This window comes from Lagopus leucura, unplaced genomic scaffold (assembly GCF_019238085.1).
Source record: "Lagopus leucura isolate 7727_CA_CO unplaced genomic scaffold, USGS_WTPT01 Super-Scaffold_73, whole genome shotgun sequence".
NCBI classification, from domain to species: Eukaryota; Metazoa; Chordata; class Aves; order Galliformes; family Phasianidae; genus Lagopus; species Lagopus leucura.
The window spans coordinates 2958215-3021700 of record NW_024962252.1 but is presented as its reverse complement, the minus strand read 5'-3'; the positions used below and the strand labels follow the sequence as shown (position 1 = coordinate 3021700).

The window sequence follows — 63486 nt, the reverse complement described above, 5'->3', positions numbered from 1 at the left end:
GTTGCCTTTGCTTCGGCAACCTCTGATTAATGTCCCGTCGTGAAGTGCTCAGACAGCCCCGGCCAAATCACACGCTTTTATGACACCAGTGTGGTGAGCGGCAAATGGCGTTTATTGCAAGCAACACACTCTTCTTATAGTTGTCCCTTATATCACAGTGCTACCAATCATCCTTGCTACGGTTATCTGTGCCCAATAGACATGTGGCATGTCTTGTCTTGCCATGTCTCATCATGGTTTTCTTATGAGTCAAGGAGCCCCTGCAGAGGCTGATGACTGTTACAGCCCCCCTTTCACGTATTAACTAACCACGCAAGGGGCCCACACAGATTACGCCTGGTTATGCCTGATGACCTTGACAGCCCCCACTTTACGTATTTTGTTGACTACATCTCTAACTTGCGTATTTTGTTAACTACAGTCCTCCATAAAGGAGGATTGTGATGAAGTACTCACACCTGCATCTTGTCAAGTTCAATGCCATATCCCTCTTCTGAGAGGCTATCTGAAAACGTAGAGATAGAACTAGCCATTGGTTATCATCACATCATTTAATTGAAGGTACACTTTGTATGTAACTTCAAGTGCTGGACATCCAACTTTTTAACTAATGCTGATTTAGGAGCACATACGTAAGAATTATAAAGCAAAGTTGGCTCAACTCCTATGTGTGATGAACTACAGCATCTTAGAGCTGAACAAGAGGGCCAGAGGAAGTTAGTTAAGTGGAATGATAATAATTTGAAAATATCACCCAAAAAATCCTGCTTAGTTATTTTTTGTAACAGTTCTCTGCACTGAAGTTATATTGTCTCAATAACTGAAATAATATGTTTACTTGTCCATACAAGAGCATCTGTATTTAAAATGAATAAGTTTTAGAAATTCACTCAATTTGACATGCTCTTATATCTTGTTGTTTTTTTTTTTTAATTGCTTATATCACCTTGGATTTTTATCCAGTGCTTACAAAGTGAGACAAGATAATTGCTCAGAGGAATTAAATGTTAGATACTGTCATTACTCAGTAAGTTTGCAGATGACATCAAGCTGGGAGGTGGCGTTGATCTGCCTGAGGGTAGGGCGGCCCTTCAGAGGGATTTAGACAGGCTGGACCGCTGGGCTGAGGTGAATGGGATGAGGTTCAACAAGGCCAAGTGCCGGGTTCTGCACTTTGGCCACAACAACCCCATGCAGCGTTATAGGCTTGGGGACGAGTGGCTGGATGAGTGTGAAGAGGAAAGGGACCTGGGGGTGTTGGTTGATGCTCGGCTGAACATGAGCCGACAGTGTGCCCAGGTGGCCAAGAGGGCCAATGGCATCCTGGCCTGCATTAGAAATCGTGTGGCCAGCAGGAGCAGGGAGGTGATCATCACCCTCTACTCAGCTCTGGTGAGGCCGCACCTCGAGTACTGTGTTCAGTTTTGGGCCCCTCACTACAGGAAAGACATTGAGGCCCTGGAACGTGTCCAGAGAAGGGCAACGAAACTGGTGAGGGGTCTGGAGCACAAGTCCTATGAGGAGCAGCTGAGGGAGCTGGGATTGTTCAGTCTGGAGGAGGCTCAGGGGAGACCTCACTGCACTCTACAACTTCCTGAAGGGAGGTTGTGGTGAAGAGGGATTTGGCCTCTTCTCCCAGGCAACAAACAGGACCCGAGGAAATGGCCGCAAGTTGCACCAGAGGAGGTTTAGGTTGGACATGAGGAAAAACTTTTTCTCGCAGAGAGTGGTCAGGCACTGCAATGGCTGCCCAGGGAGGTGGTGGAGTTGCTGTCCCTGGCAGTGTTCAAGAGGCGCCTGGATGAGGAGCTGTGAGATATGGTTTAGTAGCTTTGGTAGCAATGTTAATGAGGTAGAATAAAGGTAGAATGGCATTATGAATGCTAGCACATGAAACAAAGCTTGTCCAGCTGACAGCTTGCAAGGCAGATCTGGCCTCCAGGACAATTTTCCACTATCATATAAAATTATACATCTCATCTGACAACCAGCCCTAGTGTAAGTGGGATTACCATAATTTGCTCCCAGCTGCCAGGAACCTGAGAAGTCTTTCACTAGATTTACAACTTGTTTATTTTTTCTAATTACGGAGGCTGTAGCGTACCCTGCTCCCATAAATCCTTATGTAATACCCATGTTCAACTCAAGGACATAAAAGTAAAGAGCTGGATATAAAACTCCATGAGTTACAGAAAAAAAAATATGCATGCACAGTACTTTGAGGAAGCAACTGAAACAGTGAGGTTGTCCCATGCCAACTGTAGCTGAAAGGCAGCAAACGGGTGGAGGCACTTCGCAGCATAACGCTGACACACCAATCCAGCAGCCTGGGAGAGTTTGCAGACTCATTTTCAGTTCTTGCTGAAGCTGTGTCCCCTGTTCGTCATTTAGAATTTCATGCCAACTTAACATTACTGGACAGACATACCTGAAGGCTCACTCATATATACAGCTTTTTGTTCCATTTCACAACTTCAGAACACGAGTACGTGAGAGAATAGAATGAAGCATACAGTGTTTTCATCCTACTGAAAGATCTTCAGCTTTTCACTCTTCCATTTTACTGTTGCCATTAATGGGGTGAACCTCTGTTCAAAAGCATTCACTCAAAAATCATACATGCTGTCTAAGTGAACTCCTGTCCTCTGACTTTCCTTGAAATTGTCTCTATCTACTAAGCTCAGGGTGTGACATGAGCATCGGTGTTGTTACAGCATGCCCTTGGCATACCATCTACCAATTTAATACTTTGTGTAATTTTAATATAGTTTTAAAACCATTTGCATGATTGCACATGCAAGTATGCAGAATAAGTGCGTTTCCTTTGATACAGCAAGTTTTGTTGCCCAACTTTGTGTGCCCAACTGAGACCAGTAGTCCTGGGAGAGATTTTGGAGTGACAAAAGCAGAGATTGATTGCTTACATAACTCTTACAAGATAAAAACCTTAAAATGGAGCTAATATTTTGTCTTTCCAAGTGCAGAACCTTGAAATGACCGTTAGTCTTCCACAGACACCAGCAAGGAGTCATAGGTTTCAAAATCAAACTGTTCTTTTTCCATGTGTGCGACTCAGCAGCAGTGTCCTGTTTCATGATGCAGAGCTCTGTGATTCAGTGCCTCTTCGAGGTTTTGTTTCCTGGTCTTTGTTAAACTATTTTGTAACACACACACTTTAATACGCATTAAAAAAAAACACTTCCAACATCAGTGTGCTTGTTCATACTTTATTTTATCAAAATAAGTTACAAGACCCCAAATTACTTTCCCTTTTAATGGACGGATTCCATGGGCACACTTTTACTCTGCCTTGCCATTTCACAGCTTTATATGAGTGAATACTGTACCCGTACTTTTTTTTTTTTCCTGTATTGCTTTTAAATAAGACAATAAAAATGCAGTTACTGCAGCCCAGAAATACCTGCTGTACTCCTTGCAGTACAGACCAAAGCAGGTACAGTTGGCTTTATGGTTACAAAATGAAGATCCTCAGGGTCACTGTACTTTCAAGACTGCTGTCTTCCTGAAGTCTTCTTAACACTTGCCAATAACAACGACCAACTGCTTTTCTGTAAGCTGCGCAACAAAATAAAGCTTGCTGAACACAATAAAAAGAATTGCTTATGAAAGATCATTTTGAAGGCGAGTAGAACGCTGCCTCAGACAACCTGCTGTGTGCCTTGATAGGCTTGCAGCTTCTGAGACACTTCATCTAGTGGTCAGATGTTAAGGGTGATATAATAAATAGCTACTAGGTTTGGTCTATTTAAAATCTTTCTCACTACTGCATTTCACACAGATACACTGTTTTTTAAGTGAGCTTAATAAGTGCTTGAACTAGAGATTTCAAGATGTTTTAGAGACCCGTTAAGATCTAGTAACTTAGCAAATATCCTGTACTAAGGAGTTGGAGCAAGTGACATTCAGATCTGAGGAGCAGCAGATGATAATCTCCACTGCTTTTTCCAGTTTGTTCAGAGAGGGTGCAAAGGATACAGATTGCTCAGAGAAGAATTACTTTGAAAGAAAGCATTGGTTATTTGTAATGAAGTGTATTCCTAACTTGAAACCACCACCGTCTTGTTTCATATCAGTGCTTTTGAGATAAATACTCTATTACTATTGAGATTACAGTATAGGCTTAATTATTTCAGCACTCAGTTTTAACTGCTTACATTCCTGGAATGATATATCTAGGTTACTCCAAAAATAATGCCTCCTATTTATTTCCACGGAAACGACAACCGGTACAAACAGCACAGTAACACCATTTGATACAGCACACTCTCAGCTAAAAGCTCTGTTTTTCAGTGTAGTCACCTCCACTAGCTATGCATTTTTGCCAGTTATGAACAAAAGTCTGCATGCCAAGGTCATAAAAATCCACACCAGCACAAGTAACGCCCTGCTGCTTTCACCACTGCTGAAATGCACCATCCACTGCCTCACTGTGCTCACATCCACTGTTTGGTCCCCAGAAAGATTCAGCAAGCGCTGATGAATGTCACTGGGTGCCATTTCTTGAACATGGAGGAACTCAATGGCACACCTTTGCTACGTATGCACTTCCATGTCAGATGTCATTTTGTCAGATAGCCCCTCTGCAGCCATCTGTTACATGGCAACAAAACACAACATTGAGAAGGTTGAAACTCTACAGTCATCCCAACAGTATCTGCCTCAGATGTCATGGGCCGACATCGTAAAATAGGAGGCATTATTTTGGAGCAGCCCTCCTATTTTAATCTAAGGAAAATCAGATTCTTCCCTTCACCTTTCCAAAGCAGATGAACTCAGTTCTAGAGACCCTAAAAGATGGATTTACACTTAAACCTATAAAAATAACTTTGAATTTATTGAAGAGCTGGGAAAGTCTCACATCCTTGGTAGTAGACTTCATTTATCTGTACAAATGTCAATATAGAAAACTTGACAGCATCCTGCTTTGACTAATCCAACGTATCCCCCTCTTCGTTGATTCTGAATCCCTAGTTATCACAATGACAACCACAGGCCTGGCCCTGCCCTGCATTAATTCCTATTTGAACAAGAGCACCTTTCACAGAAAAACAAGCATGCAGTCTCAGAAGTTTCCAGTGCTGCAAACATACCACAACCTTTGGTAAACTGTCACTGCCATCAACCACTCTCACTTTTAAAAACTGTGCCTTCTGCTGAATTACAGCTTGTCCAACTTCCCGTCAGTAGTTCTTGTCATTCCATCTGAGGACATTTATTCCAGCATTCAGGTTTGCCACCACACCGCAGAATTCACCACTTTCATTTTTCCTCCCACGTGTCTGTGAAATGTCTGACCTGGGAGCCAGGCACCTTTCTCTTCTCTGCTGCTGCAGTGAATGGAGCCAGTAAACCTTGCAGCCTGGGTGCTCAGCCTGCCTCGCAGCCCTCCCACTCTGTCCAACAGATCCCTAATATCTCACAGCAGTTGAGTATTAACAAGTTAGTAGGTTTGTTTGTTTGTTTTTTATATAACAGAGCTCGTATGCCAGCTTGGAAGCCACAGCTGGTCAGACTGCAGCCATGCTGCCTCTGAAGGGCCCTTAGAAATGTTGGGACATACACAAGCTACTAAGAGAAAAGCTCTAATGTGAGCATTTGCTGTCAATGTCACCTTGAAGAATTACAAATAGAACAACATTTGATGTCCAACATAATGAATATAGTCCAGGTGATGGGGATTGTGCATTTTATCTGCACCCTGTTAGGAAAACCCTTCAAGGAAATGTGAAAACATAACAGTATTTGCAACACCCATGATTTCACTCCCTAACATTTGTACAGTCAAGAAAATGCTTTTGTTTGTGAGGTGTGTAACCCCAGCTTCCACCAAAACAGCTACCTTTGAAACAGCAGTAAAGAGCTGAACACATACGAAAAAGGATATGTTTTGTGGACAGAGCTTCCAGGCGTGAGGTGACTGAATCCTGCAGTGCAGCTATGGCTTCACACTTACAGGCCTCTTCATTTGTTACAAGACTGCTTGTTGTGGCTCCTAAGAGAGAAAACAGCATTTAAAATACTGATGAAAATATTTATAAGCCAGGAAAAGGCACAGAGAGTTGAAGCCAGACTGTCAGACTGCAGCCCATGGCAGGGGGGAGGAAGAGGTGACGTAGATGAAGGTCATCTTGTTGCACACATGTCCCATCTCCAGGAGCAGGGCAAGCAAGAGAGAGCTCAGCTCTGACTGAAAAGGAGACAGAGCTGGGAGCTGGCCTGCCTGAGCAGATCCTCTTGAGCTCTACAAATCAGACCGTTATTGAGTAAAGCACAGACGCCCTACCCTGGGGGCAAGGACCAACCAGCCTCCTCCTATCAACTATAGTCACTAGACCAATTTTCCCTCTCATCCAGAATATCCCCTGCCCCAAAAGTTAGGGCACACTGGGAAATGGGATGAGGATGCTCAAGTGCTACACACTAAGAACCTGCAGTTCAGATTCCATCTTGTAAGAAGCACTTCGACCATCCATGCAGGAAGGCTACTAGAATCACCTTCTATTAACTCAGCTATATTGTAGACTATGACTAACTTTTTGGGTTTTGCTTCAGAACCTGGGTTGCTACCTGTCAAACCTGGAACACAATGCCATTTGGGGTGTCTATGACACACAGGTATAGGAATTTCTTAGAATGCATAAACAGGCAAAGTTAATTCTTCAGTAGTTAATTCTACTTTCTGCAGCCAAGCAGAAAGGCAGGTAGTGATTTTGAGTACATAAAGAATTATCAGTGTCAGAAATCAATTGGCTTGGGTTGGTTTATGAGATATGGGTGGAATTTAGATAGTTAAGTATCTAGCATGATACAGAATTAAAATTATTCATTTTGCCACTTTGTAAATAATACAAAATATGAGGAACACATTCAATAATGTTAAATAGCAAGCAGCAGAGGTTCAGCTAAGCCATCATCATGTTTCACCCCACAGGTATGCTTTTAACACTGGCAGTACGCATGCATGGGGAGCATCACCCTTCATTTCTCAAGAGAAGTGAACATCAGTCCACTCAATGTCACATAAATATGTATGAAGGGTCCCAATCAGTCCAAATGAATTTAAAATCCAGTAGGAAAGCTGAGCAGTTAATATGGAGGAAAGGTAATCAGCCTCTTAAGAAAGGCAAAGCAAACACTGCCATATTTTGCAGTGATTCGACTTAATCTGTTCCAAGGTCTTGCCCTCAAGCGTACTGAGGACCAGGGCCTCAGCTGTCCTTAAGAATTCTTTTTTTAACATAATCTACCACAAAACATGGATGTTCACAAACAAAAGGCTCAGATATGTGATAATTTGTCCTGGAGGACAGATTCCCAGAGGATTTTGCTGACTATCTCCCAGAAGAGCTGGAAGTTGGCTTTCCTAAAATTAAGCTTCCTGATTTTACTTCTTTTTATGTCTAATATTCCTTAAGTGTGCATTCCATCACTGCATGGTCACTACAGCCCAGGCAGCCTCCAGTCCTGATGTCACCAATTACAATGAGAGCTTGCAATTGTGATTCCTCCTATATCTGTAGGAAGAAACCTTAACCAACAGGCTCTGCTTGATCAGACAGCCTGTAGTAGACCCCAGCCACAAGGCTCCCTTTGTTGCCTTGGTCTCTGACTCTCACCCCCAGGCTTTCAACTTGCTCATGGCCATTCTTCAGGAACAGCTCTTCACTCTCAATTCCTTCCTTGATGTAGAGGGCATTGCCTCCTCCCTTCCTTCCTTGCCTGTCCTTTCTGAACAGCTTGTAGCCATCGACAGCCACATTCCAGTCGTGGGAACACCCCACCAGGTTTCAGTAATGGCAACTACATTGTGTTTTTCCAGTGGTACGGGGACTTCAAACTCCTCTTGTTCATTTCCAAAGCTGCAGGCATTGCTGTAGAGGCAGTTCAGTTGAGCAGCTGGCCTTTTCAAGTATTTACTTTTAGTCTCCCTGTTGCCTTCATAGTCATAAGATGCAGCAGGTTGAAGGCTCCTGCTAGAACCCTGTCCCTTAACTTAGCTATGCCATCCTGCACCTTGTTGAGGGCAGTTCTGCTATCACCCCCTGCCTGCTTCCAACCAGCCTCTCAGCCATGTATTTATCAGATGGCTTTTCCTGGAGCTCTCAATATCCCTCCCTGTCACCAAAGGGATAGAAGAAAACACCCCCTGTACTCCTACAGCACTAACCACCCCAGTTCCCTGAAGTTTCTCAGGCTTCTCTCAGCGACTTCATCAATGCCAGCGTGAACTATCAGTAGGGGATGGACATTACTTTGTAACATTTATAACACGTTAACATGTAGAACAAAGTTCTACTTTGTTCTTTTCAATTCTCTCCCCCCATTCCAGCAGGTAGGGAGGGAAGCAAGTGAACAACAGTATGGGTGCTCAGCCACCTGCCACGTTGAACCACAACAGCTTGCAAAGGCACTGACAGTAGATTATTCAAATGATTTTTTTTTTTCTCCAGATTTATAAGTGCAAAGCTAATCAATGCTAAACAAATGATGAAAGCATTTTAGCAATAAAACAATAGAAATATTGTACCTGCATACAATTTCTCTTCTTTCTTAAATTATTTTGGTTTCTGTTTTTACCATGCCACTGATATTTCCATTTTGCAAGGAAACTGATGGCTGCTTGACTTACAGAAAATGACTGAAATACTGATTTTCAAAAGTTTGTTCTCTCAGTATTTCACTCAAAAAAGAAAAAAAATAATTCTGTAAACAGATTCATTTCCAGCAGTGCAGAAAATCATTTGTACCTTAGAGCCAGTGTTGAAACTGGTGTCTCCTTGATTCCACTGAACACGTATTTGTTCAGCTCCCGTTTTTTGGAGCCTCCTGCCAGCCTTATGGCCAGTGTTACAAAGAAGAGCTGTTCAGAATTTGGCTGGAGGAAGGCCAGTTCAAAATATCACACCAGCATGGTTGGTTTCCCATTGACTGCCAGTGAAGCTTGTGTGTTTGCATTTGAATTCTCCAGTGGCAAATACAGATCCTTTTTGGATTATGTCTGTTTTAACCAAATTACTTTTCCAAATGACAACTGTCCAAGAGTATCCTGAATTTCTCTGCAGATCTTCTGTGAAGGTCAGAGCCTTCCAGCATTTGCTATTCAAAATACTGTGCAATTCTGCTGCTCATGGGATGCGCAACAAATCATACAAAACATGCTAGGGTGGTGTTCTTACACTGTAATTATGTTTTAAGTCCAGACCTACAAAAAACTACTGTTTTTGCAGATAGTCTTTGGCTATATCCACCTCTTTTGGACTTTGTTCTTACACAGGTCTTTAGCCGCTTCATGCAATGTCTAACTATTCGTGCTCTGAGCAGCTGTACATCAGACAAGGTACCACTTGAGGTCCCTTCCAGTCCAACTTATGATTTCACATCAAATTCTGCAGAGGCTCTGCAAACAGGGTTTGCTGACTAGAGAGTGATAAAGAAGGGTGAAATGTCAGGCTATGAGAGCTGCTAGGCATGAAGCACTTCATATATCCAAGTGCTGAAAGAGGAGAGGGCAGAGTGACATAGAGCTGTATTATAGCACTTCAGTGATTAGGTGGGGAGAGGGACAGGAGACAGCAATCTGGCCTTACTTGAGCAAGTCTTCTTGTCTGGGTTCAGGACGTAGCCTTGATAGCAGTCACATGTGTAGAACAGATCATCTCTCACACAGACCTGCTCGCAGTCATGCCTTCCAGGTGCACACATGTCAACAGCTAAGAAAGACATCGGAGAAGAACATTAAAAGATATCCCAACTTCAGACTGTGTATTTGGCATTAGCAATTCCCTCTTGCCACCATATTCACATTTGGATTCAAACCAGCATGTTTTTATTGCACATCCACAGGCTATTAGCCACAGTAAGGCACATAGAGTGTGCTTTTATCTGTCAGCATCACAAAGTTAATACGACCTTGGGAACTCCAGCAACACTTTTCTTTCATTGTGACAGATTGTGAAAGGAACTGAACTAGCAGTGACCCAGTTACAAAATAATGATCCAAAGGAATTTCAGAGAACAAATATCTGGATTTTAAGAGAGCATTTGGCATTAAGTCAGCTCTAATTAGATAAGATGCTGTTTTATGGAGTGAAAAGACCATAATCAGGACAGTATTCAAGGCTGCTCAAAAAAAGAAAGACGTGGCAACCGCTGCCAGTCACGAAGTGGGTACTTTATGTGTGAGGAAAATGTCTTCTGCCAAATTTAACACGTCAACTCCAAAAGAGCAAGTTGAGGAGTTCCTATATTTGGATATCTCAGCAGTAAGGAGGCTCTGTAAGGCAAAAGTAACTGAAGACAGAAAGAAAGAAGCAGAGACAGCAAGAAAACAAGCAAAGAAGCAATGAAAGAGCCCCTCCTGGATCTATGCTATTTTTATTATATCACAAAGACTCGGAGAGTTGAGAAATCACAAGCAGCTTGCTGCAAAATGAGACTGAAGAGGGAAAAGAATGAAAAAAGCAAGTACATTGGACAAATACTCTGAAATTTGAGTCTGCACGGGGATAATCACTGCTATGAAAGGAGATTCAGGACTGGACTCACAAAATGGATGCCTCTCTACATTCATGTTTCCTCATGGATGTTTATTGCCTCTATACAATACCAGTTGAGAGTTAATCTTTAGAACTGTATTTACAAAATCTGTTCCTGAACTACGCAGGAAGAAGTATTAAGCAGTTTGCTTCTTTGAGATGTGAGAGCTTTGAATTAATCGGAGAGATTTCCCTAGGAATTTCCTGGGATTGTAAACATGGATTTGTCACAGCAACTATGGTAAGGAAAGAGACTATGACAGAAGTAGAAAAAAGGATTTTTACATCAATAAATCATCATTGAGACATGTAAGGAAATGGAAAGTGAAGTTTAAACCCTAATGGAGTGAAAATGACACAGAGTACACGTTCGTCTGTATGTACTATGTATTTCTACATGTCCTTATGTACCAACAAGATCTGTGCTCCTATTCTCTGCAAGAGACCAGCACTGAGAAAGACCATTTCTCTCCAGCCCCTGTAGCTTTAAGGCTGGAGTATTTTTTTAAGGTCCAAACACATCCATGAGGAAGAGGTACGGACTCTCGTCTGTCCTGAGCACAGTCCTTGCTCTTCTTCATCTCATTCCTACAGCTTCATTATACTGGTTTGCTGAAGAGTTACCTCACAGGTAGTGTGTATCACATATTCCTACCAAATATACCATCCTTCTCTGCTGTTCAGGTGGATATGGCAACTCATGACCCAGAAGTGTGAAAAGACTGAGAAGCCCCCAGGGAAATGCAGCAATAATTACAGCAATTGCAAGCCTCCCACAACTGCAGAAGATTCAAAAGTCTCAAATTGTTACTGTAAATATGAAGAAAAAAAACTGAACTTGTACTGTGCTCTTAGGAGTTGTACAGCAACTCCTGAATTACTATCAGAAAAATAATGTAAATTAACCTGACTTAGAAGAGTATGTGTTTTTAGCTGAACACAGTTTTTCCTTGGCCAAGTCTTACCTGAGCAAGTCTTCTTATCTGGATTCAGAGTGAATCCCTCAAAGCAGCCACAGCTGTAGGATCCACCATTTCTCCGACAGACTTGGGCACAATCATGCCTTCCAGGTGCACACATATCCATGGCTGCCGTGGACCATGTTTTAGAGGAGAAAGCAATCAATCCTTCCCAGACACTCAAGCATCGTAAATACTTGAACATTTATAAATATAACTTAATCGGGGTTCAACCAGCACCCTACCTACCACATTCTTTTATTATGCTGCAGATAACTGAATTCAGTTCCTAATTATTTAATGCAGGAGGCAGATATCTGAGCTCCAAGATTGCTGCACCACATTTCACACAGTCTGATTTTCACTTGCAGTTTTGACTGCCCTGAACGGCCCTATGATGGATGAAGCTAAAGCGCCGTACTGAGATGAGCCATGTTGCTGTTAAGTGAGAAAGTGATTTTTCACTCTCTGAGAGAGGGAGGCACTTACCAGGCTCAAAACTTCTGGATCCAAAGGAACAACTCTTCAACTCTTTGCAAGGGTAGATAATAGGAGGAGAAGGGGAAATGGTTTTCGGTTGAAGAACAGAAGATTTAGGTTGGATGTCAGGGGGAAGTTCTTTACACAGAGAGTGGTGAGGTGCTGGAACAGCTGCCCAGAGAGGTTGTGGATGCCCCATCCATCCCTGGAGGTGTTCAAGGCCAGACTGGATGGGGCCCTGGGCAGCCTGGTCTGGTATTAAATGGGGAGGTTGGTGGCCCTGCCTGCGGCAGGCGGGTTGGAGCTTCATGATCAGTGAGGTCCCTTCCAACCTGAGCCAATCTGTGATTCTATGATTCTGTGACAACTCCAGAAAAATATTTGGGGAAAAAAGTTTTCCTAATAGGCTAACTTTTCAGGGTGAAAATTCAAGGAGTAGGAAAGGAAGAAGCTGCTTTTAGTATAAGACTGGGGTTGCTATACTGTGGAGCACTGCATAGCCTATGAACAGCAAGCTTTAAAAAAAAAATTAAAAAAACACCTGAATTTTGACAGGGAGATGGAGGGGTTATGGAAAAATGGACAGGGTTTAAGTCCTATACAGAATCATAAAGGTTGGAAGAGACTGCTAAAATCACCATGTCCAACAGACCACCCACCCCCACCATGCTCACTAACCATGGTCCTCACTGCCACATCTCCACGCTTCCTGAACACCTCTAGAGACAGTGAGCTGCACACCCCCGGGCAGCCTGTGACGATGCATAACCTTCTTTTGGAGAAGAATTTTCTCCTAATATCCAAGCAGGGGCACTCACACTGGAGTGGAGACACAGTGCTGGTCAACATGTCTGATATAGGTTTCCCATCTCCCAAGGGCAATGTTTAGGAAGTACCATGAAGACAGTACAGTGGTAGGTAAGTGATGAAATATATATATATATATATTTTTTTTTTTTCAATTGAGAGTTCTAAAGAAAAGTGCAGTTCTATTGATATTGGAACCAAGAGGAAGGGCTTCAAGAGTTGACATCTCCAAGCAATTTTTCAGCCAGAAACAATGAAGAAGATATGCTCATATATTGCTGAGTTCCATATACAAACGTAGCCTTTAATTCCTACCTGAGCAAGTCTTCTTATCTGGATTCAGGGTGTAGCCTTCAAAGCATTCACAGACGTGGGACCCGTTGTTACTCACACAGATCTGATCGCACTCGTGCCTCCCAGGTGCACACACATCCACAGCTGCAAAAAGAACATTTTTTAATAGGTTTCTATTTGGAATCATCTCAGAAATGGCAAGAATAGTACTTTTACCAAAGGAGTAATACCTGAGCACGTTCTCTTATCCGGATTCAGAGTGTAGCCTTCATAGCAATCACAGAGGTAGGATCCGCCGTTACTCACGCAGAGCTGCTCACAGTCGTGGGTCCCAAGTGCACACGTATTTGCAGCTACAGAGGGCATTTTCAAAAAAAGCATTTCAGTCATCTCAGGGGAAAGAAACACTGACATTTTATGCCTATGAAAGTGTTTCAGGTTTTGTACTCTTTGCCGGATTAGTAGTGAGAAATCTCAGCGCTGTATCACCATCACAACAGTTACAGGCATCTTTCACATGTTATAGCCTTTCAGAAAGAGGTTGTGAATGACACCAAAGTAGCTCCCCACAAAATAGACAGGCTGATCTGCAAAAGGATGGGAGAGAGAGGTTTTGAGTATTTTGGAACCAAGGGGGAAGGCTACAGGTGAATTCTCACTTCGAGAGTTGACATCTAAAGCAATTTTTTTATTAGAAGCAATTACAGTAACTCACAGAAAATACACCCATGTCTCCATGAGCTTCATCTATTAAAGTAGCCTTTAATTACACCGGGCATAGGAACTCAGCAGTAAGAAAGACCTACTGGCTAGCTTGCGAAGCTGCACTTAGTGGCGCACAACCTGATGCTTCCAAAAAAAAAACCTCTCATGTAAAATGAAATGTGACAGCACAGTAAAACAAATTAAATTACAATAGAAAGAGCATCAAGAGTAGGAAGAACAGGAAAGTAATTCAGAGGTACTAGGAGAACAGGCCACTGGGGATAAAAAGTGTCCATGCAATGCTGCCCTGTATAGGAAGGCTAGATATTCACTTCAAATGACTTTAAATGATCTTTGAATGACTGTCTGTAGATTAGATGAAAAGGGGAAGAAGAGAGAGAGCAGGAGCAGAAAAAAAAACAGGTGATGGAAAAGAGAGGAAGAAAATAAGTGAGAATGCTTGAATTGTCTCATCTAATGTGAGTTAACATTAAATGTGGAAAATTTAGGTGTCCCCTAATAAGGCTGATTGAAAGTGTGCCTTGTCTTTCCCTTGGCAAACACTATCTCAAACTAAGCCAGTGTCTTTTCAGTTATGACCTTGGGAATAAGAGAATCCATCTCAGTGACTTAGGAACGAAATCTGTGGGTGATATTTTCAAACACAACTGAGAAGCTCAGATTCAAACGGCCAGATTTTTGTGGCAGGAAAGGCAAGTTTCCACTGACCTTAACACCAAATCAAGGAGAAGATTTTCCATCTTCGGGATGGTCTCATGCTGAATGATGCTCTCAGTGCATCAAGGACCTGAATCTAGCCAACTGTTTCACCCCTGAACATTACTTTTCTTGTTCCCAGTTCACCCCACAAACAATCTTGTTTGGCTTGGCCAATGCAAAGGATCTCCTAATTGTCACTGGTGAGTCCAAATTTCTGGCTGTCCAAAAAAACTGCGTGTAGTTGGAAAAGACCCAATTTACCCACACTGTCTTACAAGACTGTCTTCAATTCACTTGGCTTATAAGAACCGTTTGAAAAGTTATTCCCTTTACCCCAGTCTCATTCTTAAGTCCTAAAGAGCCCGGCTAACTTTATACAAGAAACTCAGAGTTACTCTGAGAGTACAAACGAGTCAGCTCTCTTTGGTAAGTCCTCCAGCTTAGCAGAAGCGTAACTGCTGTGCCTCAGCACAATAAAGGGTAATTTTCAGAATAAGAATTTTTTCTTTGGTGCTATGAAAAGCCTCACTTTGGCTAGGCCATAGGTGGAAAATTAATGCTATTTTCACAGCACTCGTACCTGCCCAGCCAGGGGGAAGCTTGTATCTTCTAGCTGTTAGGGAGAGGATGTGGTCACAGCAGCAACACAGCACAATGTCAAGCCAAACCTCAAGCATTTCCTATATTAATTACTGGGCAAAGTGTCCTGCCTACAGATGGTCCCACACATTCATTTCATATCTAGAGAAAGAAGTCTATTCACTTTAAATGTATTCAAAAGATACGATGGGCATTTTTAATTGGGCTGTGAAGTAATGAAGTAACACAATCTCATCAGCCGAGTTCCCAAAGCAATGGCTGCTATGTTAATTCTCTCACAATGTTGTTTACACCTGATCTAATCCATTTCTTGTTGGAAACTTATTTTACAAGGCATTTCCTCTGAATTTTACTTGAAAAATCTACTACGTGCATGCCTTTTTATTTAACAAAAAGTCTCTTTTTTTCCGTGGCAAGGTTGCTTTTAGGCAATCCTAAGCACTCCAGATACACCACAGACTTCTGTCAATGGCGATAGCAGCCCACCCTGCCCTGGCATTACTAGTATCTACCCCAAGCCATATATGCATCCAGCCCCAAGTGCTGCCAAAGCATTTCTGCATCAAAATCAAGAGGGGGAGGAACATGGAAACACGACATCAGTCCTGTTCCTCGCACGGTAAGGTTGCTATTCAAAATGAAAGGTCATTACTTGGCCTCAACTGAATAGAAGAGTTGGTTTGTTTGCCCAACCAATGGCAAAGGAAATACGATACATAACATATGTATCGTATATGATATGCGATACATAACGCTGCTCAAAAACTTCTTTCTTAGGGAGTGGAACCACAGCAGGAGCCAAAAGGAGCCAAATTACACTACTGTCCTGGCCTGACCACCTTACCACAGAAGGTCTCTCGGAACTTGGCTGTCAGCTTCTCGATCACACCGTAGGTCTCCACATAAAAGACGTGTTCATCCAGCGGCTCGCTGGCCATTATCCGCAGGGACTGCATGTCAGCACGGCCCACCCCCACCGCGTAGATCTCAATGCCAGCCGTGCGGGCGTTTGCTGCCACATTTTCAACCTGGTCTTGCGGCCGTCCGTCCGTCACAATGATGACCACCTTGGGGATATTGAAGTTGGCTGGCCGGGTACCCATCTCCTCAGTGAAGACTTCGTCCATGGCAGCTTGGATGGCGAGGCCGGTCATGGTGCCAGCAGACAGGGGCTGAATGCGAGACACGGCCTCCTTCATGGAGGCTCTATCAAAGTAGGTCCGGAGGGGAAACTCTACCTTGACGGTGCTGGCGTAATTCATGACTGCCACACGAGTTGTTCTTTCACCAACGTCCAGAGTATCGATCATTTCTGACAAAAAGACTTTCACTTTCTCAAACTCTTCAGGTCGGACGCTGCGGGAGCTGTCGATGATGAAGACGAGGTCGAGGGGACGGTTCTTGCAGGCAGCATCTGTCAGGAGGGAAGGACAGCACTTCAATCTACCAGAGCTGAGTAGACCAGAGCTCCCAGCGCAGTGACAGCTGCAGTGGCAATGTACTCACACCAAATGAATAAAGGCACCTTCATTACCAAGGCAGAGGCCGAAAGTTACAGCGAGCAACACATTTGAAATTCTAAGATACTCATTTAATACAATTGAAAGCTTCTACACATTAAAAAATACACTTGAGCCCACAAAATGTCAATCTATTATTGATACAAGCAGCTGCATAGATGAGTTGCAGCCTATACAGATTAGCAACGATATATAAATGCATTTATTTTTATAAAGCCTGAATTTTTACAGCAATAAAGTGTTTTTTTTTTTAAAAAAGGGACAGTCTACATAGCAGATTCTTACAGTATTTGTTAGCAGTTGTAAAAATACAGCAGAGTAACGATTAGAAATTATTTCTTGTTTGCAATTCCAAAGCCAAAGTACACAGCAAGAAGAAATTCAGAGGCAGATGATGCTGTTACAAATACTGTTGTTGCTGCTTTAAAGCATCCATAGCAAAGTATTTTCACATGTAAAAATATACACACTTATTTGTAGCTTCAGCAATTCCTCACTGACAGAAATCTGGACTGAGCAGAGACACCACAGCTCAGAGCAAAGACAAGCAGCTCTGCTAGGAAAACTCAGAAAGAACCATCGGTACCAGGAGGCAGCCTCAGCCGTATGCTCTGAAACCCCATCTTGAAACCCTGACCTTGATGTAAACAGGGTTTGCCATCAGGGAAGGGGTTTGTACAACTGGCACAAGAAAAAAAGACAACCCAGGAGCAAAGTATTCCTACAAAAGAGGCATAGAGGCATCTCTGCCCAACAGCCCGTTAGCCAGCACAACGTTAAGCGTTCAGGCAGCCTGAGGACACTTAGAGTGTAATCTCACACACTTGTCCAGCTACTACCAAGCTGACTTCTATTATTTCATTATGGTTTAAAAACAGATAAATAAATCCCTGTCTTCAGAAGGCTTTTCAAAGTAGAGGTGAAAATGTTTTCTTCCAATGCATGAAAGAACCTTTTCCTGCGCAAGTGAGAAGGAAGGAAAAAATCAAATTGCACAGCCAGGAAACAGCACTACAGTTGGATTTGCTTTGGGACAGAGAAGCGGTCAGCTGAACTGCAGATCCCATCCAGGCACCTTATATACACTTCCACATGCATCCCACAGCTTGCTTTCTGCATTAGCATGTAGAAGCACAGCTCTGTGACCCTCCTGAAGCTCAGAAAATGTAAGGTAATGTCAGTACATGCACGTGCCTCTGAAGATATGAAAGAAAGAGGCACACTTCTCATCCTACAAAGGAAAAGGCCAAATGTGAGATTTGCAGGTAAAATGATCATCTATCTCAGAAGAGGGAACAAAACTTTTCAGCAGCCAGCTCCTTCTGAGTCTGAAATAGAGACGTTCTGAAAATTCAGTGGGTACAAATCAGGTGTTAAGAGGGAGGCAAGGGGAAAAGAGAAGGAAAGAGGGAAGGGGAAAAGAACAGGAAAAAGGGAAGGGGAAAAGGAAAAAGGGAAGGGGAAAAGGAATCACATCATGTAAAACTCGAAGGGACCCTTGGAGGTCAGCTGGTCCAAGCAGTTGACGCTCTTGTCTGCACGCATGGGGCCCCGGACAGCTGCAGCTAAGATGTCCTCGGGACCCAACTTTCCGGCAGTCACTTACAGAAGCAAGCACGCAGCAAGCCCCACGGGAAGCCAGGGCAGCGGCGGCCCGCAGAGGCCGCGCAGCGCCGAGCAAAGCAAAGCATGCGGCAGGAGCGGCAGCCGGGCACAGCGCAGCGGGAAGCGGGCAGCTCCGGGCGGCGGCGCGGCACAGCAGCGCGGTACCTGCCGCTCCGCGCCTCCCCGGGCCGTTGCCCGGCGGCTGCCGGCGCAGGCGGTGCGGGACGCCGCGCGTCGCGGGCAGCAGCGGGAGGAGCAGCGCCAGGCAGCAGCCCAGCGTTCCGAGCGCCCGCCGCATGGTGCCGCCTGCCCGCCGCCGCCGCGCTGCCTTTAAAAGCCCGCGGCCCCCGCCCGCCCCGCGGCCGCGCAGCCTCGGAGGGAAGGGTTGAGGGGTGAGACGGCTCGGCGCTCGGAGCGGAGGGGATGGAGGGCTGAACTCATCGCTCTCGTTGAAATGATTTGTATGGCTCCGTTAACGCTGCGCTTCGAGCTTCAAGCGAGCGTCTCCAAGGCAACGTTTGCGAAGAATACGGGGAAAGGCTCACGGGCGACCTGCGAGGCGCACAAACCCGCCTTTGTTTTCAGTTCTAATCCCGGTTGCGCTGCCCGGTAGCCAATTTCGGGGCAGGCGGCGTAAGCCTCAGCCGAACACATGACTTGTGGCGCAGGACTGCCATCATTCAGTGCCTGCGGGCAGCTCGCTCCCGTGCAGAGCTGCCAGAGCTCGTCTCCTTTGACCTCTGGAAGGGAACTGTTACCTGTGATGAGGAACAGAACCACAGCCTCTCACCTCACCAGCAATAGCCTTTGGCATTAGTCGCTTCAGCCACTTGCCTTTCTGACTTTGGAAGAGGCCATGATGGCATCTGCAGAGCTGACAGACAGCAGCACAGGGGCCACATCACCACCATTCAGAGCTGCAGACCCCAAGCCCTACAATTCCATGCGATGTAGTTAAAGACCACTTCAGTTTCACACATTCTTTACAGTGACCTGAAAGGAGGCTGCAGCAAGGAGTGTGTAAGGCCTCTCCTGCCTGGTTACCAACAATAGGACACTATCTCAGGCAGCACCACAGGAGGTTCAGATTGGATATTAGGAAGAATTTCTCTGTGGATGGACATTGAAACAGGTTGCTGAATGGAGTCTGCACAGCTGGAGGTATTTAAGAGATGTGGACATGGCACTAAGGGAAATGGTTCAGTGGTGCACTCTGGAGCCAGGCTGATGCTGGGACTTGATGGCCTTGAAGATCTCTTCTAACTTAGGTGATCAATTCTTCCAGCTCTCCTCCAAAAACTTGTATTTTAGTGGTCTTTGCTCTTAAAGAATCTCTCAAGAACTCAAGCTCTCAAGAACTCAAAAACTGAGCGCACTTACAGGACACCAGTGTGCAAAGGTAACGGGAGAGGCAGGGTGCAGAAGGGCAGCACAGGACGTCCATACACTACTGCAGCACAAGGTGCTCTCATGGATGGCATTTTAGGTAGAAATTAAGCAGCCTCGTGCTGCTATGTGGGAATGACCAAAAGCATTTTCTTAAACAGCAAAGCAACAGGAAGGAGGTACCTATTGCAGCTGACTGGAATAACCAACAGCCTGCCTGCCCCTTTTCCCTAGTTTAATCACAGATCCCTTTCGTCTACCATGGTAGGAAGCCAATTCCTCTTCAGATGTATCAAATCACTAAAATGTATTTTCTGTTACTGCAAAGGAGGAAGAATAGAAAGATCTCAATTTCATCTGTTTAAAAAGAGAACAGTACTGAATGTATGGCATACACCCAACAGCTTTGGACATTCTCCAGTGCAAGTACTGCTCTAGTCCCACTGGGTGTCTGTCCTGCTCTTAACATCTGACCTTATCAGGCATCAAATTTGCCCACAGGTCTGGAATGTTTGAGTACAATTCCCTTTACTCAGCTTATATAAGTAGCAACCAGACAAACAGAAGGCCACTGAGTCGTTCAACTGCAACCAAGGCTGCAATATGAGCTTGTATACTGAAGGGAATCCATGCTTTCTATACAGAGGACTTCTGCTAGAGAACACGGATCAACCACTGAACAACACCATTCTCAGTCAGTGCCATACAGACACGGCTTAGTGAACCTGCCTGCAGGGCACTGAAGGACTTCAGCATTTAAAAAAGAGGCAGACCAATCCAGGCTACTGGTAAACATTTCATAAAAGATTTATTTAAGTATCATTTATCACAAAGATGAAAATACGTATAAGATTAGGAGCATGCAACCATCATCTACGTTTCTATTTATTCCCTTGCATTGACAGCACATTGTAATACAAGTCCTGTGCCAACCTCGCTTCTTCCTGAAAATACTATGTTTCAGGACATAGGATAAAACAAAAAACCCACAGTAAGGTAACATATGAGAAAAGTGCAAAGTAAAAAAAAATTCATGTATATACCACATTCAAACCCCTTCCCCTCCAAAAACCAAATAAAGGCAAACTGTCATCCTGCTGCACAGATTGTCTTTATGATCTACTTTACAAAAAATGAATATAAATTAAGGGCACAGTCCTGCAGACACTTATGTTTGTAGCTAACTTGAATCACAGATGGGCTCAGGTATGGTATTAGGAAAAGCCACTGGTTAGTCACACGCAGAAGTTCCTGCAGTAGAAGGCCCTAAGGCAATAAAATGTTTAAAAGCATTAAGGAGAACAAAAATTAAAGCAAACAAAATCACTCCCAGATGAGTTTTGCTTAGTAAGTTTCTATCAAACATTTTAAAACAGTTTGCTCCTAAAGTCCTGAATATTTCTATTACTTAAGCAGTTTTGCAAGATTGAAAGACAAAACCCCCAAGGAGCTGGTACAGGTGTGAACGACCATCCAGGGTGTTTCAGGCAGGTATGTAGGGAGGTGGAGGCTCCTTCTCAGGCATCTTCACTGCCATTTCGTAAGTTGGCAGAACGTACTGAAGAGAAAACATGTTGAAGAGATTAATGCAGAAGGCTGAGGGTACAAAAAGCCCAGAGTGAAAGTATCTACACACGCCCACTGCAATTTAATTCTCTGTTGCAGGCTGATGTAGGAACCTAGCGATGCTTCCAATGAGCTGACATGAGTGACAAAGTGAAAGATGGTGCACAAGCAGTTTACTGCTGGGCTCCCCTAGGCCATTAGTTCCACCCCACTGCCTCTTGGTTTTGCAAGCAGCAAGAAGGCTTTGATAGGTGCAGTCAAAAAGCTTCCCTCAACTACAAGAAAACCCACCAGATTCCTCCCTGTAAAGCCCTCCTGTTATGTGCTGTGAGAACGCAATGCCAATCTACCTTAAACAAGTTAAAGCAGCTGATGTTAATCCTCCCATTCTTTGTTCAGAAATCCAGACAAGACATGTAAACATGGATGCTGTGCTTTTCTATTCCAAAGTTAATTTCTGATTCCCTTCACAAAGAGGCTTTACCTGTGGAGGTGCTTCAAAAGCAGGGTACACTGCTATCTCTGGCAAATTTCTGTTGCTGATGTATTTATAGCAGTTCCATACACAGTTGATTAGATACGCCTGAAAGAGGAAAGATTTCTCTTTTTAAAGACCTCATATATATTAGCTGATTCAGAAACTAGATGCTAGATAACTGTTGTGTGACAAAAAGGAGCAATGTCCATCGACATACAGATAGACACATGAGGGATGCTGCTTATTAGCAGGTTTAGTCCTGTTTAGCCTTGCTACCACGGTGATTCAGGACAGGATGAGCCCCACAGATCTTAGCAAAGGAATTCACAGTCGAGCCACTTCATCTGCGTGCCTCAGAACTGCTAATCAAACTGATCCCTAACTGGCTTATGCTTCTGTGCATCTCAGTCCAAACTTGCTTGCAGGAGGAGGACAGGCCAACAGCACAATTCCACTTACCCAAATTCATGTTATTTGTCTAACCACATGCAGAAGAGAGAATGAAGCCTGAGGCACTAAGGACAGGACAGCACAGCAGAGCAGCCTGATGTTAAGCTAACATCAGCTGCTGCAGAAAGACACACTGTCATGCTCTGATGACTGTACTTCATTTTTATGATTAATCTTTATACTCCTCGCACCCTGGTTTATTACGATTAAGATCTTCAAAGTTTTATTTAGTAACTTGCATGCAACAATTCAATATTATTTCATAAGCTTATCTATAAACATTATTTCCACATATACAAAAAAAAAAAAAAAAAAGGGATCTGGGGTCTTTGTGCTTTCCTGCTCCCTACTAAGGTGCAAACATGCCCCACTGCAGGCAGCACAAATTCATGGGAGACAACAGTACACCACATGCATGACTGGAGTTGTGTCATAACTGAATATCCTAACAGGTCAGCAATTGCTCTCCAAGTTAATTCAGTATGTCTGTATCTACTGATAGCATGTGAACAGAGCAACTCATTAAATGGTCACAAGTTTAAAATTGTAACTTACCTTTAAAATGATAAATAAAGCAAAGAACACCAGAACAATAAACAGAAGACAGCTGGAATCCAGTGAAAGAAGATCATCTTTGTAAGGGAAATCCGGCTAGTTAAAAATAAATGGGGGGGGGTAGAGAGAAACGGAGGAGATGAGCACAAACAGTACATTTATAAATATCAGACACCCACACTCCACCAAGTCCTGCCTAAATTATCCTCTCAGAAACAATGAGAAATTTACTCTCTCCTTTGCTCCTTCTTTACCCTCTCGCAAAGCAGAGCTTTTATCCTGCTTCTGTCCTGCAAGAATGGGTCAGTGCAAAAGAGAGCTGTAAGGAAGCAGTGTACTTTCTGTCATTTTCTCTGTCTTATACTAGGACAGACATCCATGAAATTTCCTTCTGAGCAACTGCAGCACAGCATCCGTACAGGTCCTTTACTTGAGAGGCCTTCATTGCCTTAGTACTAATAACCTCTTATCAGTCCAACCGGTAATGTTATGTCTGCAAAGCAGAAAGCAAGAAGAATTGACTCCAAACTTAGAAGAGGAGCCAAAACACAGCAAGGAGCTGCTGCAAATTTCACTCTCTTCTCCCCTGACCACACTAACAGGGCTCCTCCTCAGTATTCATTTTTAAACATCTGCTTGCACAGATCTACACACCAGCCAGAAATAAGCTTGTGACCCAACTCAATTGCTGGTATATCCAACACACTGCATCTTTTCAAAGTTAAACATAGGCAGCATTAATGAACTGCTGCTGTTTCCTCAAAGTCTTGCTGAAAAGTGAGAACAATACAGGATGTTAAAAAAAAAAAAAAAAAAGAACCCTCAGAACCTCAGGCTCCATCCTATGATGTTGTAGACTCTGCATCCATCAGTCCTGCCCTATACTGACTCTTACCCTTCCTTCTCACCCCAACCAAATAAGAGTTGATGTTTTTATTCTGCAGTAACAAACGTACCACAGAACCACATTATTCAGCTTGCAAAATCTCTGCGTCAAGTGAATTAAGCACAAAGAGTTGAAACCAACATCTTCCCTCACAGATACTTCTCTCCTCCCCTTAGGTTTCCATTTAGGGAGAAGTTACACCATCAGTCCTTCCACTTCTGACAAGATCTCATGCTCACAACCACCTTGTCATCCCCTATGGCTGCTGCAGTCCAAGTTACTCTTTTTTAAGCAGCTACAAGGTCACAGAATTGCTTGAGTTGGAAAGGAGCTCTCAAGGCAATCTAGCCCAACTGCCCTGCAATGAACAGGGACACCTACGGCTCCATCAGTGCTCACAGCCCTGCCCAGCCTGAGTGCCTCCAGAGATGGGCCTCCACTACATCTTCAGGCAACCTGTGCCAGTGCTTCACCACCCTGACTTAAGAAAACTCCTACATCTCCCCTCCTTCAGTTTGAAATCACTTTCCTTTGCCCTACCACAACAGACCCTGTTAAAAAAGCCATCTCCTTCTTTCTTACAGCCCCCCTTTAGATAAGGAAGGTAACTATCAGGTCCCCCCAGAGCCTTTTTTCTCTGTGGAAAATAATTCAAGTTCTTGTAGCACTTATCAAACCAAAGTTCAACTTCGGATGGGAAATACTAACGCGAGCTGGACAAACACTTACCAACTGATCCAAGTAATCCTTGATTCTTGGCAAATAGGTTAAAGAACTGATTGCAACCAGACAACTGACCACAAAGTCAAAGAGTTGGTAACAGAAAAACGGGATCAGCCAGCCTACACGGTGCTGGAAAAGAAAAAAGCCATCTGTAAGATATTCAGTTAAATGTTCAAATAACAACTTTAAAGATACAGACTGAGTATACTTACAGCAATTGCACCATAGACCATCATTGCACTGATTGTGAACATGAGGAGGGAGATAGCAAAGAGAACGCAGGCATTTTCTGCATTAAAAGAAAAAACAATTTAGAGTCAATCATTACTTCACGTTAGCACACTGACTAGTACACAATCTCTATGCATAAAACAGTTGAGAGGGAAATCATGGTTATCTACACAAACTGGAAGCTGCAGGTTTGAGTAACTCAGTTCTTTACTAAGAGGAAAAGGTTTGGCTCAAGAAAACCAGCTGGGAAAAAAAAAAAAAAAAAAAAAAAAGGCTTTACCTTAATCAAAAGCCTTCATAAAGCTCAGACATACCAATTAGAAGCCTGACATCGTATAATTGTAACGCAGCATAACAATGCTTATTTGCAGTATGTCAGTGCCCAAAGGATGCGGGTGATTAATTTTACTACTGGAAAGACTTCAAGTGAAGTCAGCACAACGCCAACCTTTCTGCTTAAAGTGCTTGGGTTATATAATTTGGTCACTGGCAGCAGGAACAGCACTGCTGCTTAAGTACCAGTAAGGAAAACAGGAAATCGCCGTGTGGAAGGTATCCTATTATTTGGGAGAAAAAGCAGCTGAACAGAAGCCAAATGGGAGCAGAATCCAGGACGCCCATGGAAGCTGAATGATACAGATCCCCCCCTGAGCAACACAGTTAGTGATGACAGAAGCACAGCTGCTTTCCACCAGTTAGATTATATTCACTGTCCTACAGCAAGCACAGTTGTATTTTTAAACACAGAGAAAGAAACCAGCTCAAGCCTATAGATGTTGTAAGCTCCTGATTTTAGCAAAGCTGAAGCCAAACTCCCGTGGTTCAACATGCTTGAAAAGACATTATCTGCAACTGATCTGAAAATTATACCACATTTGCATACCTAACTCATTATGAGATAATAACTACACACACAGATGGCATCGAGAAGGCCCTCCTGAAATGCACTGTCTTCATCAGAAATTGTGAATGATAAACAAGTGTTAAACTCATACTGACAAATCCTTAGAATAGAATTCACACAACAGAATTTTGATCGTGCAAGAGGGTGAAGCCCCTTTGTAGCCACAAAACCTTGTTTGCTCCTTGTTCCTGCTCCCATTTAACTACTAACATACGTGAGTTACGGCTACAGATGAGAAGCCAGGTCACAAACAACTCGGCTTCAAGCTGCACGATAGGAAACACTGCTTCTCTGCAAGAGCAGTCAGGCAGTGCAACGGGCTGCCCAGGGAGGCGGTGGAGTCACTGACCCTGCAGGTGCCCAAGGAATGTTTGGGTGTTGTGCTGAGGGCCGTGGTTTAATGAGAGCTATTGGTGATGGCTGGACTGGGTGATCCTGGGGGTCTTTTCCAACCTTGGCGATTCTGTGACTGTATGATAACTAACAAAGACTGAACTGGAACTCTCCAAACCCAGACTTGAGCTGTACTATTCATCTTCACTCCATACCAGATCTTGCTAAATTTCAGTATAACAGAAGACCTGACACATTAGAAGTGCCACTCAGCACATTCCTGCACACTTAAAACAAACCCAGAACTTAGTAAGTATGTACACAAGATTACATGTCACACTGGAGTTAAGAAACTTGGTCACTGAAGATGAGAGTTTGACACCAATTCCCTTTGTGAGCATCATACAGTTCATCTGTAACAACAAGCCAAAAACTAGGTTTAATTTTGCTCTTTCTGTTCTATGCTTTCTGTTGTTTGGTTTCTCTCAAAATTTGATGTACAGAATAAATACTTCCCTGAAGTACTTCATAGTCTGATTTTCTCTCTTAGAAAGATACTGTGCTTTTCTTTCAGTAGACTTCCAAGCCTGTAGACTGTAGAGCTCTTTCCTTACATTCAGGAAGATCAACACAAATTCCAAGAGCTTCCTAAAAATAAGCTCTATTTCTGTTTGACTGACCCAGCAAGGACAACAAATGTTCACAGAGAAAGCAAAGTACTGATGTTCTACATGAACTGAGTGTTGAAGAAGGCCAGGAAACCTTTAGAAATCCTGCTGTTCAACAGGATTAGGAATAACATGAAGCAAAAATAATATTCCACTAACCTTTTTACACATACAGCAGACCTGAATTACTAATAATTCAAAAGACACTCAAAAACAAACAAACAAACAAGGAAATCATTTTTAAAAGCTGCATGCCTTCATGATACACCATTGCAAGGCAAGTACACTATGACACTGCATTTTTGTGTTTAATTGCATGGAAGAGCTATGCACCTACCAGCCATCCTCTCAGAAGCATAGTAGTTTCCAATGACTTCATACTGGATATTAACAGTTGGCACTACATTTGGATGAGTCACTTCTACAGTCAACAAGATGCCCATCAGCAAGTTCACCACCTGAAAAAGATCACAGTTTCCTGGGTAAGTTACTGTAACAGCTCTGATCATCTTCACAACACCAGTAAGCTTTTCACTTCAGTGAGAAGCAGGCTCTTTGCTTTGCCTATTGTGAAAATGCAGGAAGGGAATACAGGACAACTTAAGATCAAATTGCAAGCTAATTTAGTTAAAGCCATGCCCAAAAAAATGCACTGGATTAGCTTTAATGAATTCAAAACGAAGTAACTTTGCAGATGAAGAGGATGGAAGAGCTCGCAGTCATTCAAACGACACAGATACTAATTGATCAAGGCAGATCTGTGAACTGGAAATAGTTAAAAGAGGCAGGAATGAAAGATTACACTGAGGGACACAATGAAGCACATTTGGAAGAGATTTTGCTTCCTACAACAACTTGAAAGGCAGAGGTAATTTAATACACAAATAAGGTACTGCATGCTACTCTTCCAAATGGTGCTAGGGTAAGGCAGTACAAATGGATGTGCAAAGGGGAAAATCCATGCTACAGCTCACATCCTCAGCTGCAGCTTGCTTCCAGCCCTCCCCATCCCTCCATGTTACCAGTTTACAGAAGCTATGGAGAACTGGCTCTCTCCTACCTAGAACATTTATTAAAACCTCCTCAAGTCTTATCAGACAGGCTAAGCAAACAAATAGTGAAAGCTGAAGAAATCTTGCATAAAGGCTGAACTCCAAAATCCATAAGCATTCAGCACTTGGCTATATGCTTACCAGCACTCCTCCTTACTGTCAAAGACTGCTCCTGCTCCCCTGTTTGGTACAAACCAGAAATGCTTTCAGTAAGGCTCAAAGAGTCAGAAGTAGATTAAAGCTCTGGAAAACTACCTTCACAGCATTTATAGGCTGGTCAGGATTTACAGGGCATAGTTTTGTTTCTTACTACCTGGAGAGATAGGCCAAAGAAAAAGGTTTCCTACTAGAAACCTTCGCAGCAGTATTTCCAAGCCGCAGCCATTTCAGTATTCAGCATCAGTATTCAGCACCAGCAGCAGGATCTCTTACAATTAGCCTCCAAAAGAGGCAAAGAGCAAGAAAAAAATAGAAAAGAAAACCCCACACAGTGCCCCGCAGTTTCTCCTAAGATTATTTGCCAGAGATTTCTTCTGTTACTGGCAGTGTTCCAGGAGCCTGCGATGGCAGCAACGGCAAATCCATGCACAATACAGAAGTTTCCTTACATTAAGTAAGGCAAATAGTTTGACAACATTTAAAAGGAGGTTTAGCTATTAAGGTTTAGAGATTAACACTTACACGAAAAGAACCTTTCAGTGAAAGGTAGCAGTGGTGTAAAGCACTGCCATGGCATCGTGCATTAGAAGAACTTATCAGGCACACCAGGTTCTCCTTGGTATCCTTGCTTTTACACCTCAGAAACAGCAGCTGCTAGGAACTGGCACTGAGTTTGCCCACCACTATCTTCACAATACACTGATGTTTCCCCTCACAAGAGTTTGCCCTGTAGGAGACCTACTCATCTGCCACTGGTTTAATGCTCTTTGTTCCACCATCACTTGGAGGTACAGAACGTGATCTTTTCTCACCCTCATTTCCTCCTCTTCTATTCTGCCTTTCTGCTCTCAATGCTTTTTCAAGCTTTTTATTTCCTTCCTCTCTGTGAATGAATCAGAGGTATCAACCTACGTTTTGGAAAACAACTTCTTTGGCTGTTATTTATCCTTATAAGCTCACATCAAGTCTGGATATCTGGTTGCTGAAACATTATTTTCTACTTTATAAAACACAATGAGACTTGTTCAGTCATAGCCCATTCACTTACTGTTTATACACCATCACCATTTTAACTCGAATAGTGATTAAGTTCAGACTGAAATGACTTCATTGCTGAGTTTAACTGCTGCGACAGGCTATCTGCCTGCAGATAAGGGCCAAGCAGCACTTGCATTAACGCAGAAGTGCAGAAGAAATTTTAGCTGCCAGTCCGGTCCTTAAAATTGAAGGCTTTAATGCCTTTCCATTGCACTTGTGCAGCCCTACAACTGCCCCTGTTTCGGTTTTCTTTCTACCCACGGTCCTGATTTAGCATAACTAACTCTTAGCGACATCACCAGTTAAGATCAGAGTATCAGAGCTCAGCCAGAAAGTGCAAGGAAAATGGATTGGCTTTTGAATGCCCCTGGTTTGCTACGTGAACAGTGTGGTTTGATCCTCCTCCCCCTCCAGCCTGGATCAGAGAGCAAAAACCAAACACCTCTGCTAATTAATACGGCAGGGCTTCCACTGCTGCACTGTTGCTCTACTTGAATCATACACAGCACTGAGCAATTCATCATGTACAACATATGGATTTATATTAAGTTACAAACAACTCCAAATAAGGTATCCTTTCAAGCCCGAGCCTGCATTTTAGCTTCAGCCATTCCTATTCCACACAAGCCTGATAACAGCAAAACCACAAGGCTCGTTTCAGCTCCACAGTCAACGCAAACAACAGCCAGAGCTTGGATTGCAAGGCATCTTCCAAGTTTTAACAGAACCCACTCACCACAAATAACATTAGTAGCTGGCAATGTAATAAATGACTTTCTACTTCAACCAGGTAACAAACTGAGGTTGCACAAAGACATCTCCAGGGGTCCCTTTCAACCTCAACCATTCTGTGATTCCACACACAGAAACATCAGCTCCCTGTATGCTCAGAACTCCAGAGACTGAACTGTAATGAGCATTAGCTTTTTAATTACTGAGCTCTTATCTCCACTGTATATATTTAATGGCTAATCACGCACTGCTTTGCATCTCTGGAGGCCTAAACATGAAATGTAGGTTTCCCCCAGCACTCTGAGTGCTTACAAGACTTAGAAACAATTCCTACTTGCAATCTTCTTACACGAGCAGGGAAATAAAGTGAAGCTGCCTTGCACAACTACACTTCCCCAGCTTTCTCTTAGTTTCCCAGTACTTTAACACATCCTTGAAGAAACAAAATGAGGTAGTTTCTTGGCAGTGCTTTTCTGTGTGCCTGTGGGTTCTTCTGTGTGTTTTAGTCCTGCTTTTTTTTTTTTTTCCCCCCACCTGATCTACTGAGAAAAGCATATTTTCAACAGGGTATTCCACAGCTTCCAGCACTATTATAATCCTTTACATTTGGAAGCTGTGCTCAGAGAAGAACCATCTCCAGAGATGCTCCTGTTATCCAGTAGCACTCGCATCATTTTGATTCCATCGCTGAAGTTTCCTGCCAGAATGAAACAGCCGCTCCCTCCCAAACAATGCTGTTACTTTCAGGCTGTTTATTGAACTCTGATCCGATTTTGCCAATGCAGCGTTCATGTTTCCGGTCTCTGGAAAGCACTGTGCCTAATAAGAAAGTTTACAGGAAGAAAAAAAAAACTTCAAAGCCACATGTTTGCAATTACGAAGCTGGGAATAGGAGGTTTTCTTTCCTTCCTACGCAGGACAGCAGGGAGCGTTATAGAATAAATCAAGCTAAACTAGTCCTGAAAATTAAGTATGGTCCTCTAGAAACGGTCTGAACTCAGTTTTCCACATAAACAGCTCATCTGTTTATCAGAAGCAGCAAACAGACTGCATGTGCTTAGAGCAGGCGGGTGTGTGACACGGCACCAAGAGCAGGCATTGGAGATAACGCCGCTGCTCTCCACGGACTGACAGAAGTACACCTTCAGGACAGTAACATGTAGCTGCTTTAATAGGAGGTGAGTTCATTTGATACGAGATTTTAAAGTATTCGTATAAGCAAAAAATCAGAAAAAATGCCTGAAGTGTTACATAAGAACAACGCATTTGTATTAAAAGGCCCAACCTCTTATCTTACTAAAACATCTGGAGGAGATTGCTACAGGACTCCATTTTATGGTTGCTATCAAATTCCTCCAGGGGTGCACAGCACGAGAGCAGCATATCCACTGAATGCAGGCTGGTGCCAAGGCCCCAGCCACACCAACCTACGGCTGGACTGCATACCCTACCTGCCTCCTAAGAAACAAGACGTTAAAGTTCCCCCTATCTGTCCCACCATAACTTACAAGCAGATCATTAAATTGGTTTAGAAACATTTATCACCAGCTAGCGTCTGAAAGATTGAAATTAATGATTATTATAAATAAATGGCTTACTAATGAAGATGTCCAAACAACCTGACGTGCCTTAACCCATTTATGCATTTGTTTTTTAAGGAAAAGTTTCTCAACAGAAAGATTAGTTTTATTTTCACTGTCTGAATTGTTATTAGATGTCAACACAGCTAAATAATAAAATATATTTTGATTTAAAGCATCAGGCAAGGCAAACCACCTAAGAATTCACGTTAAGATCCTATTTCAGCTCAGACAGCTAACAGAACAGACAGTCAGCACCTTTTCTCAGCTGGCATCTCAGAGGAAACCAAAAGAAACATTTTCAAAGGATTTGGTAGGCTTATAACAAAACACAGCAATCAAGCCCCTCAGTGGCACCCAGCTATCCAGAATTCAACTCTGTTTTTTCTTCTAATAGCCTGCAGACACACGAGACCAGAGGACACTCTGTCACCACACCAAGGTCTTCCCAAGTCTATAAGCACTGTGGTATATCTTTAGATTTAGAGAGGAGGAAAAGGGGTTGCACCCATGAGCTAAGAATAAACAGCAGCTCAGAAACACAGGAAAAAACTGAGTGCTACCAGGCCTGGCGAAACAGAAAGCAGAACCACGTCCCTCTGAGATCCTGGGTTTCTCAATATCCTGCTACCAGGAAGCAAAAGCGTGGAATGCAGTCAGGTACATTTGATTCATAACAACATGAACAACTCCTTACGAGCAAAGGCTTACACTTCTACTTGACACAGCAGATTGATCAACTTCCAGAAGTTTCACAGCGTTCCACAACAGGTTACATGTTCACTACAACAAAGGTCTTTGTTATTTTATATGGACTTCGTATGAATTTTAGAGTGAAATCAGTGCCAGATCATCTTCCCTATTCTTTTTTGGAAAAATAATAATACCCCTTCTTCTAGAGTTTTGCTGCATTTCTTACACCCTGCCCCACTTTCTCCAGTCATTCTATCATTTACCAGAACATTATTGCTGACAGTGGGGGAAAAAAAAAAAAAAAAAAAAGCAAAAAAGCCAGGCATCTGTCAATACTCATGAGAGACCATGAACTCACTAAACTTCAATCCCCACTATTTCTGCTTCTCTGAATCAGTTTGTGTGCATGCCACGGCATAAGAACTCAGTTTTTCATTTTTACCATCAGGAAAAGTGTGAAGGTGCACATAGTTTGGTTACAGCTCTGGGAGAACAGAAAAGCTGTGATGCAACCTGTTTACATCATCCTCACATTTTCCCTGCCCACGGGGGTAAGAGGAAGGAAAGATGAGGAAAGAAACTGAATAGAAGGGAACTTTGCTCTGTGCCTTAACTCGTGGGTACTGTTCTCACATTTTTACTTTTTTTCTTCCCCACTTCAGTTCAAAGCAGTCTTTAATCCCTCAGCTTCACCACTGCAGCTGTGCTGAGAGCTGAGGGCAAAGGACAGCCGAAGCTGCTCAACGTTCACACAGCACCTGCCTCTCAAAGGCTACACTCCACTCGAAGGCACATCTCTTATCGCTTTATTCCCCACACGCCCCGAATTCCACCTTCCTCCAGCTCCTCCCGGCCAAGGACACGCTCAGCACCGACTGAAAGCCGCTTCTAAGCCCCCAAGGAGGGGAAGAGGAACGCTAACAGCTCAGCTGCCACGGCCTTCAGTCTCGCTGCACTTTGTTTTCCTCACTACGGTGAGGGACGTCGAATGCTAGGCAACACCGGGAGGGCTGAATCACCTCGGGAAGCCCACGTTGCTTCTCCCACGCGACACGCACACACGGGACAGCCGGCGCCCACACCGCGACCCACGCGACACCGCCCGCCCCAACCGCGCAGGGCGCCCCCCGCGCAGGGCGCATGCGCGCTGCCCACCCTTCGCCCACCGCCGGGCAACGGCCGGAGCCCCGCGCACGCGCGCTGCGCTCAACCGGAACCATCGCCGCCGCCGCCGCCGCCGCTACCGCCCCCCCGGCGCCCACCCGGCCGCCCCCCGCGCCAGCTGCTCACCATGTACCAGGTTCCTAAAATGATGGTGCCGGTCCGCACATGGCAGCAACCACAACAACGAGTACTGTAAAAACGGTCGCGGCTCCGCTTGAACGTCATGCTGGCAGCTCGCTCCGCCACACGCCCTCCTCCGGACTCGCCACTCGCTCTCTCCCAGCACTTCCCCTCAGCTGAGGGCCGTAAAACCCCCGCTCACGCGTCACCGCCTCTCCAGCCAATCGCGTGTCGACAGCGGGGGCGCTGAGGGGTGTGCCCGGGGGAGGGCCTACGCGTCGCCGCGGCAACAGCGGATTGGCGGCGCCGCGGACCAATCGCAGCGCCCCGAGTGCAACGCCCTGCCGTTCACCTGCGCGGCGGCGGGGTGGAGCTCACCTGAGGCGACGCGCGGTAGAGGCTGTCCGACGTCCGCCATACTGGGGAGGAGTCGCCCGCCCCCTCTCACCTCGGCCCGGAGGCAGCGTGGCATGGCGGCGGGCGTCGTGTTGTGCGGGGCTGGTGCCTGGGGTGCTTCCTCCTGAGGGCCAGTGGGGGCGGCCGTAAAACATTACGAAACCAATTTTGCAGACAGCCCTTTGTTACAGCCCTTTGAAAGGACAGCGAAGTCACTTTAGTGGACCTTGGAGCACCCAAATCCCACAGATTCCACTGAAATTCAGTTAGTACTTTGCGATTCGCTTAAACCTTTGGCTGTTCTTCCAGAGAAAATCCTCGTTATTAATGTCGTGCGTTACACGGTGAGAGGACGCGCGTGCAAAGCGCGAACAGAAGAGGTTCACACATGCTTAAATTCTGTATGAGTTCCACGTCCATGTACCTGTGTGGTGACAACACTGCTAGTCCCTGAAAGCTGCAGAAGAAGTCCACTGAAAGCTGCAGGTGCTATTAAGCATTGATTAGAAGTAATGTATATAGATCCTGAGTGCTGCTTTTGTATGTGTGAGAGATAAGGAGTGCTCCTGTTCCCGTAAGAGGAGCACCCGTAACCTTCCCCCGACCCGAGCACAGCCCTGCGTTTGCAGACCTGCTGTGTTGATACAGAAACGTGCATGGTTTATTTTAACCTTACTGCAGCTGCAAGTGTTTCCTTCTTGGCTGTATACAACTGTTTGGAGACACTCATAGAACTTAAATATTTGCTGTGTGTATATACACCAAGAGGTACCTTATCTGTCAGTATGGTGGTTCACTCTGAACAATGAGAAGGTAACAAGGGTGACTAGTTCTCCCGTTGATACATTCCAGATCCTACAATTAACACATTTTATTGTTTGAGCTACTTAGTCTATTTTTAAACATGAACTGTTGCTGAGTTGTTTGAAATGATTTACTTAAAGGCTTTAAAACTGACCTTTTTTATTTTAAATCCCCCATGTTCCATAATCGACGTTTTTCTTCCTTAGGGCATATTTCATTTTTGAATAAACATGTTGTAAGTGCTGCTAAGACTGCTGTAATGATCCTGTTATAAACTATTGTTTGTTTCTTCAGTGCTCCTAATGTTCCCTGTTCACAGATGCTTAATTATCAACAGACTAATTTAATGTAGCTAAACCGGACTGATTTTAATCAATATAAATGTAAGTGTAAATAAATATAAAAAGAATGTGCATTTTTTGGAATCAGTCACCTAAAATATCTGTCTTCTCACAGATGGCATGTTGGGAAGCCTGAGCCAACTGTTTCTGCAGCATTCACAACTGAACTGATTCCATCGTTCCTGCAGAGCAAAGAGGCTCTCCCTCCTGTAGGTCTCTCCATGTGCAAGAGAGGAATTCAGAGGAGTAGAGTGGGTCAGAAGAGTTTCTTGCTTGAGTTAGGTCGTCCACTTAGAAGCACCTAGATCCCACTCACAATTTAAAGAAATGTGGTTTGTGAGGGCAAGTTCTTGAATGAAGATCTTCCACAGCTAGAAACTTTGCTTTTGCTAGTCTTGCTGGCAGCTCTCATGTCAGGCTCAGATCTTCAGGGCTATTTTCATGAGATGAAAGAAATCTTAATTAAGTGTTCGTATCTTTGTTAGCCAGACTCGGAATGAGAACTGATGCATTTCCCATGAGCTTCACTGCTTGTTATACCCTGCAGACAACAAAGATACTGAGAAGAATAATGTGAATGTCATTTAACATCACAAAGCAGTTTTCTACAACTGGATAGGTTGATGTGGAACTATTGAGTAGGGAAAAAAAAAAATCTCTACTGTCTCTTTCCCTCATAAAAAAAAAAAAGAAAGAAAAAAAGAAAGAAAGAAAGAGAGAAAAGGAAAAAAAAGAAATAAAAGAGCATTTAGAGAATGATTGCAGTGTTTCCTGTAAAATGGAGAAGAGAGCATAGTTCAATAACTTCAGCCCTACTCCCTGCGAAAGATACCAGTTCCTCCATGCCACTGGCACACCTCAGGGAAGACACTTCCTTCTCTTTGAGCATTAGTTCTCCTCTTTTGCTAGTTCAGAGAAGATTTGTGAGGCTAAATATAGTAATAATTCTGAAGGACTCAACTCGGCTTGCAGTCATGACAGCCAGAGCAAACTACCAAGAGAGATAGAATGAACTGTTCTTCCCAAATAGCAAAAAGACCTTGGCAGCCTGGGAGCAGATCGTCCACTTCTTACAACAGTAAGAGTAGAAGGTCCTAGACATACCAACTAGTGATAAGCAGCTGCAAAAGGATTCCAGATCCCTTACAAGCACAGCGCTTAACTCTTCCATCCATACATGCTGAGAGGGAAGGAGTTTTGTGGTGTTCCTTATTACCCAGGCTGGTGAAGTGTTTCAAAATCTACGTCTAGACAGAAAATTTTAATTCTGTCTTGAGAGTGCATGTCAGTGTTTTACCAAACATAAAGTATTATTTTTGAATTATCATATTCATATAGTTCTGTTTGAATATAATCATACTCAAAAATAACATAATAGCAGAATAGCTAGGGTCATGTAAATAAGATAGATACCAGGTTGCATTCTCCTTCCTGCTCCTCCATGATTCATTTTCTTAAAAAAAAACAAGAGTCCAATGCCTGTAAGATGCCAAACAGTACAGCATGAAGGCTGTTCTATGCAGATTTTTGAGATTCCATTTTGTTCCATCTTTTGTTCCCTTCTCAATCTATCCGTGGCTAAAATATGTATAGAGTTATACTGTAGCCATTAATTCTTGACTGCATGCACTGAGTTATTATTAGGTTGCATATGAAAAATGAGGTGCTGTTCTCCTTCAGCATTTTCTGTGCATGTTTGAATAAGGGAAAAGCTGCACACCGTGGCCTGATAATCTTGTGTAGTCCATGAGCATGGTTCATACTGCTTTATAATGAAAGCGCTGTGCTGTTTGGGGCTGGGGAAACTGAGGAACAGTGAAATCAAGTGATGTCACCAATACCACAAAGGCTGGTGAAAGTGATAGGAGCAATTCTCCTGTCCTGTGGATGTGAAAATACCTGGGCCGAGAGCACGGATTGGATTGATGATAAGAGGGGATTGGAGTAAAAGCAAAGCGTTAACATGAGGAAGCAAACAAACATACAAAAAAAACCCACTAAAATATGCTAGGTGGGAGAAAAGCTTTCCTGTTCGTGACTCACAGTGAAGTCCTAGATATCCTGAACTACCAAATCTTACCACCCTTCTTCTCCAAAATGGATCCTGCTAGAAGAAAATAGACGAATCCAAGCATTCAGTGATTTCTTGTGTAAGAGAGAAGAATGTATCACAATGAGTTTTGTGGTTACTGGATTTTACTTTATTGAATTAAACACCATCAATTTGGATCTCTAAAGTAACGTTCCAATCATCTCTCCTTTTTGTTTCAGTTGATTGCTGTTAACAATATGAATTATCTGTTACTACAGATACATTCCAAACCTTTTAACTTGTAACAGATGGTTCAGAAAGTCAGGGCTAGAAAAGCAGCTAAAACATGACACCATGATGTAACACTTTTGTTAACACAAGACTGTTTCTGGGTTACTTGTACTCTTATGCTTTCTTAATATCAATAACTGAAAAAAAGTTCCCATATTCATTTGTGGAATCAAAGTTTGCTAACCCAGAAAAGCTATAGTTCATTTAAATCAGCCTTCATACAGCTGAGGAGAAATAAAAACGTCTGAAAATAACCTACAGCATTTTCCTCAATCTAGGCTGATACTTGCAAGTTCAGATATCTCAGTGGTTTCACATGTCAAGAAACGAGCACTGGCTCCCTCTGCAAACGGGGCACATCCTTTACCTACTAGCAGTCCCCTTCTCCCAGCCCTGAGCCCAGCCATGCCTCTCTCTGAGTGCTGGAAGGACGGAGAGGTGCCTAGAAATCTGAATGCTGTCTGCTCACGAAAGGAGGAAGCTTTACCTGGTGATTTGTTGTTTTTTTAATATTGCCTCTCTGAATCGATTTGCAGTTTGGGACTCTGGGAAAGAGTTTCTGAAGGAGTAGCGTGGCAGGCAGCTAATGCACTCAGAAGTGCCCGATGAAGCTCTCTGTGTCTCTGTGGCTTACAGTGCCAAAGGACAGTAGTGCACGTGTGCAGAAATCAGAGTTTGATGTAAGTTCATGAAGTTTTAGTAGCTTTTTAATGGGACAATCCAAGGGTCAGTTACTGTCACAGTGACATTTTCCTGAGGAGACACGGGGAGTTTATTTCGGAGCTCAATGGCACTGCAGTGACCTTCAGCAGGGGAGGACGCTTCCAACACAGATAGGAACATCTGCAGAGCAGAACATCAGGAGTGGCACATGCTGAAAAGTTCTATTTACCTTGAAAAGACCTCTGAGTCCAAGTCTGAGTGTGATAGTCTGAGTACTACCACAGAAGGACAAGACTTCCCATATCTGATCTTTGTATACCGTAACTTAGAAAGGCCCCTCTCCTCACAAAGAGTTTTTTTGGTATTATACAGCAGGCTTTTGTTGTTAGCATAGCAAATAAATTATTTTCTGCCAAGGAATTAACATGTCTACCTGATACTCAGCTCATGCAGATGTGTCAGCTGTGCTTCTGATATGCAGATTGGGTGGTGGGCGGAACCTTGATAATTATAGATAACTACAATTATCAATTACAGACAATTATGGCACAGCGGTTGCCCCACTTAACCCTGACAGTGTTACGCCATGGTTTGAGTGTAAAGCAGAGCTTTAGAATCTGTGTCTGCAGCCTGCCTGCGAGTAAACACAGCTTTGTAGGTCAGAAGTTCATCACATCAACCACAGCTTCATGCTTGAGATACCGTCTCATGGCCTCATCATTAGGGATATAGCCATCTTCATCTCATCTTCAAAAGGCTTCCCACAAGAAAGAGTATCATTGCAAAAATAGAGCAGACCGAGTTTAAGGGAAAGTTGAAACTTAAAGCAGCGTGTTTCATCATTTGCAGCTGCTGCCATAACAGTTAATTGTATGCTCCTAACCAGATTGTAGATGTTCTCCCTGCCACACATCACCACTTCCCACGCTGCGGCTGCCCCAGAGGCCACATTCCTGGTTGCTGGGCCACCTGCAGGTGCAGGGAGAGCACCTGGCTGTTAGTGCAGCTTGTGCCACTCAAGCAACAGATAAATCACTCAGGGAGCAGGCAAAGGGAGCCAGCTGGTTCTGGCCTGTGAACCAGGGTACCATTGTAGTCCACCCAGCAATTAGACTACACTAGGTTAATGAAGGACCAAAGAGGCTACTCTAGATTTACATCTCTAGGAGAGAGGTTATCTGGAGGATATAAAAACATGCAGCTACAGTACAACCAATGCTAGAACTTGTTAGAGGGATGTTTAAGATCAGACAGAGCCTACAAGGAGGAGAGTATCAACCTCATTTGTCTAATGCCCCAAGAGCCAGAAGCAGCATAGCAGGCAGATGATTTGAGCAGGGTGATAATGCTCACAGGAGAGAAGGCAAGAGCTATCTAAAAGCATAAAACCAGCAGTAGCCTGAGCACACAGTGATGAAAGGAAAGGGAATTTTGTAAGGGACTCTGAGATCTGCTTTTCAAAGGTGCTGGCCATCTGCAAAGGCCATTTGTTACACTGAGCGATGGTTTCACAGCCCTTGAGGATGAGGAAGTGAAAGAATGGAAGTTAGCAGCAGCTGCTGAGAGTGTTTTGTGCTTTGTTTTGTTTAAAATTTGGCCTTCTTACTGAGGAACCAGGCTCTCAGCACACTTTCTTCAAAACTCTGGGCCAGCCCTGGGAACCCCTGAAGCAGCAGTGCTGGAGGTTGTGGCACAGAAATGCTGCAGCCACATTAACCCAACATAGTACTTCCTACTACTTGCAGCAGTCATACTGATACAGCAGATGGATTGCAAAAACTGTTCCAACTAAATTTATCCAGAATTCAACTGTGCAAGTATTTAGGAAAGCTTATCATCGACTGTAGCTAGTTGTGTTTTCTTTGCTGTGCCACTGTCTGTTAGAATTAAATAATGTAGTATTAAATAATGTTCTGATAGAAACTACTGAGCGCTTCTTTATTACAGCAGTGGTTTCCCATCTGTGAAACAGCGGAACCAGAAGAAAAATAGAGTTCTGCCAATACCTCTGCTGTCAGTAAGAGCAGTACCAATGAAAAACAAGGCAATATAACTTGCTGCTTCTTGCCATCAGAATCGCAGTCATCTCATCAGCATTACGGGGCTTGACTGTTCTTTTATTCCATCAAGAGGAGAAAGTTAGACATATTTCTAAACATTAACAGGGTTAAGATGAAGTGTATCTTTTAAGAAACATTCACTATACCTCCTTAGAAGCTTGAAAATGAAATTCTTTTAGCAAAAGAGCACTTGCTCTTATACACACACAAACTAATTGAGTAGAATTGCCCACGAGCGCTGTGGCCTTTGGGTAAAAGTTTTGATTTTTTTATTATAAAAACAACAAACACGAGAAATAGTTGAAATACTACAGCATGTTGAAAAGAAAACACAGTTACAGTGGTATCAAAGAGAAAAAAAAAAAAAAAAAAAGAAGTCTGGAATCTACCAATATTGTAAGTGTCTGTCTTTTTTTTTCTTTCTGATGACACAGTTATCCTCAGTGCTATGCAGAGACCTTGGGCAACATCCTGGCTTCACTTAGGTCAACGAATGTTTTCCATTGGCTTCAGAGTTAGAACTTCACTCATTATCTACACACTCATTAACACATCTTCTAAATCCTTGAACTTGCTATTCTTGTTCCTCTGGTGAGGCCGTGCATTTTCTTGTTCCAATACACTTTCTTTCAACATAAAAGCCACTTGGTCTCTTCATGCATAAATTGCCTGTATTTCCCCTGCACTAGCACACAAACATCAAGATGGGTAGAGTTTAGGCAGTAAGCTGCTAAATAGTATCAGCTAAGATGATCCCTCACCTGTCTGAAACAATCCCATACTGTGGAACTTCAGGTCACACTGAACAGCTGGCTGCCCCCCAGACAGCCGCAGCAGAAGAGAACTGTCCTTCTGCTTGTACTAGCTGAATTCCAAACACAAACACTGTTGTGATTAATTGCTTCTTGAAGGAAACAGCTGCTTTGATATCTAAGCAACGGATAAAGACTATGGGGTAAAAATTTGGAGCTGTGGGTAAAGCTCAGGCAAGCCAGCATCGGGGATGGGATGGCTGAGATGGCAGAAGCAGAGAGCTCTCTGGTTCAGCAGGCAACCAGGAGTGCTGCTGCAGTTTAAAGTCGTTAACATCATACGATTGTCCCATACTGAGGTAGTAAGCTGAAGAATACAAGATGTAAGGGGTCCATAACATCACCTGGTTATGCTAACTCAAAAGAGGTTGCAAATAGCATCGCTTAGTTTAACCTTTTGCTAACTCAAGAGAAACTTATTGCTTAGTCTAACCGTTTGTCAGCCCAGGCATATTCTAAAAAGGGAGCCCTCTCCAGACAGTGGAAGAAGGGCCCCTAAGAGAGCAATGAAAAAAGGGAAGATAAGCAGAATAGGAAATTGCTGAGGCATGCAGGGCAAGAGAAGAGCCCAGAACTGGGACAAAGGTCGGAAGGACGTGGTGAGGTAGACAACTGACTTCATCCCAAACGACCACCAACCACCAAATGGGGAGGAAGACGTCGAGCCTTCATCCAATGGAAGCTACAGCGCATGCCCTGGGGAGAGGGGACAGTATGTAAATGAATTCCTGGAAAAGAAATGAATATGTCAATGAGTTTTGGGTAATACTACTGAATATGTATGGCTTGGCTAATGAATGTATCGAGACCTCACTCTCTGGTGTGCAAGCTAGGAGGAGCGATCCTCCTTGCACCCGGCGTGTGGCACAATGCTGAAATAAAGATGTATCTGCTCTTTTAACCTTACGTGGGTTAGAGAGTTTGATTCCGCAAATCAATATGAAATGAGCATCATCAGCCCAGTGCCTATGAATAAGTGAATTATGAATTAGTTTAACATGCATTACTATCTGTTACCTTTCCACACAGTCTCTGAAGCGCAGAATAGAATGCTGAAGGAGATTTGGCAGTCATTGCCTCTCCTTCGAGGTAACACTTCTAAGATGGGTCATGCTGAGGCCCAGTCTTGGGACAGTCTGGCAGCTACTGCCAAAGCTGCAGCTCCTCTAGAGATGAAGGGCTTCAGCTTTCAGTGGTGTCAGCTTGCAATGACTTATAAATCACTGTACTCGCTTTTAGGATGCTCCTTCCTCCATACTATAAACCAGCCATGTCCAATCCGCAGCCCACAGGCGGCCTGGCCCAGCCCATTCTGCAGCATTACTTTTGGAGCAACTGCTGTAGATGTTGCCCATCCAAGCCAAAAGGTTGGACACCCATGCTATAAAAACTCTGACAATGGTAAGTACACATACTGCAGTAAATATTAAAATGACATTTAAAAAAATTTCATTCACAAATTAAGTTTATCTTGGAATAGTTCAATAACAAAATGATAAAAACTTCCAAACATCAAGTTATAAAAATGATTTCAGAAAATAACTTTAGTCTACTGTCAGTACAAGTGCAGCATGCTTTGGACATACAGGCTTTACACTTTAGCTCACCATGAAAATTTGGAAGATGAAAGGGTTTATCGTGTCTTTCCAAATATCTTTAAAACCTCCTTGAGAGATTTTGCCTTGTGCATTGATATGGGGTGAAAAGTAGGAATACGTCAAAGGCAAAAGTCAGACTGTAGCAACCAACAAGGATTTGTAAAATGGAGAAGGGTTGATAACATTCCTTGGTATTTTCCCTTTGTCTCTGAACAGTGCTTTCTTCTGCACATAACTAGTCTGTCAATGGGTACATCTGCAAAAGTGCCAAACAGGCTGCATCTCCGTGGAACTGAGGTGGTAATAAATAACGTGACAGTGTGACAGTGAAAAACTGAAAGGACTTAATGCCACCAGTAGAAACCTATTCAACAGTTTTTAATAAAGGGCAGCAATCTGTTATTAAACAGTTATCTAATCCAGGGATCTAATCCAGGTTTATAAATATCTGAGGTGTGGGGGCCATAGTGGTTAGGCCAGTCTCTTTTCAGTGGTACGTGGAGACAGGACAAGGGGAAACAGACATAAGTTGTGCATAGGAAGTTCCACACAAATGTGCACAAGAACTTCTTTACAGTGAGGTGACGGAGCACTGGAACAGGCTGCCCAGGGAGGTGGTGGAGTCTCCTTCTCTGGAGATGTTCAAGACCTGCCTGGATGCCGACCTGTGCGACCTGCTGTAGGGAACCTGCTCTGGCAGGGGGGTTGGACTCGATGATCTCTGGAGGTCCCTTCCAACCCCTACAATTCTGTGATTCTGTGATTAACACCCATTCTGTTTCAACACCACAGTGTGCTTGTTCTCTCCTTTCTCTCACATGCTCGCACTCTCTCTTGCTCGCTGTTCCTGTTCTCTTCCTCTCACTAGGAAGTCTTCTAGGTCTTCTTTTTACTTTGTGCTCAGTGCGACATTGCATCTTACAGCTCATCAGCATGCCTGCCCCCATTTCATTGCCACTCTGGCAGTTACACTGGTCCCTTAAGTCTCTTTCCTCATTGTCTTTCTTTCTGGTTATTTTGTGATTCTTAGATGCGTTCTGCAATGGCCACCTACTTACAAGGGTAGTCCAAAGCCATTGGAAAGGCTGTGAATGGCTGTGTTGAGCTCTGACACGTTTTCTTCTGTTTCACATCTGAAAGTGTTTTGCAAAAATTACTCCCACAAGATTCAGTGTAGTTTTGCTCATTAACAGGAGCAGGAGAAGGTGTTTGTCACAGAAAAACCTGTAAGTATTACAGAGCCTCTGGAAGAAGTAACACAGCTAAAGGAGGAGCACTTAGCATACTCAAAATGCATTTATGAACACCTTTGAGGTTACACATTGCTCTGAAATCAAAATTCATGAGAGACAAAACTGATAACTCACTGCTCTTGGGTGAATTATTAGGAATGTCTAAGGACTTTGTGAAGGAAGCACAGACTGCATCACTGCCGTGCTTTGGAGATAGCAAGTCCCTTGGGTCTTCTCCTGTTGTTTCCAAATCTTGCTGAGGCTTAATTGAAACAATGTGCTTCACCAAGCATGTAAGTTAAACAAAGCATATGCAAGTACAAAATACAAGTGAGAATGTCAGGGAATTAGGGTATTTAAAGAAACTGCAGAATAAATTAGGTTTGAGATGATTGGATTATTCTGGCATGTCATCTATCTACCCGTATATTTTTTAGAAGGGATTATAATGTTGAAACTGCCTTTCACGACCATCTTTTTTCTATTTTTCCCAGAGAGTAGAAGAATACCAAGGTGAGAGCACTGTAACTGTATAGTGAGACTTAAGAATAAGAGTGATGAACAACTTTATATCTATCATCATTTATTTTATTATTTGATGTACATCTCCAAAAGATGAGCTTGCACAGCTGCAGACACCTGCATTTGGTGCATGCATGCAAATCAAACTCCTGGCTCATCATAAGCGTGCCAACAGGAATAATGCAGTCCTAAGGAATTTGAAGAGTACTGCTAAGATTATCCATTAAGGTCCAGTCGAAGCTAGAGCAGCTAATTGGATGTGCAAGAGAAAGAGTGGCCTGGCAGCACTCACTTGACTCTTTGGCTTGTCCTAATGACCATTAGAAGGACTGCGGGCAGTGAGCTACCTAAATGTCTTTCCCTAAAAATGGGAGCATCAATTCAAGGAGCAAAAGATCAGGAAAGACCACAGTGGGTGTGAGGGAAGAGAAATGAGAGTAAGATAAGAGTCCAGAGCAACATATTCAGTGATAAATGAATGAAAAACAATTAGGACACTTTGGGGAGTCTTCTCCACGTCTCATTTCATTGAGCATCAAGGACATCACAGCCAAATGGTCCAAAATCCACTTAACACTGCTCTTTTGTACTTCCGTCCCAAATGAGCTAACATTTTCTACAGCCTTCCTTTGTTGCACTCTTATCCATTTCTCTCTCAATAAGCTTTTCGTTGGTATAAAATTGGCCTCGTTTTATCTTCACTGGCTTTTGGGAATTACCTTTGCAGATTGTTAAAAATACCTCTAGGTGACCTTTCAACAGAGATAAAACACAGCCCAGTTGTACAGTAAACTTGGAATACATTTGCCTGAGAAAGCATTTTTCTTCCATGATTAAAGCCATCTGCTCCTGTTGGCAGTGCAAAATCAAATTGCTGTTAGGGAATGCCATGTTGCAAAAGCCCAGTGGTCACTGTGCTCACTGTTCTTTTATAGCAGAGCAGGGAGAAAGAGAAGAGGGAGCTAGACAACGGAGAGAAGACAGACCTGCCCTGGTCACATCAACCTAATGAAGAAGACATTCCCCTTCAGTTTCCCTCTTGGACAACCAAATGCTACTCTGGGAATACAGAAGACTCAGAAGCAGCAGTCCAGCTCCACCCCTAGCTTCCTTCACTTCAATTTTCTTCTTACGTTTTGCTTTTGAGTCCAGATGGACAGAAATTAATGACTTCTTTCCCCTTTGGCAAATCCTGAAAGCATCAGAGATTTTGTAAGAGGAGGCCTGGGACAGCTGATTCATTGGTTACATGTTCGGTTGTTTTCTTTTTCCAGGAAAGCTGATTACCTTTTGGAGTGTGTGCTGACAGCATTCAAGTAGAGTATCTCTGGGTAAGAGATGCACCTTGGCTTAACATAGCTGTTTGCAAAGAGCTCTGCACACCCTCCCCACTGTAGCCAAAGTGTGCTGTCTCCCTGGATTTCTAGCAAGCAGTAAAACAGGAAGCCTGGTGCTTTCCTCTCACCACTTGAATTACATCTGTATTACTATCAGCAAATCACCTCACTTAAATAACTATGTTCAAGCCACCTGGGATGACGTGAAGGCTGGTGTTGGGTGGGGATTCTAAACCTCTTAAGACAAGTATTAGAGAAGTTTGCTTTGGGGCTGGGCTGGACACCGCAGCCTGGCTGAGGCTGGCCCTGAAGGCAGCAGGTCTTTCCCGGTCACCAACACCACCACCTCACTTCTCTTTATGGTCTCATGCCTGATGCTGCTCATTTCTTGCCCAGTTTCCCCACTGTTCTGTGGAAGCCTTCCAGACAGAGTCCAGGTCAATCACTGAAGGACTGTCTATTAAGGCAATCATATGCATGACTTACATAAAAATCCATACTACTTCCCAGGCTCATGTGAGTAACAAACAGTGGAAAAAATGTCTCACCTTCCCCGCCTTCAGATGGGGTGGTTGGATGTACATGTATGCACATTAATCTGAAATGTATTTTTCAAAAAGAATACACCAACTGCTAAGTGACAATAAGTGATAGCACTCTTCAAGACAGGCATAAAGTTAAAGAAGGGCAGAAAAACACATACAGCAACTGACACCCTTTTAGCCTGTGCATTAATAACACAAGCTGTACCAAACTGATAGTAGAACAGCTTGCCAGATATTTTCTTTTAGTTTCAAGGAGAAGGATTCAGGTATATCCAGAAATACCAGCAGAGGCTGCAGGCTCAGTTATACGTTTTTATTAGGACTACTTCTCAGCCCACCTCCTCTTCTACTCACTGCGATTCTCAGGCCAATTACATATATGGAAGAATAGTATCAGTGAAATATTTGAGCATTTGTTAATACTCTTGCTGGCATTTTCTTTCCTATAAAAAGTTGTACCAAGTGCATTCTTGACTTCAGCTTCCTTTTCTATTTCTTTTTTTCTTGGATATACGCCCAAAAGGCACCGTCATGACACAGACTTCCAAAACTCTAACATGCAACTCTGAACGTTGCTATCTAAATAGATAATCCCTATCTTGCTTTGATACTGATTATTTCATGGGGGCTGGGCAGAAAACTTGAAAAACTTTTTTCTGTATCTGCAGGCATCTGCTGCTTTGCAAATTTGGCCTCAAGCCCTCAGCTGCCTCTCCACAAAGCGCTGGCAAATGATCCTCAGACAGGAAAGCAAAACAGAACAGTCTATTTATTTATTTATTTATTTTGCCCATACTGAATGAGGTGCAAAAAAGCAGATAAATCAGCATAAGATGCTGAAAGGACCATTTGATTGTTTTTTAATGGGTCATGTCTAACAGTCTTATCCTAACAGGGAGAAAGACTTTGAGAACACAACATATAATAACTCTTAGCTGATCGCGTCTCTTAAAATAAAAAGAAATATTAAAAAAATCCCAGGCTAGATGGAAAAACTTCTAGTTGAAACAGAGCCAAAACCAAAAGCATGCTGGGGATGATAGAATACAACTGTTTCCAAAATGTTGCTCCGTCCAGCTTGCTGCCAAATTTATAAACATGATTATAAACACTGCTTGAGCTTTTCAGTTCAAAATCTATCTCCTATACGTTCATTCCTCCTTCAAAAGGGACAGAAACAAGTATTTTCTAATTTGTTTCCCAACAAAATTCCAGTATTGTAGGCAAATGAAGGCATCCACATTAGACGGGTACACAATATACATGACTGAGATTTATCTGTGAAGAACGGTTTCTCTAAGCTGTACTATGGGATGCTACCACCAAAAAGCTTCTGCTCCTTCTCTCCAGGTTGCATGAGCTTTGGGCTCAAGTTCTGGAGGACTAAGAAGCAGTGGTTGAAGGCAATACCAGACTGTATCTCCAGCCCCAGCAGCAGAAGAGGAGATGAGGAACCCCCTCTGCAGCCTGTGCCGTGCACCTCTGCCTTTTCACTAATACACCTCATGGAAAACTGTCACTTTCCATTAAGTTTGTGTCTCCAAGAAGAACATTAAATTTTTTTTTATCCAGAATTGTATCTTTGGATCCCATGATGTCAGGAGTTCTCTTTGACATGCTCTAACCCAGTATGGTCAGCAGAAACCTAAGTGACAGCATCCTTCATATGGCAGAGCAGAATCCTTAGTGGACTGTGTATTGTCCACACCATTTAGTCCTCCTGTGGCTGGTGTAGAAAATCCTTTTACAAAGGGCAGGTGGCTGTGTAATGAGCACGGTCCTAGCCCGAATCCTTGCTGGGTCCTTCCTTGTAAGCCATGTGGAATCCCTTCACTGGAAATGGATAGGCAATTTCCAGTGGAAAGCTTCCATTTACATAATACAAGTAGAAATTACTGCTGCCAACAGCTAGGGGTAGAGTTCCTCATTGGCACCTTATTCTGATATAATTCATAAGATGCAAAAGTACAAAGTAAATCTCAGACTGAAGACTTCTTTTAATTCAAAGAAGGATTATTTCCATGAAACCAAGGAATTCAAATTCAGTCTAACCCCAGGACAGAAGGAAGGAAGGGAATCATGAGACAGAATCTTTCTGAAGGTCCCAGGGAAAACATGCCCCAGCAAAGAAGATGGATTTGCTGGGACAATACAAACCCATAGGTAAAAAGACTACACCCATGCTAATGAGATGGACATTCTGAATTTATGAAGCAGTATATGGATTCCCAGAAACTGCCCTGACAAACCAGCAACTGTGCAGGCTGTCACCAAAGCACAAGCCCACTGCTCTTGGTAGCAGAAGCATACAGTAAAATTAGCGTTTAGTTGCCTGGGAATCAGACAGCACAGTGCTAAAACAGCCCTGCCAGCAGCACTGTGCAAGTGACACATTTTGTAGCATCTCCAGCCATAGTGTGTATGTGTTTTGAGAGACAGCTAAGCACAAATAGATAAATAATACGTCACCAGAGGGGCAGAGGGAGACTGGTAGTAGAGAGGCACAAGGGCAATACTGGGAAATATATGCAAGCAGTAAAGCCTGAAAGGTATGAGGGGAGGAGGAGTAAGGCAGGCAAGAATGATGTCTGGTGGAATCAGGACAACCCTGCAGAGCAAGATGGAAAGATGCCTGGCAAAACCAGAACAACTCCGGGGCCTGGAATTAAAGTGAACTATGCCAGGACTACAAGAGCTTCACCCACCGCTCCCTCCTTCACGCACAAGGATGAAAAACATAAAAACTTCAATGATGGGCAGGGCAAAAAGAGGAAGAAATAAGCTTCCATTTCAGGGCCTTGTTCCCTCATGGAAGAGCCCATCAGTGTTAACCAGGTGGCTTTAGCTCCAAGATCCTAAATACCCCTAGCCAACTAAAGGTAAGATAGGTAAGGACTAATTGTTTGTGTATGTGGACACAATGACTGCTTACAGAATGGTAATTAGAGAACCACTGAGCATGGAAGGGGCCTGTGGAGATCCTCTGGTCCTACTGCTCATAGCCAGGTCAGCTAGGCAGGTTGCTTGAGGCCACGTCCAGATGGATTTTGAGTATCTCCAAGGATGGAGGCTCCACAACCTCTCTGGGCAATCATTCTGCTGCCTGACCACTCTCACCATAAAAAAATATTTACTGTACTTTTACATGGAATTTCCCATCCTTCCCTCTGTGACTGCCGCTTCTCATCTCACTGAGCGCCAACAAGGAGAGCCTGCCTATATTTTCTGTACTCTCCCATCAGGTGTCTATACACACTGATGAACCTTGCTGAACCCACAAATGTCCTTGCCTGCCTGGTAGTGGGGAGTCCAGCCTGAACACTCTAAAAAGGACAGAGATTAAGAATTAACCACTGGCAATGTACTTTGTGCATGAACACCAAGCTAGTAACATGTTGTTTTGAAACCAGCTTGATTTATCAGTCTTTTATACACTCCCACATCGCAGTGTACCTGCTAACTATCCCTACCTCTCCCTCTTCTCCTCTCTCCCTGCTTTGAATTGCAGCCCTCTCGGCACACATGCTTGGAATGCAGCCACAGGTAAGCCTGAGAGCCCTGAGAGTGAGGCCACCGCTCCCACCAGCACTTCCCAGCATGGCCCAGTGCTGAGTGGGAGCTGGGCAAGGCCCAGCCCTGCATGGCCCTGCCACCGAACAAAGAGGCTCATTAAATGTACTGATCTAGGTTTGATAAAATGACCCCAGCTCATATTCAGGTTATGAATGGCATTTTTTAGTTCACAGGCCGGCAGGAATGAACAGGCCTTGTCTGACTGTCAGAGAGCTCTTTTTGCTGGCAGTGCAGGCCTCGATGCCAACCATTACCTCATCTGAATTCAGGGAATACATGTTCACGACACTCCCCTCTGCATCGGTATCAGGGCTGATGATTCAAAGGGAAAAAACTCCTGCTTCTTAGGAGAAGGCTGTAAAGGGACAGAAAGCCTTCATTCCAGTCCTGCTTTCAATCACCATGCATCTGCTTAAATGTTTGTAGGAGCAGCTGCTGAGTGCGCTTTTGTATGTCCTTCCCTCCGAGAGACGTGGCATTGCTGTGCTGAAAAAGAACAGCTCAGCTCTGCACGCCAAACCCAGGGCATGCTGAGGTTGGTGTGTGCCAAATGCCATGCAGGGATGTGCTGCTAAAGGTCTGCCAGTGTCACTTCCCCCTTGAGCCAGGCTCAGGAGTTACATGGGGCCTGGAGCTTCCCAGCAGCTTCACAGGCTTAGCGCTGCGCTCAGGGAACGGAATGCTTGGCTGTTTCTTTTTTTGGTTATTTATTTATTTATTTATTTTTAATTTTTATTTTAAACCAAACAGTGTTACTCATACGACTTTCTGATGGCCAAAGTGATGCATCTGCTGAGAACCTGAGCTCTGTAGCAGAGAAACAAGAAGACTGCAGTTTTGTTTATTTTCTGCATTCAGCCATTCTGGGTCTGCTCAGCTTGGCAGCCACCATTCCTGCAAGAGCAGGGGAAGGTGCCTCAACAGCAGGGGTATAAATAGATATTGCACTTAACCCTGACCAAAAGGTCAAGAGAAAAGGCCACCTAATATACCTACTGTTCATGCCAAATCATTTCAGCACTCAGGACCTACTCTGGCCTTTCCAACGGATTTTTAAAGTCAAGAAAAAAATTGCTCATCATAAAAGGGCTGAAATCCTGACTGCCACCATCCACTGGTAGTTTGTCCTGCCCTTCCAGGTGCCCCATTTGGGCTCCAGGTGGGAGCACAATGCAGCTACCCCACTGGGTAGCTGGATGGAGGCTGCTCAGCTCCACCTTCTCAGCGGGACCATACAGTGAAGAGAGACGTAACACTTCAGTTATGAGAACCAAACCTAATTTTGAATTTGTTTTGAAAATTTAGCAATCTGAGATGATTGCTAACATGTGTTTTGGATTTTTGCTTGAAACACAGGGCTCATATTGTTGCCTCTGGCTCAGTGTATCCCCGAACCACACTCTACTGGGTGTGGAGAGGGACACAGGGTGATTGCTCTACGCTTGACCTGTTCCTGAGCTTATCTGCCAGCAGCTGCTATGTGCAACTGTAAGGAGGACACGAGTGTATGGGAGCTTTCACACAGTCCCATTACAGTTGGTCTTGCTGCCCAGAAGCTCTAATTACCTTTTGCACAGCAGTATGTGTACACCAAACAAGACTGTACCTGCTTCGCTCCTTTTGTGTCACCATTTAAGTAAATACATAAATAAAGTGCACTATTCTCAAGGGTGCCACACAGGGTGCCTGTCCCTCTGAGCTCACAGCAGTTCTGGGCACCCACCCAAAACCAGACCCAACCTGAGCTTCACCCTTACTTCTGCCAGCCTCATGTGAGCAAGCCACAGAGGAAAGTGGATCCTAATTTTTTGCAGCTTACAGAGCAGACCTAGAAGGGCATCAATATTAGCACATCCCTCTTGAATAGAAAATAAGCGACCAGACCTACCTTGTCCCTGTCATACGTCATCTGCTGGGAAGAAAGTCAAGCTGGCACTCCAGCAGCATCTTGAAGGACTGTCCTTGGATGATTTACTCTCCATGCACTCTTCTACATGTTTTCTATACAGAAAAGACATGTTTAAAAAAAAAAACCAAGAATAATAAAAGACCACCACCAACAGAAAATAAGCCCTAAACTAAAAGATAATCACACTGCTACATTCATATTATTAAAACCAACTAATCATGTTTTTATCTGCATGTTATGTTGTGATGCCTAGATGTTATGTAATTTAAGCCACACATTAATCTCTGCTGCTTATCATAGTGGATTTATTAAAGAAAGCTGGATGAAGACACTACACACGTTAGCTATTTAAAACAGCCCACACTAATACTATTCAGAGATGTAAACTCCAACAAATCTCTGTTGAGCATGTAAAAAGGGAGTTACAGTTCCAGCCACATCAAGTGAAGCTCCAGCTCCCACTGACTTCCATGAGAAAGCTTCTGCTCACTCTGACAGTAATTCAGCTACAGCCTTAATTGCCAAATGAATCAGAGAAAGCACAGTAAGAGAGAGTTAGTGGAGGAAATAAAGTTAAAAGTTCTTTGGATAATTATTTTCAGCAAATGAAGTAACCGGTGGGATTCACACGCTTCCCTGAAGGACTCCTTTAGCCCCATTCTTAACAGCTGTACCTAACAGACTAGCATTTTCTTCATTTCCATCATACACAATTGAACTTTTTTAACATATCTGAGAAATTTCTACCTTGTTTTCACCCCTGTTTAACTTTTTTTTTTGCTGCATAAATGTAAATGTTAATAAATATTTCTCTCTGTTGAGTGCGTGTTATGTTAGGAACTGCTTCATTCTGCTGATGCACTGTTGGAAAATAGATGATCAAATAGGACAAGTATTATATGGACTGTAATGTTTGGCTTCAAAATTGAATTTCCTTGCTCTGGCTTACTCCACACAAACTAAGTTTTGTGTGTGGATGCCCATCTACGTGTATCTGTGCTTGCATTTAGCATCTCAAAGCCAATTAGGATCTGATTCTTCACTTCTCAGCCAGACCTCCAGATGAATGGGAGTTTCATACAGGCTGAGGGCATATGAAGGAATCTTTTGGGAATAACCATTATCGTATACAGAAAAGACCACAGCATCCACTCTCTGGGCACTCAGCAGCCAGGCAGACGCCTCACAACAGGAGCACTTAGAGCTGGGCGGTGAGAGGCAGAGAGGCAAAGGGAAACCCAGAAACAAGGCCCAAGACTTACATAAAGCCAAGGGAGTACTTCCTTCTCTAGGCCATGAAGCTGACCATGAAGGTCTGAAGCTGAAAATCCATCACTGCACAGGAGAGAAAAATTCCATCTAAGCAACTTCTACCAAGGCCCCCCCATCCCCAGCCTTTGCTCCCCTCTGAATTTGCTCATCATCAGAACATACAGGAAGCCTTCCTTGTGAGTAAATCTAACCAAGAAGGAATTTGCTAGAGGGGGCAATATTTTTTTATTTATTCCAAGATGAGGCAACAGTTTGGAAAGCGTTCAGTAAAACGTTCGGATGTCACTCCCCAAAACACTGGTGTGCTGGACTGCAGATGTGAGCAAGCTTTAAAAAGGAGAGTGAATAATGAAACATTGCTTTGAGGGAAAAGACCCAGACACGACCAGTATGAACACTTTAAACCAAGCATCTGAGACAGCAGAAGAAAAAAAACAAAAGGAAACAATGAAAAAGTATAAAGAGAGACCACACACCTAACTCCTTTGACAGCTCTGGAAAAGTTCCAGAGATCACAGGACACAATTTCACTTCTGCAGTATCCCATGCCCTGCATTTTAAAAAAGCAAACCAACAGTAACCCAAAATGTGATGTCATGTTGACAGTTGGCAACTGCATTTTCAGTCTGACACTCCCAATCCTTTTACAGCCTTTCCATGTTCTCATCATCCCAAGCCCGCAGCTACTTTTATTGCTGGAGAAGAATCAAGCAAAGGAGAAATGATCTCCTAGGGACAGAATCCAGCCAAGTTGCTATTTGCACCTTCTCAGCCCTTCCAATTGTATGTCATACCAACACAGCATTTCTCTGGACTTAATTCCGCACTCATCTGGACTGTTCTGCTCTTCATGAACAACAGAATGTGATCAAACATCAGGATGATGTCATACATCAGGTTGGAGTTTAGCCTTCTGAAGGCAGGAGAGTGAAAAATGGTACTAATGTCCATCCTAAACCAACCTGACTCCAGCAAAGAAAGCAACTAATGTAAGGACAACCTTTCTGAATCATCAGAGACCCACCCAGACTACTGCTACTGAAGGTGAGACATTGTGTGGCCTTATAAACCAATCAACCCAGCCATCTAGGTTGATCAGTCAGTGAGCTCTTAATGAAAATCAGACACTTTAGGAAATGAACAAAAAAACAGTATTAACTACTTTAATTTTTAAGTCATACCCCCTCACTCCTAAAAACTTAGAGAGAGAATGTAAAAAGTATAAGCATCCAATTTCCACCTAGCTATTAATTGTTAGCATTACTCTAGAATCTGCAGTACCATCTGCAGCAGAAATACAATGTGAGACATGGCTTTGCCATAAAAACTAAGCCATGATGGAAATGATAAGTCATCAAAAACGAGTAAGATATCTATGTCTCCTGATCTTTAACGTAATGGCCTGGCAATCCATCTTTTCACTGTCTTCATGGTGTCTGAATTTCTAAAGATGCAGTTTCCCATCTCCAGCATCCAGAGAATGCCCCAGTAGCACAACCAGAGACTCACAGTAGCTCTACACGATTGTGTTTGGCTACCAACATGGGGTGAATCAACTGGGGAGCTGGGCAAACTGTTGGTACAACACAGCGCCGACATGAAAAGACTGCTTCCAACTGCCAAATACCCGAGATAATTTACGAATATCTTACTTCATACTTCTTTGAAACACATGGATTTACCCCAAAGCCTAACTGTGAATGTGAGCAGCCTCAGACTTTGCAAAGGTACCAAATGCTAAATACCTGTGGGTAGAAAGTACACCCACTATACAGTGTGCAAAACAAGATAAATTCCTGTGTTAAACACTTCTCTTTTCATGTTGCTATCATGCTAGAAAATAAAGGACAGCTACCAGGGTTCAGATATGGACACCACCACCACGTATGCAGTGTAGATGCCAGCAGGCAGGACTGCCTGAAGCAGTGTGTGCTGCAGGACCCCAGAATTCACAAAATCAACTCTAACTCATGAAATCGAGGCGGGGATTGGAACTGGATAATCTTTAAGGTCCCTTCCAACACAAACCATTCTATGATTCCGCAGTTCTAAATTTTCCCTCTGCAATGCTCCCTCCCAGACTGCTTGAATGTAGATGCTCACCTACATTAGAAAAATCTACTGACCAGGAGGGCACAGATTCCTCTTCTTGTAGCTTCTGAAGAGTTTGGCATGGTCCCACACTCTGCCCTGCCGATGAGAGCCTTTTTATCCCAGCCAAAGGTTGGCTCAGCTATCAAGCTGCCCTGTGATGCCCTGCTGGCATCTTCTAGGGAAACTAAACTTCATCACAAGGTTATTACTAGTTTTAATTACTACAGAGATTTTATACAAGGGAAACAAAGCCTGATCCGAATGCATCGTATGTAATGTCCAGATTCCAATTGAAATTATTTACAGGAACAGTGGCAGTAAAGCATGCTGCTGGGAAGGAATGCTGAAGCAACGGCTGAAAGCCGTGTCAGAAGGAAGGCACCATGCAGCTGGGCACTGAGCCCTGCAGGAGGTGACTCAGCAGCAGAGGCCTTGGGCATTGCTCCCTGACTGCACGCGTGACTTAAGGCCTTGAGGGACCAGCTGGCACCTGGAGCAGTAAATGGGAGAAAGAGGACAGTGAGATATCCAAGGGAAAAGAAAGCAAGCCTCCTGCATGTAGATAATTCAAGGCTACTGTAGAAATTGGTGCTAGGCATACATGTATTATAAATTACGGCATTTATCTTCGACATCTTTTGTTCCACAGGACTCCCAAAGCACTTTACAACTCCAGCTTTCAGAATAGCAGAGGCTTTTCCTGAGGCTGTGCTGAGCAGGGGACCAGCATTGACATAAACCCTGCTTTCACATAGCTTGATGCTGCTGCTGCTGCTGCTTATTCCCTGCTGAAAACAGCACTCAGCAGGATTAGAGCTTCTTCCTGGAAGTGGGAAGAGCATATTTCACTGCTCTGTAAATATAATTGCTAAGAAGGACCAGCACGAACCGCTGACTTAGCCCATTGCACAAAGCAACCTTCTGGACTTCATGGGTGACTTCTGATGTTTCAGCTGCAACTTGGTCCTCTGAGCTCCCTCACCCCAGACCAGCAAAGCACATACACCTGAGTGGGCTTTGGGTTAATGTGCACGTACTTCTGAACAGGCAGCCAGCCCAGTGGTGCCAACAGGCCAACTTCCATGAATAAATGTGAGCCCATGTGCTCTGCTGGAGAGCACTTCAAGACATCAGTGCTTTAAGCCCTTAGACATCATCACATAGATATTTAACTGTTGTTTTCTACAATCCAAGTGATAGAGAAATGTCCGTATATTTTTAGATCAAAATTTTCTGTTCACTTGCTCTGATCTTCTATTTCAGTGGAGCATCTGAGAGTACTCTAAGATAATGTCTTACTGCACTCAGTGCAAAAATATCCATATCTACTCAGCTGTGTGTCTCAAACATTTTAGTTTCTAAATTACTCTAATAAGTTTAACTTCATAAGTTTCTCTGTTATGCTGACAGTTTTAATGCAGATAATTAAATTATCAAGACATTTCCAGGTATATTAGTTCAATGGTCAGCTTTTATACAGCAGTTATAATAACATAATTAGTAGAAATGTGTATCAGTGTAAATGCAGTGGGATTTGAAATCCCCAGAGGAAAAGCATGGTGTGAGTACAAAACATTGCATTATTTTATCTCATTGGGTTAACACTACATTTCCCCTCTTACATCTGTTTACTCTGGGCAGGCATGAATTAAAGAACTTGTTTGGAACTGGGCAAATAATGCAGGTTTCTATACATTCATTGTTGGAAAACGTCTTTTGTCAAGTCATGCAGAAGTAACTAATCCCATCACACTACACCTTCAGCAGATGCCTGATCTAATGGATATTTGTTTTCAAAGTCCTGTGGGTAATAATTTGTGCTGTAATGAAAGCCTGGAGCAAAGAACAAAGTTCCCCAACCTGCCTTTTTCCTGAGCAGCCTAAATGGGTGTACAGAGAAAATGGGAAGACTGGCAAGTTAACAGGGGTATGAAGCCCAGTTAGATCAGGTGTGCAAACTCTCCATAGCCTGTAAATTTACTTTTTTTTCCAGCCTTTCCTTCCTCAAGTGTCTCTTTTGTCCACTTCTGATCTTACTCTGCCAGACTCCTACAACACAGAGCAAAGGTCACCGTGACTCATCTTAAGTTAACAAGAAACTTTCTTTGCTGCCAGTATTGCTTACAAGGTAGATGCTCGCTGACTGTTTCCCATGAAGCTGTAAATTGCCTTGGGGAGATGTGACAGCAGAGCATCAGCTGCCTCGTACATCTGACACTGGAAAGAAGTTCATGAAAATCTGGCTTCAAACATCAAACATGGCTTCAGTTTCCTGACTTTCCCTAGCCCTGAACACACCCTCAGTTCTGGTGTGCAATGTGAAGCCCCTGCCAAGCAGCTGATTTCCACCAGCACTCATTCACACTGATCAGGCCATGCCCTGCCTTCATCCATGCACTCCGAGACCCAGAAGGGACCACCAGAAATGGTTAATAAAGGAAAAACACCATCCCCTCGCAAACATCTTTCTCTAAACATCCCAGAACAAGTGAAACACTTCAGCTGGTTCATCTGTCCAAAAAACTAAACAGCTGTTTGAAGAAAGCCTCTGCTGTTCCCATCACTCTCCCCTGCCCTGGAGGCACTCCTTGGTCCTGGAGCTCACAGGGATGACTCCATTCAGCGCTGAGGGCTCCTCTTGCTCTCCCCTCCACTCTAATCACATTATACCTTTTAAGCCTGGGAAAGCTTAGATGTGATCGTTTACAATATGACCCCTAGTGGGGGGAAAGAGACAGGAAAAAATTAGGTGCAGTGTATTTTCTGGTGAAATTATAGCTGCCTGACCCTTGCTTGCCTCTGCCAGATTTCTTTACAGCTTTATTTGTAACCAAAGATCTTGGCTCTGATGGTAGGTGTACTAGAAATTGGCTGTACATTACCCCTGGGCCTTTAGCAGCCTCAGTCACGGCCCCAACAAAACACTCCAGCGTGGATCAATATCACAGAAGCCAAAGAAACAGAACAGGAAGACAGGACCCTGCTTTGAGTGGACCTCTGGCCACACCAGATGTGATTCCTCATCCACAGGTTTGCCAGCAATGTGAATGCAGAATTGGTCTAAGTGTGGCAGGAAAGCACATAGCCTTTGTCTGTGTAGTTACATGTAGTTACGAGCAGATGACACAAGTCTTTTTCAAAATGCCTGTTTTTCCCCGTAACATGGAACACTAGAATGGTGGAGAACACTTCCCTTTCCAAGTATTTTATCCCATGTTCTTCTGGCAATATCAATCAGGTAACAGAACAACCAGAACTTTTGTTCCCTTCCTTCTCTTACAGTTTGTCTTTCTCTATATAAGGTAAATCTTTCAACACCTCATCTCAGCACTTGGCTTTCTTCTTCTTCCTACACCTCAGCAACCAAGAGATGCACAAAGAAAGATCTAACAGGCATTTGTCACATCTCCAAAAGAGGAGACAAGGAGTCAGTGCAATAGTTTTGACATGGAGACCACAGAGGGCTAACTGAGACAGCAGGAGGCTGCTGGACTCTCTAAGTGGGTGTAGGAGCTTTCCTGAGCACATTTTATTCCAAACTTGCAAGTGATGAACGTAACAGCTCTTGGTCTACAAAAATAGACTTATCTGCCAAGATAGAAAGCTTATCTTATAATTCATGCCCCAACTCTGTAAGATTTGCATTTATCATTCCTAAGACTGTAGAGGAGGGAAACTTACAAATATTCATCCCCTTTCCAATTAGCAACAGTTAAGACCCTGCTTATGTTTAACAAATAAAAGCCACTTATACAACAGGCTACTTTTAATGAAAGTATCTGCAGTTTACACAGGTTTAGAAGGACCCAGCAATGCCTCAGGCCATTTTCATACAGTAACAATCACCATGGCATGAGTGTGCCACAGCATTATTCAGCTTCCTGTTCCCCATTCTTCCCTTGACTTCTCCATCAACAGGTACGATAAGTTATTTTAACAAAGAAATATCAAATAAGGAGCAGTCTCCAACACGTTTCTCTTGAAAGATGCTCCATAAACTCTAAAGCTTTTTCTCCCTGGTGTTGACCAACACTTCAAGCTGCCCACTGACTGGAACTTAGAAGACTGGCAGTAAAAATGCATTATGGAATATATGTGAATGTGTGTTTGTAAACATATATACATAACATTATTTTTTTATGAAAGACATAGCTAAATAACACCCAGTACAAATCTGGGCTAGAATTGATGGCCCTGTTCCAGTTTGAGCTAACTTATTCCAAATTAATTAGTGTCAGCTGAGCCTTTATGAATGTAAATCTAGAAACACCGCATAGATTTATTCCAAAGCAGACATATTTGTGATTTATCCTAAAATTTGTCTAGGATCAAAGTTGGTTTTCAAATAGAGCAAGCCTGTCTCACAGAAGCAGCCGAGGCAGGCTTATTTTAATTCTCTGTAATTAACAGGAGTTCAGCGTACTGCACTGCTCTCCCTGGTGCAGGTTGCAGATTTCAGAGCTGTGTTCCACCAGTCTCAGAAAGGTCTGATCTGAACAGTGCATCAAAGTGCACTATAGGCAACCACCCACTCCATGCAAAGCATCTGGAAGTGCTCACATGCATCTTGCCACTAATAGGGAGAGAGTCAGGTTCTCATATAGGATAAGAAACAAAATAAAAATGTAAAGCCAGGGGAATTTTGCTGAAAAAAAAATGGATTTAAATATGGAAGATCTTAAGCTTACACTATTCTTATCTTCTGAGCATATGCATCTGTCCAGAGAAATGTGTGAAAATCCAAACAGATTGTGTCTTTGTGCAATATAAAATGTTGGGGTTGGTAGGAGTTTCTGATGTAAAAACCTACTACATGACACAGGACTTCAAGAAAACAGTGTTATAGGATGAGTACAGAAAGAGACAACTGAGGGAAGCAAAACATTCCTTTCCAAACTCAACAAAACTTAGTTATTTCCCAATTATCATAACTAGTCACCATTTTGTAAAGACTTTACCAATGAGCTCCCAAGTAAAGCTACTTGTAGCAAGACTGCCATCATCAGCAACAAAAATGACAGCACCAAATCAGGAGGCAGGAAGGAGGAGGCTTTTATGCCATTTTTCAGACAAACACAGACTGTAAGAGACATCCCACCTCCTATTAGTGTCTCCTTACATCAAGATGCTTCTGCAAGGCTGATGCACAGAGAGATGAGGAGGTGTCAGGATGAAGGAAAAGCACCATCTCCCTCCCACGGACTGCCATAAGCCAGAACAACCTGGGGCTGGGAAAACTCCAGAGGGGAAATTTGGAGTGCAACAGAGAATTAGGGAAGACACAACCTATACTCTATACCCCCGCTTGCTCTGACGGCAAAATCTCAGCTAGGGCAGGATCATGTTCCTGGATTTTTTCCCTATAGAAATGAGAGCAAGCTATAAGCTGGAAAAAATATAGCACTTTCTTTTAATGTTTTGCCAATCTGACTGCTATATGCTTTTACCAGACAAGCGCAACATTTCCTACTTAAATGATATTTCATCTGCTAGGCAAAGATCCTATTTCCTTTCCATCAATGACTGAGATGTTAAAAATATGCTGCTGACAGTATTTACTATATCCCAAGGGTCCTCACGTTGGCTGCTCCTCAGCCCTAAATACCCACCTGGAACTCCAGAAACTCATTGCATCCTTCCTAATGGGCTGCTGAGTGCAAGATAAATACCAAATCTGACCACTGACCCTTGATCACCAAATAGCTCTGTGAAGGTCTTCTTCCAAACCTGAAATACCTGTTGCTTTTCCACCATCCTTTGGTAGCAACAGCAACTCCCTTCCTTTCATCACCAGCAATTCTACCGAGTTCAGCTTCCTTCTAGTGGAGAAGCATTATTCTAGCATGAGCTTCATGTTAAATCCTGCCTTTATCCAGCCCTGTTTGCAGACTGTAGAGATGAGGGGCCCCACCTCACCCTTCCCTATTCTTTCCCCTGAAAGCCCTCAGGACACTGAATTAGTCAAGCCTCTTTATCGCGCTGTTCAGCCATTCTGAAAAGAAAAGGAAAAAAAAAAAAAAAGAAAAAGGAGGAACTTCCATGATTTATTTCACTTAACCTAATAGACTCATTAAGGAGAAATGAGTTTTGTCAGGGTAATGTTTTCCTTATGAAAAATGTAGTTTTGTGCAGGGAGAACACATCTACACCGGATGAATTTACGAACTGGATCCTGTCCCCAGCACGATTCCAAATACATGAAATACATGCAGAGAAAAAAAATCAGGACTTTTAGTGGTATCAGACTTCGCATATTATTTTGTACTCACATGCTGTGGAACAATAGAAAGATTATTTTTAGTTCAGGGCCATTTGGTTTGCAACCCAGTGGAACAGGATTTCCCCCACACACACCCTGTGTGTTTTTTTTTCCATCTGATGTAACCTACGGTTATATTTCTGATGATTGCTCTGAAACCGTTGTGCTTTTGTGACAGTGTTTAATTTCTTTCGTGCCGTTCTCATAAAGTAACAAAAAAAAAGAAGGTGCAGCGATAGGGCTGAATGTTAAAAATCATCATGAAAATACAACAACAACGTGTGTTCAAAGCCATAAAGACAGAACCCTGAAACACCTACCTTTCAAAAGAGCAGTCCCTCGTACAATTAAGTGTCTTATCAAATGAGGAGCTCTGCTTTCTGCTCTGGGTGCCACCAGCTGGCTGCAGGTTTAATTAACAACGCCAGGAGTGTATCTGCAGCTCCAGGCACAGCCCTGCGTCCCACCTCACACTGCCTGCTTCCTTAACAGCACACCAATACAGGGCAAACCCAGCCCAGGAAACCCAATTGAGCTGGTATGTGTCTCACACACTGGGGATCTACTAATTCGCTTAAGAACGTGAATAAAGATGCAGAGAAAGGTAGGCTGCCCCTTTCAGAGAACTGGAAAAAAACGGGTTGGATGCTGGAAATAAAAGAAAGCAAAACTACCTTGCCTGTGGGTCTTGAACATCTCCAGAGAAGGAGACTCCACCACCTCCCTGGGCAGCCTGTTCCAGTGCTCCGTCACCTCACTGTAAAGAAATTCTTGTGCACATTTGTGCGGAACTTCCTATGCTGCAGTTTCCAGCCGTTTCCCCTTGTCCTGTCTCCACTCACCACTGAAAAGAGTCCGGCCTCGCCATTCTGCCCCTCACACCTTAGATATTTATAGACCTGGATCAGGTCCCCTCTCAGTCTTCTTTTCTCAAGGCTGAACAGACCCAGTTCACTCAGCCTTTCCTCATAGGGGAGATGCTCCAGGCCCTTCACCATCTTCGTGGCCCTCCGCTGGACTCTTTCCAAGAGATCCCTGTCTTTTTTGTACTGGGGAGCCCAGAACTGGACGCAGTACTCCAGATGAGGTCTTACCAGGGCAGAGTAGAGGGGGAGGATCACCTCCCTCGACCTGTTGGCCACGCTCTTTTTAATGCACCCCAGGATGTCATTGGCCCTCTTGGCCACAGGGGCACACTGCTGGCTCATGGCCAACCTGTCGTCCACCAGGACACCCAGGTCCCTCTCTGCAGAGCTCCTCTCCAGCAGCTCATCCCCCAACCTGTACTGGTGCATGGAATTATTCCTCCCCAGATGCAACACTCTACACTTGCTTTTGTTAAACCTCAAAAATCCAATGGCCATCCTGTTCAATTGGATGTCTTCTGGCAAACTGTGCTAACAATTTCCTCAAAAACTCTTAATTGGGGAAGAAACTGTGTTGAAAACGTTTAAAGTCTGCAGCATCATTTCTAGAAGTTTTTTTATGTGTGACAAACACAGAAATTGACTTAGTATGTTACTTGGCATGCATGATGACTAATGAGATCACATTCAAAATTTGCTTGTATGACTGTGTTAAGACCATGCTCACATTTGAACAAATGTTGCTCAACATACTTCCTTCACATGAGCTGTGAAAAAAGTCCAGACTTGCCTTGAAGTGCACCGCTTGCTTTGAGACTTGCAATCATTCCATTGCAAACACTATATGCAAAGTTAATGAGTCAATTAAACAAAGCTCCCTGCCACCAGCATTGATACTGAGAGAGACTGACGCGGTCACTATAGCTTTGTATGCTGGTGACTGGGCCTTGGGAAAGTGTGGGGGTGATTGTGAGAGCAGGGGGCCACAGGCTGAGAAGGAGCCCTGCAGAGAGTGAAGCAAAGGCACCCTGGTCTGACGTTTGCCTCATTGACTCTGGGATGTCAGATCAGCCCTATATTGGAGAGATCCACAGCTTTGTATGCAGAGCTGCCCTGCAGAGGCAGTCTCACAGCCCACCCACGGGGCAGCGGCTGGGAATCACTGGCAGACACGCATTCCCAAACTGAAAAAATAATTAACCACCTAGTTTCTTTTAATTAAGACCTTGACTTATCCACCACTCCAGGATATGTGGATGTTTGGCTGCTGGGATGCATCAACACACCTGAGCACTGGAGGCGATTCCTCTTTGGCTGCATACCTCAGCATGCAGCAGAGCAGGGCTCCCACCCTGCTGTACCTGTGCTCCCCACCTCATGCCATTGGCCATGTCTCTCAGTATTTTGTTCCTGATAATCTCACAGATGCTGTCTTGGTAGGAATTTCCAGACGCAAATTTCGGCATCTTAAAAGTGTTCTGCAGTTCTGGCATTCTCGCATCAGCCGAGTGCCAAAGCAGCACACAGTGTTTTACACTTACGTAAGGAGATAAAGTTTTTGCCTCGAGGATATGGTGTTCCTAAGGCAGAGATAACATGCTGGGAAATGACAAGGAACCATGGAGAAGAGGGGTGGGGAGAAAACAAAAGAGAAAGATAGAGAAGAGGAAGGGCAAGGTACTGTCATGGGAGGACAAACTGAATTTTTCCTTTCAGCATGTGAGATGTTTTCCCCAGGTTATCTGCCTTTAGGGTCTTTTAACTTATTTTTCTTGATCATCCTCTTCTCATCCTCCACCTCCTTAGGAGCATATTTTGCCTCCTCTGCACTCACACCACAACTGGTGGGTCTCACACAGGTGAGATGCGGCTGCTTCTGGCCCTTAAGTCTGGCCCTTAAAGTGTAGGACTCAGCT

At 43.6% G+C, this 63486-nt stretch overlaps 2 protein-coding genes and 1 long non-coding RNA gene across 4 annotated transcripts; all 3 read right to left on the bottom strand.

Moving 5' to 3' along the window:
* Positions 1-3213: 3213 nt before the first annotated feature.
* On the bottom strand, positions 3214-18544 carry MATN3 (matrilin 3). The gene is made up of 8 exons (XM_042862260.1): positions 18412-18544; positions 15966-16535; positions 13327-13449; positions 13118-13240; positions 11522-11644; positions 9609-9731; positions 5906-6013; positions 3214-3715 (listed from the first exon to the last, which is right to left on the bottom strand). The coding sequence occupies exons 1-8, from the start codon at positions 18542-18544 to the stop codon at positions 3660-3662; spliced, it is 1359 nt and encodes a 452-aa protein (XP_042718194.1). The 3' UTR covers positions 3214-3659.
* A 1871-nt stretch (positions 18545-20415) lies between these two features.
* Positions 20416-33150, bottom strand: LAPTM4A (lysosomal protein transmembrane 4 alpha). Its single transcript, XM_042887585.1, has 7 exons — positions 32971-33150; positions 26764-26884; positions 24503-24579; positions 24297-24419; positions 22682-22777; positions 21683-21781; positions 20416-21190 (listed from the first exon to the last, which is right to left on the bottom strand). Exons 1-7 carry the CDS (start codon positions 33067-33069, stop codon positions 21116-21118), a joined length of 690 nt encoding a protein of 229 aa, XP_042743519.1. The 5' UTR covers positions 33070-33150; the 3' UTR covers positions 20416-21115.
* A 1095-nt stretch (positions 33151-34245) lies between these two features.
* Positions 34246-61108, bottom strand: LOC122174917. 2 transcript variants are annotated; one of them, XR_006177263.1, is made up of 3 exons: positions 61025-61108; positions 51059-51171; positions 34246-35046 (listed from the first exon to the last, which is right to left on the bottom strand). It is a non-coding gene; the product is annotated as an uncharacterized LOC122174917 (long non-coding RNA). The 2 variants fall into 2 exon arrangements; XR_006177262.1 differs by lacking the exon at positions 61025-61108 and adding an exon at positions 54478-54523.
* Between the last annotated feature and the right edge of the window lie 2378 nt (positions 61109-63486).

Excerpts from the sequence above, each read along its gene's own strand:
- MATN3 (XM_042862260.1), bottom strand. The coding sequence starts at position 18,544 with ATGCGGCGGGCGCTCGGAACGCTGGGCTGCTGCCTGGCGCTGCTCCTC. Across the intron at positions 16,536-18,411 it reads GGGGAGGCGCGGAGCGGCAG|ATGCTGCCTGCAAGAACCGT; the intron begins GTACCGCGCTGC and ends CCCTCCTGACAG. Across the intron at positions 13,450-15,965 it reads GTTCCGAGAGACCTTCTGTG|CTGCAAATACGTGTGCACTT; the intron begins GTAAGGTGGTCA and ends TGCCCTCTGTAG.
- LAPTM4A (XM_042887585.1), bottom strand. The coding sequence starts at position 33,069 with ATGACGTTCAAGCGGAGCCGCGACCGTTTTTACAGTACTCGTTGTTGT. Across the intron at positions 26,885-32,970 it reads TTTTAGGAACCTGGTACATG|GTGGTGAACTTGCTGATGGG; the intron begins GTGAGCAGCTGG and ends GATCTTTTTCAG. Across the intron at positions 24,420-24,502 it reads TGGTCTATGGTGCAATTGCT|CACCGTGTAGGCTGGCTGAT; the intron begins GTAAGTATACTC and ends TTTCTTTTCCAG.